The 72,089-nt window shown below is 38.3% G+C and overlaps 3 protein-coding genes and 1 long non-coding RNA gene across 8 annotated transcripts; 3 read left to right on the top strand and 1 right to left on the bottom strand.

Annotated features, from left to right (window-relative positions):
* The first annotated feature begins 24,453 nt into the window (after positions 1–24,453).
* On the top strand, positions 24,454–33,940 carry LOC141602514 (uncharacterized). 3 transcript variants are annotated; one of them, XR_012524500.1, is made up of 6 exons: positions 24,461–24,868; positions 24,978–25,058; positions 25,686–25,838; positions 30,096–30,248; positions 30,854–30,917; positions 33,583–33,940. It is a non-coding gene; the product is annotated as an uncharacterized LOC141602514 (long non-coding RNA). The 3 variants fall into 3 exon arrangements; XR_012524503.1 differs by having other exon boundaries at positions 24,462–24,868; positions 25,725–25,838; XR_012524498.1 differs by having other exon boundaries at positions 24,454–24,868; positions 24,978–25,838.
* Positions 33,941–35,195: 1,255 nt separating this feature from the next.
* On the top strand, positions 35,196–46,978 carry LOC141602496 (uncharacterized). 2 transcript variants are annotated; one of them, XM_074422753.1, is made up of 14 exons: positions 35,196–35,633; positions 37,114–37,188; positions 37,272–37,379; positions 38,091–38,123; positions 38,208–38,297; positions 39,680–39,805; positions 40,473–40,613; positions 41,003–41,419; positions 42,230–42,364; positions 42,819–43,028; positions 43,118–43,372; positions 43,892–44,029; positions 45,390–45,692; positions 46,363–46,978. In XM_074422753.1, the coding sequence occupies exons 1-14, from the start codon at positions 35,445–35,447 to the stop codon at positions 46,579–46,581; spliced, it is 2,439 nt and encodes an 812-aa protein (XP_074278854.1). In that variant the 5' UTR covers positions 35,196–35,444; the 3' UTR covers positions 46,582–46,978. The 2 variants fall into 2 exon arrangements, with proteins under 2 accessions (XP_074278854.1, XP_074278859.1); XM_074422758.1 differs by having other exon boundaries at positions 35,219–35,633; positions 37,282–37,379.
* Positions 46,979–48,263: 1,285 nt separating this feature from the next.
* Positions 48,264–55,272, top strand: LOC141602432 (CRM-domain containing factor CFM3, chloroplastic/mitochondrial). Of its 2 annotated transcripts, none has more exons than XM_074422725.1 (10): positions 48,264–49,256; positions 50,051–50,447; positions 50,528–50,658; positions 51,629–51,970; positions 52,410–52,566; positions 52,659–52,951; positions 53,051–53,110; positions 53,375–53,449; positions 53,636–53,832; positions 55,023–55,272. In XM_074422725.1, exons 1-9 carry the CDS (start codon positions 48,429–48,431, stop codon positions 53,783–53,785), a joined length of 2,433 nt encoding a protein of 810 aa, XP_074278826.1. In that variant the 5' UTR covers positions 48,264–48,428; the 3' UTR covers positions 53,786–53,832; positions 55,023–55,272. The 2 variants fall into 2 exon arrangements, with proteins under 2 accessions (XP_074278826.1, XP_074278819.1); XM_074422718.1 differs by having other exon boundaries at positions 54,956–55,272.
* Positions 55,273–55,498: 226 nt separating this feature from the next.
* Positions 55,499–60,235, bottom strand: LOC141602451 (cleavage stimulating factor 64). The gene is made up of 7 exons (XM_074422733.1): positions 60,004–60,235; positions 59,809–59,886; positions 57,569–57,607; positions 56,962–57,489; positions 56,461–56,601; positions 56,008–56,127; positions 55,499–55,928 (listed from the first exon to the last, which is right to left on the bottom strand). Exons 1-7 carry the CDS (start codon positions 60,094–60,096, stop codon positions 55,803–55,805), a joined length of 1,125 nt encoding a protein of 374 aa, XP_074278834.1. The 5' UTR covers positions 60,097–60,235; the 3' UTR covers positions 55,499–55,802.
* Between the last annotated feature and the right edge of the window lie 11,854 nt (positions 60,236–72,089).

Genomic DNA, 72,089 nt, shown 5'->3' with positions numbered 1-72,089 from the left:
TGATCAGCCCAATTAACCCTAAACCCTAAACCTAATTAACCTAAACACTACCCAAATCCCTCCCTCAACCCGCCTCCCTCACGCCTCCCTCCTTCATCAGCTTCAATCTCAACCCTCACGCAAAACGAGAGAGAGAGAGAGAGAGCGTGGGTGATGACGGCACCGCAAGGAAGAGCTAGGGGCGATTGGCGACGACCATGGGTGGCCCTGGTGGCGGTAGTGGCGGCAGAAAAAGGTATGAGTCAACCCCTTTCCTCTGTTTTCGAATGTCTAGCTGTTTTGTTGGTGGTTGCGTGTCTGCTAGAGGCGTTTCTGGTTGTTGTTGGAAGAGTAAGGGGGGTAGGGTGGTAAGGGACGAGTGAAATGGTGGTGGTTATGGTGGTTTTGGGTGGTGGTAGTGGCCGTGAAAGGCGGCAGTGACAAGGGTAGCCAATCGGGTTTTTATATACGGGTTTCAGGCAAGTTAGACGAGTAGTGTTGGGGTGGCACCACCATGGACTCGGGGGAGGTCGAAATGGTGGTGCCACGGGATGACGGCGAGTAGGTAGGTGGTGGTTTGGCAGGGGATGGGTGAGAGCTGCGGTGGTTGCAGGTAGAGAACAAAGGGTGTTTGGTGAGGCACGGCGTTGAACCAGGCCAAAAGACGGCCGTGGTTTGACTCGCCGGCGGGAGTCGACCACCTTGGGGTCGGTGGTTGGTGGTGGGGACGAAGTGGGCAGCAGGTCAGGCGGTTGTCGTGGTGGTGTAGGTGGCGAGTGAGGAGTGTGAGAGCGTGTGAAGGGACGGTGGTTGATGACGGGTTATTCGAATTGTGTTTGAAACGGGTTTTCTTAGTTAATCGTTATAATTCGTTAGATGGGTCGTATGCTTAACTAATTAATTTAATTCCGAGTTATTTAATTAATTAAAGACGGGTTTAAGTCGGGTTGTTGAATTGTTTTATGTTTGATTCGGGTTTTCTTAAATCGTTTAATCCGTTTAATATTTTATTTATCATATTAGTTATTAAATGCAATTCCCGAGTCTTTTAAATAATTTATTTAATTTAAATTCCCGAGTCGGTTAAATAATTCAAGTCGGGTTTTGAGTCGGGATGGTTAAATGGAAAAGCTACTATATCGGGAAAGTCCATTTTAGGAAATTCTATTTTTAGTAACTTCTATTTTGGGATGTTGGGGCAAATACTAATCGGGTTATTTTAGTTATCAGTTGGGCATAAGTTTGGTGTCGGGATTGTATTTCGAGGAAGCTTCTATTTTGGGAGATTTCTATATTTAGTAGTTAGTAATTATAAATGTTATAATTGTTTTAGGTGACGGATTCGTGAAGGATAGATAATCAGATTCGTTGCTTTATTTTCTGGACTGCTTGAACTGCTTAATTGGATTTGCTGGCACTTTGAGGTAGGGAAATACACTTGACTTACTATCGTTGTTGTTTAATTGTGTTGACTTGATTCGTGGTTGTTGATTTACGTTATGATTCATATATGGGAAGGTGATTGACTGAATTGATCGTATTGAGTATGATATCATAACATCGAGTAACCGGCATAATATTATGATTTATCAGTTCAGTGATTTATATATATATATATATATATTGTGTTGCATTAATTTATGTTCATATCTCATATGCATTGGAGTTGGAGGATGGTGTGGGAGTGGCGATGTTGAGATACGATGTGAGTTGTGATAAGGCCCAGGCGGGTTCTGCAGGACTTGCCCTGGTGTCCTCAGCTGCGAGCTGGCAGATCGGCTACGGTCGATATATATATAGTCTACCGGGGATCGGTATGGCTGGGTTGTCCGGGGTATGAGATATGAGATATGAGTTGAGATGGAGATGGGGTGTCGGAGGAGCATGCATATCATATTTTATTGTTTCATTGTTTTCCCTACTAAACCCATGGTGACCGACTGTGTATTCGTGTACGCTGTGATGATCCAATTATTGGGGAGCAGATTGACAGGTATTTCAGAGACTGATGGGAGCTGGCCGGGAAGAGAGCTTGGATGACTGACTTAGTGTCTAGCCCACCTTAGTCTTATTAGTAGTTTTATCAGACCTTATCTTTTGGTCATATTTTGGAGGCTTTGTTTTAATTCCAGTTGTAATCTCACTATAAACATTTTAATAAAGTACTGTGTTTCTTTCCTTTGTTATCTACTGCCTCGGGTTTCCGAGATGTAACACCGTCATTTATCTGAGGAGTCCTAGTTCAGGCCCTTAAATAAATGGGGGTGTTACAAAGTGGTATCAGAGCCGAACGATCCTCAGGCCTAAACCAATGAACCCAATGAACATAGGAAGAGTCTAAATAAAATGAACCCCGGGATAGAACTGTTAGGAGCACACTAAGGTAAGGTATGAGTTAGGGGCCCCCTCACACCGAACCAGCGGCCCTCTCAGTTTGACCCGGAAACCCTGAGTGTATATGAGAGAAAGGGTAGAAAAATTGCTTGAGGTTGAACATGAAATTCAAATATCGTCGCCTAAGTATTAACTGGTTGATACATTGATTATTGCATAATCGAGTTGAGGTATACCTTGAGACCCGTATATTCTAATCATTCTGCAGGACAACGCTACGGTAAGTATTTTGTATGAATGATGATGTGATCATATAATGTTGTGGAAATGAGAAATAAAATTTCGAGTTCAGGTTAATAATCAATGAAGTGTTGTGCTAGTCGTGAGCATGAAAATAATTGCGAGTCGATGATAGTTACCTAGGTGGATGTTGAATGATGTGCTGACAGTACTATTATGTCTAGTAATATGCGGTTATGTGATCCTAAAGCCATACTAGTATAGTCTTGTGATAGTAATTAGAAACGCTGTTGAATTGCATGTTTATAGTCATAGCAATCATGAATTAGCTGTACGGAGTAGATCGAGATGCGAAAGGATTCTATGGAATAGATGTTTACGTAAGTACAGTGTGAGATTTAAGTTAGGATGAGTTAGTATCGATAGTAGGGTTGTAAGAGTTTGGGACATAGAAAATGAACGACTTAGTGCTGAAACTCGTTTTGTTGATTTTACTGTTTAATTGACCTTACTGCCATTTCTTTTCTGTTTATTGCCTATGGATGAAAATTTTATGAGAGATAGTCTTGGTAGTTAGTGTTCGTTTGGCGTTGGTTTCATGCTTATAGGATATACAGACTAGGAGTAATAAATATTTTAGTGAGCCGTGGTTAGGAAGTTCCTGTGCAGTGATGTTCGACCAACGATTTTGTGAAAATCCTCATTTAAATTGTATTAATAATTTTTACATAATTCTAACTCCATCGACCAAAAGAGTCACATATGTTTTCAAATTAATAAGCCATGAAAATTCTGGATGTCTCTATATTAAACGGTAAATTTTGCAAACTGACCCAAGTTTTAGACCTATTGCTGTCACATGTTTGTTTGGACCAAATGAGTTGTAAAATCCTTTAAGAATGGAATTCTTGTGCTTTACACCTAATTCTTTTTTTTCCATGTGTTTTTAACTCTTCGTGTTTTATAAAGATAATATGAATCAAGTTTTAATCGAACGGTTATTTATTCGTGATCTTTGGAAGTTACAACGTGAAACATGACTTGTAAAATGTGTGTTCTAGGTTGAGTTTCATACAGTTGTTTGATTAATTCATGAGCCTTAGTAATGTGAATTTATAATGCTTTATATGATGATAGTAGCACGCATGTTCGGTAGTTGTGTATCTTAATAAGTGATAAAATTAAAGTCTAGTTGATAACTTTGTTGGCATGATAGTATGAGTGAAATTGAATAGCTTAAATTGATTCTTAATCAAGGGTGAAATATTTTATACGAGTCCAGTTGTTGCATATTTTATGTATGATTGGCATGTTGTAATATCACTAGTATGTTCATCATATTTGCATAATGGTCGGATATATATAAATATAAAACTATATTGTCATAACTTGGTAAAGTTGGTGGCGTTAAATGTTAACTTGATTGTTCTAATACACTCGCATGAATATTTATAGTAATTATGTCTAAATGTTCACACATGTAGGATGCATTTAAGTTCTGATGTCTTTCATATGAGTTGTGTGCCAATAGTTATACCTATTACCTTCATCACATTAAATTATTTCAGTTGAACCTAAATCTATAACATGATAATAAACAGTGAGTTATTTCTTATTGGATATGTTCGTTATTATATTGTCATAAAATGCTAAAGTGATTCTTACAATCGTAACACGACATCTGACATATCTATATTCTCGAGTCGTTACTATCAATTATATTCTAATAAAGATTGTTTATGATAACTATGTTGGCAATTATAATGGGATAACTCTTTTGATGATTCACATGATATGTATTGGTTTAAATGATAGTCATTATGGTTACATTTAATTGAGCCACGAGTTGCCTAATTATTCAAATCGTGCAAATCAGGGAAGTTGTTCAAGTTGCTAATCTTTTATCATAGCTAGTGTTCTACAAAGTATATGGTGGCAAATGTATATGTTTAAACTATTTATACAATATCTTTTGTTTTGCTGAAAATGAATTATACTAAGTTGCTGGACACAATTGAATGGTATGGTTGCTAAAATGTGAAACATAGGTGTGATACGGAAGTAATGTTGTCGTTGTCATAGATCATATGTAGTTACTTTTATTGGGAAACATGTTTTCAGAATTGATATCGTGCAAACAATTTTTATAATTTAAAATATGAATTATGAGTATGTTGTTGATTGCTTAAATTCATCTACCTAATTCGTGACCTAAACCAGTGAGTGAGTAAATGGTTGTATGGACATGTCAATAAGACCCTGTGATTGTGCTAGATAGTAGTAGAAAATCTATTTCTGTGATATGTTTACACATGTGAGAAGTTCTTAAATTGTTTTGTTGATTTTGCTCTCGCTCGTTCATAGTCTATAAGTGATCATCAAATTTGTTTAGTTGTGAAACCGTGTAAACCTTGGTTCCTTTCTTGTTGTTCTTTTAGTTTGATGTTGTGTTTTTAAGTTAAGCATGAACTAGTAATAAATGTTACTTGTTGACAATCAGTTAATTCCTTAATAAAACCTTGTTTCGACCGTAATGTTGATGCGCAATCTCTTATCATGTATTCTTTCCTTTCCCATGTGGTTGATAATGATTTTGTTGCATAGGTATATGAGAATTGAAAAGAGGTTACGAGGACGTAACCATGTTTCTAGTCGGGTAGGATTGTAAAATCTTAATGTTTATATTGCACTTGTTTGTAGATGGTAGTTTTGATCAAGTAGATGTTTCGTTGTGGGGTACCTATGCAAATGAGTTCTATATGTTTTGTTCCTACGTCTGTTAGTTGGTTGATGTGTAAAAGGAGAGTGTTGTTAAACTACTGGTAATGAGTTATGAGTTAGCCTATGAGCTGAGTTATGTTTGCGGTCCAGTGTGACCATGGTGATTGAGTTATTTGAGTTGGAGATCGGAATTTAGATGGAAGATGACGGTGTTCTCAGATGATTATTTAGTTGTTATACGTTTGTGTTCTCAGGTAGTTATTAGTTGTAGTTAGTTGGGTTAAGTGAAGATGAGTTAAACTTCGGGACGAAGTTTATTTTTAGGAGGGCAGAATGTACCATTTCGTGTCTGTCATGTTTAATTGATGTGTCAAAAGTGTGTGTTAACTGTGTTAGAAATGCGTGACGTTCGTATGTACGATATAGTATACCCTTCTGAGGTTTGGGTACGGGAGCGAACTTCGGGACGAAGTTCATTTTAAGGGGGGAAGACTGTAATACCCCGTATTTTATATAATATAATCAATTAATCGGATATTATTATATATTATTTATTATACGTTTATATTACTAATTAAGTCAGGTTAATTGTTGAGTCGATAATCACGTTAAATTATTTTACTTGACTCGCGTGTATCGATCTAAGTTAATTAAGACGAGTTTATACGTAATTCGAAATGTGAGCCAACCCATTTATCCTCGACCCATTTGAGTTGGCCCAATAGCATGATCAGCCCAATTAACCCTAAACCCTAAACCTAATTAACCTAAACACTACCCAAATCCCTCCCTCAACCCGCCTCCCTCACGCCTCCCTCCTTCATCAGCTTCAATCTCAACCCTCACGCAAAACGAGAGAGAGAGAGAGAGAGCGTGGGTGATGACGGCACCGCAAGGAAGAGCTAGGGGCGATTGGCGACGACCATGGGTGGCCCTGGTGGCGGTAGTGGCGGCAGAAAAAGGTATGAGTCAACCCCTTTCCTCTGTTTTCGAATGTCTAGCTGTTTTGTTGGTGGTTGCGTGTCTGCTAGAGGCGTTTCTGGTTGTTGTTGGAAGAGTAAGGGGGTAGGGTGGTAAGGGACGAGTGAAATGGTGGTGGTTATGGTGGTTTTGGGTGGTGGTAGTGGCCGTGAAAGGCGGCAGTGACAAGGGTAGCCAATCGGGTTTTTATATACGGGTTTCAGGCAAGTTAGACGAGTAGTGTTGGGGTGGCACCACCATGGACTCGGGGGAGGTCGAAATGGTGGTGCCACGGGATGACGGCGAGTAGGTAGGTGGTGGTTTGGCAGGGGATGGGTGAGAGCTGCGGTGGTTGCAGGTAGAGAACAAAGGGTGTTTGGTGAGGCACGGCGTTGAACCAGGCCAAAAGACGGCCGTGGTTTGACTCGCCGGCGGGAGTCGACCACCTTGGGGTCGGTGGTTGGTGGTGGGGACGAAGTGGGCAGCAGGTCAGGCGGTTGTCGTGGTGGTGTAGGTGGCGAGTGAGGAGTGTGAGAGCGTGTGAAGGGACGGTGGTTGATGACGGGTTATTCGAATTGTGTTTGAAACGGGTTTTCTTAGTTAATCGTTATAATTCGTTAGATGGGTCGTATGCTTAACTAATTAATTTAATTCCGAGTTATTTAATTAATTAAAGACGGGTTTAAGTCGGGTTGTTGAATTGTTTTATGTTTGATTCGGGTTTTCTTAAATCGTTTAATCCGTTTAATATTTTATTTATCATATTAGTTATTAAATGCAATTCCCGAGTCTTTTAAATAATTTATTTAATTTAAATTCCCGAGTCGGTTAAATAATTCAAGTCGGGTTTTGAGTCGGGATGGTTAAATGGAAAAGCTACTATATCGGGAAAGTCCATTTTAGGAAATTCTATTTTTAGTAACTTCTATTTTGGGATGTTGGGGCAAATACTAATCGGGTTATTTTAGTTATCAGTTGGGCATAAGTTTGGTGTCGGGATTGTATTTCGAGGAAGCTTCTATTTTGGGAGATTTCTATATTTAGTAGTTAGTAATTATAAATGTTATAATTGTTTTAGGTGACGGATTCGTGAAGGATAGATAATCAGATTCGTTGCTTTATTTTCTGGACTGCTTGAACTGCTTAATTGGATTTGCTGGCACTTTGAGGTAGGGAAATACACTTGACTTACTATCGTTGTTGTTTAATTGTGTTGACTTGATTCGTGGTTGTTGATTTACGTTATGATTCATATATGGGAAGGTGATTGACTGAATTGATCGTATTGAGTATGATATCATAACATCGAGTAACCGGCATAATATTATGATTTATCAGTTCAGTGATTTATATATATATATATATATATATATTGTGTTGCATTAATTTATGTTCATATCTCATATGCATTGGAGTTGGAGGATGGTGTGGGAGTGGCGATGTTGAGATACGATGTGAGTTGTGATAAGGCCCGGGCGGGTTCGGGACTTGCCCTGGTGTCCTCAGTTGCGAGCTGGCAGATCGGCTACGGTCGATATATATATAGTCTACCGGGGATCGGTATGGCTGGGTTGTCCGGGGTATGAGATATGAGATATGAGTTGAGATGGAGATGGGGTGTCGGAGGAGCATGCATATCATATTTTATTGTTTCATTGTTTTCCCTACAAACCTTCGTGACCGACCCCGTGTATTCGTGTACTTTGTGATGATCCAATTATTGGGAGCAGATTGACGGGTATTTTGATGATGGGAGCTGGCCGGGAAGAGAGCTTGGATGACTGACTTAGTGTCTAGCCCACCTTAGTCTTATTAGTAGTTTTATCAGACCTTATCTTTTGGTCATATTTTGGAGGCTTTGTTTTAATTCCAGTTGTAATCTCACTATAAACATTTTAATAAAGTACTGTGTTTCTTTCCTTTGTTATCTACTGCCTCGGGTTTCCGAGATGTAACACCGTCATTTATCTGAGGAGTCCTAGTTCAGGCCCTTAAATAAATGGGGGTGTTACAAAAGAAAGAATCTTTTGCCTTTTGTTTTTACTCTATAGTTTGTGTAGGTAGTGTGTAGGATATAAGCTTTGTAAGATATGTCATGGACAAGTCACTATCACACATTGTTATAACAAATGAACAAGACAAACTAGAGCATCTTTTGCTCTTGTCTTTGGCCGAAATATTGGTCCTTTTATGGACCATTTTTGCCTTTTGTCATTTGTCCCACAAATGCTTATAAGTCATATGTTTAACTATCTTACATATTTAATTATTAATGTAATCATTTAACACTTAAATATTACAATTAATAATATAATATACACTCCACTTTTTTAGTAGTATACTACCATTATATCATCATATAATGGGTCCCATAATTGCTAGTTAGTTAAAATTACAACTTCTTGTAACTTTAAATAACTAATTACCTCTACCTCAAAACTTATATTAATATCTTAACTAATTTAGTAATATAACACTTAATTACTAAATTTAATCTTTATTTAATCACATTAAAATAAGACGCAAAATTGCACTCCCATAATTAAGGAATTAATTAATTCGTATCGCATACAATTAATTAAATATCTATTTGGGCCTCATCCTATAGGTGTGACCTAAAGGGATCAACTGACCACCACCGTCACACGACAGTAATGTCAAACTCTAGTTAGCCAATCATTACCGATTAATGACGGTCAGTCGACTGTATAAAGAATCATCCCTCACGTATTCTTAGTATGAGATTTAATTATGATATTAAATCATGTGATCGCACTATTGTTGAGGACACATTTCCCAACAGGTAATGCCTGTATCTATTAGGGAAGGTCTTGTTAAGGCTCCTTGGTAGATGGGGTGTTACAAAATGGTATTAGAGCGATGATTTTGGAACCTGTAACCAATAAACATAATGAACGTAGTAAGTCTAATAAAGTGAACCTGGTGTATATGTGTTGGGAGCCCCTTGTATGTTTGATTTTGGGTGAGAAGGCACCCTCATTCCAAAATCCTGGCCCCAATATGCTTAAGCCAGCAACTTCAAATGGGAATATGGAGTCGGGAATTATGTGTGTCTGTGTGTGTAATATGCGATATATATGTGTATAAAGGTAATGTCTTGTGCGTGTGGATGATAGGAACATGTGATGCATAATCGCTTGTCTAGTTGTGTATGCGTAAGTATGTGGATGGACGATAACATGTGTTGGAAGTATACACGAGGATATGTGGTGACATGAAAGTTGGTAAATGGTTTACAAGTTTTGCTATATTTGATAGATTGTATGAACATGTTGTACTGTGTTGTGTTGAAGAATTCGATATGTATATGAATAGGGTAAAATACTGTTATCGATATGGGTGAATATGTGGATTAAGGTACGTAATAACAAGATTGTATGTTGTATGTCTGTAATAGAGTAAATCGAATTATAATGTTTTAATTGCGGTATTTGTGTTATATGTAAAGTAATGATAATCGATAGCAATAGTATAGAGATAATTAGTGACGAGTGCTAAGTATACCTTAGACTCCGAACGATTTGTTGTTTTGCCGGAACGACCAAACAATTCGTAATCTTTCGTTGAGTATTTTAACTTACTCGACCGAGTATGAGGGAGTACTCGACCGAGTAGGTAGGTCACTTGATCGAGTTTGCTAGAAAACAGAATCAATGTTAAGTCTGCCAACGTCAAAACTCGACCGAGCAACCCCAACTCAATCGAGTACCGCAGATACTCGATCGAGTATCGCTGCTACAGTATACGGGTTTCTTAAAAATTTTCGAGCCTATATCTTTCATTTTTCTCATTCTTTTCTTCTTATTTCTTCTTCTTAAAACCTAAAACTCTCATAAAACTTCTTCCTCTACAAAATCTAGGTGGAATTTGTGCTTGTTTCTTCCCAAATCCTTCTAGTTCATCCGTCTAATTCGTTTGCAAACTAATTCAAGGTAATTTTCTACTCATTTCTTTGATTTTAAAGCAATTTGAAGCATGTGTTGGTGTTGGAGTTTCTGAAAATTCGATTTTTATACCCTAATATTGTGTTGTAATTGTTGGATTTTGATAGAAACTACCTTGAATCATTATTATTGATGTTAGAAATTGCAAATTAAACCCGATTTGTGACAATAATCAGCCCGAATTTTTCTAGGGTGTGCCCCAAATTTTTGATTTTGTTCATCAAATTCATCTTAGAGTGTTGAAAAAGGGTAAGGGATGCTAGTAGTATCATATTTGGTGCTTGATTTTGGTTAATTTCATCAAAAATTTCGTTTTAAAACTCCATCTTTTGAGTGCACAAAGCTGAAATTTTGTCCCAATTTTACTACAATAATCGACTTATTGAGCTTAGTTTTGGTGAAAATGCAGCCCGGTTACTTCAATAACTTGCTTAAACTTCGTGTTTTGAGATTTTAAACCAACTTTTATGAATGACAAAGAGTAAGTGGAATTGGTAAAATCTTGTTTTGTCTCCAGTTTTACATGTTTTATCAAGAAAATTCGTCTTAAGCATCACCTTTTTCGTATGTGACAATTGAAAGTTTCTACTTTGAATTTGTAAAACTCGATGTTTGGCTGAACTATGTTGAAACAGATGCCGAGAAATACTGCTACACGACAAACCAAGAGGACCCGAGCTAACACTGCCGCCGCGGAAGAGGTAGGTGAAGGGAGCCAAGGACCCGTTGTTCCGCCGGTAACTGGGTATCCGACGGTAATCTTTGCTGATTTCAAACAAAAAGATGCCTTTGTTAGTTTGCTAGACCGCACCTTGAGACCCACAAGGTGCATAGATCCGGTTGTGTTGGAGGAGTTAAAGATAGAGGTAGATGTCCGTCACATCTTTGAGGTGTTGGGTTTGGAGGGGTTATATCACTTGAGGAAGCATTCGTATGCCTTTCTGACCCTTGAGTTTATGAGTTCTTTTACCTATGATGTGGCTGAGAAGATGGTGGGTTTTTGATTGATGAACACGAGCTTTTATCTGACCCTTGACCAGTTTGCCGATCACTTGAGACTTACCCGGGCCAAGAAGGGATATCTTGGTGATGTCCCGACCGAGTGTGGTGCTAGTATTTACCTCCCTTTGTTTACCGGTAAACCTGCTCCGACCTCGAGTGCTATGCTGATCAATGATGTTCAGCACGTGACCTTAAAGATCTTTCTCCGATCCTTGACTTGTTTACTTTACGGGAGGAAGGATGTGAGTAAGCTTAACTCACATGAGGTGATGTTGTTGATATTTTACCTTAAGCCCACCCGGGAGAAGGGGTTTGCTGACAGTGCTCTGGCGATAGTGTGTGCTAGCCTAGCCTTGATGGCTAAGTCCTCGACTTGCCACCTTAGTTGCGGCGCTATCGCCACCCGTCTAGCTGAGAGGTTGACCACCTTTGAGGCTTCTTCGGCTCTCAAACCCCTATGTCTCATTGTTCTGACCTTGGATAAGGCCTACTTCATCCACCAGAAATGGTTGTGGGTGTTGGATGATGGAGTTTTAGCTTGGAGAGTGCGGGGGAGGAGTTGGATGAGAGTGCCTGACCCAGACCACCTTCCTGTGACTGAGTCGTTGACTGAGGCTGCCCCTAGGAGTGCGGAGGCTAGTCTTCCCGATCAGATGTACTTGATCATGGATGACCTCCGAGAGGAGATGCCTGAGCCGTTTGGGGGAGACCATACTAGGAGCGAGGACCAGGTGCCTCGGGAGGGTAGAGGACCCCGGAGAGCCAGAGAGTTATAGGGGAGTCGCCGTCTGTTCAGTCAGAACCACCCCGTTACCAGTACCAGTACCCCGGCTACCCTTCTTCCTTTAGCCCTCAGATGCAGGTGAGCGAGCTTACAGAGAGAGTAGCGAACGCCTTGGTGCATCGGAACCTTCATGATATGGCCTATGTTCAGGGTGTGGGGACCAACCTAGCCCAACCGGTTTGGTGGCGCGGCGTAGGGAATGATAGTGGTGTCTTTCACTCCTACGGAGTGAATCCGGCTACATAGGGAGTTCCTGAGAGCTACCCTTACGGATGCCTGTAGACACCTCGTTTCTGCACCTCCCGCCAAACACCCAGTGATGATTGAGCCGTATGTTTAGCATATATCGTGATTTTATGACATATCGTAAATCGATTAATAAAAGGTAACTCGTACACTTGTGTCTACCCCTTGGTTGTTATCTAGGTGTCATTGCGGTCGTTTTGACAGTAATTAGAGTACATTTGGAGTTCGTATCAAAAACCGTTTCCATTTTCAAAAACCATTAATTCCGAGTCAAAAAGTAACGTGCTTGTCTACCTAAGGTTAGGATGTCATAAAATGTTAGGAGTATATCTCATTTTGAGTCCCATGTCACTTCTTTAGGCTAAAGTTAAGTTTACATTGCAAAATGTGCATTTCATTAAGCTAAAATGACAACCCGATCTTTAGGCTCATTTTATGAGGTGATAACGACTTTTTTGGGTTTGGCCTATTTCACAGAAAGTTCTAGATCTTTCTCTTAGCTTTCCAACGCCAGTGAACGTACATTAATCCGATTCTTGTAGAGAAAGTTATGCCTAAAATACGACAGGCTGTTAAACGCGTTTTCTTGCGCAGAAGAATACTACCCGAGAAAGGACGCACCAAACGATGCGTCCCTTCTGGGGAGCGCAACTCTTACTTCGCATTTGCTCAAGGCTTTCTTTTTGTCCAAGTTTTCGAGTTTCGAACTAAGTCAGTTATTCTTTTCCTATTTCCTTCCATATCCCTTTCCTAAACCTCACCTCGTGATTAGTATAAATAGAGGCCTCCGCCTCACATATTTTTCACGTGAGTGTCCGCCCTTCTCTTCTCCCTTTGCATTCTAAGACCGCGCTCTTGCTTTTCGACCAGATCATTCTGGGTACCAGTCGGCAGTCACGTTGCATGACCGGTCAATTTGACCACTACACAATCAATTAATCAATCTTTTTAAAACCATTTTTCAAGGGCACTTTCATATTTGCATAGATCGAGTCGAGTTACCACTAAAAACCGATTTTAGTTAAATCTCGCGACGCTAACATGTAAGTTTGGGGGTGTAAAATACCATTTAATTTTGTATTTATTTATTTTTGTATTTTATTTACATTTGTACATTATATTTATGCCAAAACCGTCTTTTAATTATTTCATAAAACTATGCTTTAAAACCGAGATTAAGCAATCAGGCTTGTTTGACGCCTAGAGAAAACGCATCAGACGATGCGCCTCTTAGAATGATCGCAGCATTTGCTGCGCCTCTTCTGGGGTTGCATGATCTGCCGATCGTCTTCTCTTTTCGTCTCGGTTTACGTGACTAACTCCTTTTTTGGTCCGAGGATCTTTTCAGATCTGAGGAAGATCAGTTTTCTTCTTTTATTTTATTTTCCAAAGTCTTAATCTTTTACTTGCTTAGATTGATTTTAGATCTCTAATAATTCAATATTTGGCGATTTAAATTCGTTTAATCAAATCTTTTGATTTTAAATATCTAGTAATTAATATTATAAGGTTTAAATTCAATTCTTTTCAGTTTTATTTCTCTAAATTAATTTTCAAAGATTCAAACTTTATTTCTTTTAGGTTTAATTTATGACCATTAGTAATTAATATTAATCGGTCTTATTCTAAATTTAATTCAATACTTTTCTATCTTTTATTTATATTCTTCCTTTTATTTTACTTAGTTTATTTTGTTTATTTTCTAAATACAATTCCATAATTAAATAAAACCAAATCATTTTCCTAATTAATCAACTCAAACAACCAACCGGATCTGACTTTCACAGTCAGAACCCGCCTAAGAGCAGACGCATGAAGTGTTGCACCTCTTCCAGAGGACGCACCTTCTACTGCGCCTACTCCTAGTCAGTTTCTGCCTCTGAATTCCTTCATGTTTTGACGTAGTGTATATATTAATCGACTATTATTCGTATTATCACCTATTTAGCTATATTTTAAGTCTTTTAATTTATTTTTGTCAGTTTTTAATTTATTTCCTTATTTTCCAATTTTCCTTATTTTCTAATTTTCCTTATTTTCCAAATTTCTTTATTTTCCTTATTTTCCAATTTTCCTTTTCTTTTATTTCCTTATTTCTTCAAATTTTCTTTTCTTATTTATTTCCTTTTTCTATTTATTTCCTTTTCTATTTATTTCCTTTTCTATTTATTTCCTTTTCTTTTATTTCTTTCCTAAATCCCGTCTTTGGCATTTATATAATGTACATTCAATTTTAAGTTATATTTTATTCTTTTGTATGCTTATTCACACGTAAATGAATGTAATTCTTCACTTCGACCCAATTGGATGCTAAATTGTATGTCAAACCGATTTAGTCTATATTCACGTGCTAGGATTAATCCGTGTTTGTTGTATTGCATGCATATAATTGACAACATATCAAGTATAAACAACTTCCCTGATCATTAGTAGAGGACGCTATCGAGGCGGGCGGGATTAGGTGTTCAAATAAACGAGCTTCCTAATACGTACCCTCACCCCTTACTCAAGAACTCTGTGAACACCCGTGTTAATTGGCATTACGAGAGTCATTCTAGACATAGAATGCTAAGGATAACGAATTTCATAGTGTTCATATCACTACTTTATGTCTTGACATGACGCGAAGTATTCGAATGGTTCCAATTTTCCATGAAAATTGGTGGCGACTCCACAAATGCCGGCTTGTCAAACCTTTCACCGGTTTCAATGCCTTACAAATCGGTAACGGCCCATGACGTGCTTTGGCCTCGCGCTAGAGTTACATGGGAGAAGTGTTGCCGCCTCGAAACCAACGCGCGGGTGCGCGCGACGCGGGTGGCTGTGTCTACAATGCCTAGCACCGTGGAGGAGTGGAGGAGATCTAGGGCTGGGAGCAGCTACCGGAGAAGGGTTTGGAGGCGGCACGTCGAGAGCTGGCACCTTGGGAGTAGGAGGAGATGATGATATGGAGGAGGATCGAGGCGGTGACCTCGAGTGATCTTTCTTGTTTATGCTTGTTTTAGCGGACTTATGATTGGATTGTTACATTTGTTTTGTTGGTATTTGGATTTTTTTTTCGGTTTGTAATTGGCCACAAGGCCGTACTTTGTGTTCAGATCTTCTAAACTTGGTGTAGGTACAATGATATCGGGGATGAAACCCCGAACTTTGGTATGTTTCTTTGCTTGTCACGCATTTGAGGACATTCTGACTTGCAGATACTCGATCGAGTGCCCTCAACTCGATCGAGTACCATGTGTATGACGTTTTAATGAGCATTTTGATCTATACATACTCGATCGAGTATGTCTAACTCGATCGAGTAACCTACTCTGTACTCGATCGAGTACACCTAACTCGATCGAGTACCTCTGCTTGAAGATAGAGACCATTTTGTTTGTGTTACCTGAGATCATGGGAGTGTTTTGGTTGACGTTATATGCCGTTATCATGATTGTTGGTTATTTCCTTGCGTTTTATACTTAGGTATGAGTGGTATCAAGACGGTATGCAACGATTATAATTCTGTGTGGTTACTAATTTTCTTTAAGTATCATTCTATGCAGTTGTTAAGTTTAAATAATTGTTTGGTGAGATAGTTATGTTTGGTAATCATTTTAGTCATGATGTTACATGGACGAATTACTTTTAATTTCTATATATATCGGGTGGTATTGCTGGGCATGACAAATTTGTTTTGTGTTGTTACTTCCATATTATATGATAACATAAATCCATGATCAGTTTGTAATGTCAAGAGATATGTTGTGATTTTCGTTTTATCGTAATATAGCTCATCTTAAAGGTGAAATTCAGGGATGAAGTTCCTTTTAAGAGGAAAAGAGTAATGTCGCGCGTGAAAATGCCAAAAACGTCGTGTTTTAAAGTAATTTATTAGTAATGTAATTGTTGTTTTAATTGTTGTTGTTGATTAAATGATTAATCATGTGTGGAGTAATTTAGAATTTGGTTGAGTAATTATGTTGAACTTGTTTGGTGTCGTATGGTGTTGAATTTGCGTAGTAAAATGGAAGTAATAGTTGTATGTATGCATCTTTTCAATTGTTAACATTTGGATGATGACTCGTGATGGAGTGGTGTTGTGATAGTTATGTTCCTGAGAGAGGATGGTGATGATTAGTCGGCATAGGAGGTTGGGTAGTATGGTTGAGTATGGTTATAGTAGTTCTTGTCGGGTTGGGTTGTTGTTGTTTATCTTGGCCTTAGCATACACTTTCGGTTTGTGGAAGGTGATGAGTTGAATTTCGGGGAGGAAGTTCTTTTTAAGGGGGGAAGACTATAATACCCGCCTCGTTAGGGATCCGTTGACTGCCTGTTGACTGACCTTGGACACGTGTTAGACCCTTGGAACCTTTCACACAAGCGACCTTGCGTTATAGTGACCTTTGGGGAACTGGGAACTCGATCTAGTGTAGGCTACTCGATTGAGTAGTCTGGTGACTCGATCGAGTAGAGGTCACTCGATTGAGTAAGTTCCATACTCGATCGAGTATGGCGAGTTCAGTGTAAGTATATAAATCGTGAGTCGTAAACCTAAATCAGTTTTCTCTTCTTTTTTCCCTAAACCTAATTGACGACACAGCTTATACCTCACCAACCTTCAACCTTTTGGGACCCTCTACACTTGGAGACACCAAGGTGATAAGTAGTAATTTAGTAGCATTTTATCCCCATATATATCCTTGTTTTGACTCGATTTTGTGTGCTTTTATTGAATTAAAGCTCATTTTACTAATTTAATTAATAATTATTAGTTTTAATATAATTATTGCAAATAACCGCTACTTTCGTAGAATTGATACTGCTTTTTGTCATATTAATTTTGTAGGTATCGGGTTCGTAAATAAAGGAAAGGAAATCGAGAAACAATCGGGTTGAGACGGAACTTGGTACAAGATGACTTGGCAAAGTGTAATAAAGTTGGAAAAGTCAAGGTAAATCTAGACCTTAGCCTCACAATCTCCTTCACTTTGTTGTGTCTCTGAAGTCGTCTTCATCAGTCATCACCATCAACAATTCCACCATTCATCTCATCTGACCTGCTGCTCCTCTATGAATCCGAGCTCCAGTCACCGAGCACCACCACAAACTCAACTCCACCTCGCTCATACATTGAAACAATGCCAGCATCATCGCCTCCTTCTCTGTCCACGACACCATTGATGCTCAACTATGCCCAAACTGTAACACCAGCAGCAACAACACACGAGCATCAACAATTCAAACCACCAACCCAGCCCACCATTACTCCATCACCATTAAACCCGTGTCCCTTCTCCTCCATCATCAACGTCCTGCATCTACCATCAACCACGCATCACCCATTCCTGCACAATTTTCGCACCACCATCAATCCACCATGTCGACTAATTCGACAAACACCAGCAGAGCAGCAATATCGACATCCATCAACTGCAACTCCGTCACCGTCAACCCATCATCCTCCACACAACCGTCACCGTCCTTCAAATCGACCACCATAGACCCGCACCTCCATTAACATCACCATTCAACACGGCCCAATTTCGTTCCCGCTTCATTTGCATCATAGGTACTCCCAGCCGGGTACCCGGCTGCCAACCTCTTGTCTCGCAACATCAATTGCTCTCCCAGACGGCCCATCGACTGTTGCCCTCACCACCGGTTAGGAATACATACAAAACACCCTTCATTTTCCAGAGAACTCTCAGCCGGCCTTGTCACCGACGGCCGGCCAACAGTCTCGCAGCACGCCAACATCAACAATCGCATCGAATTGTCATCCCCAGATGGGTCATCGGCTGCCGCCCCCTCAACCGGCTCACAATCCCATCAATTCGTAGCCTTGTTTCCAGAGAACTCCCAACCGGTGCCACCACCGGCGGCCGGTGGACCGGCCCTGACACCATTTGCTGCTTTTAAATCCCGTGTCTGCCCTTTTGTTTTGTTTATATAGTAAAAGCTCTCATTTCCCCTTTTTTGGGTTGAAGTGTCGTGTCTTTTCTAAGGGAGGGAGATTAGTTTTATTTTGATTATTATTATTATTATTATTAGGATTATTATTAGACTAGTAATTTGAATACCCCAATATATACACTACTCTCACACAATTAGACTAATATAGAACGCCCCATACCATTTAGACTACAAAATGAGAATAGCTTAGCTTATTTTTTCCTCTCAATATTTTAGAACCCTAATATTTCTCCTCTCTCAATATTTCTTCAATTAAATTTGTAACCTTTCTTTAATTATAGTTAAAATGCTCTCTAGTTTATCCACGTTCTTCTCTTTTCATTAGTTTACAATTAGTAATTTTGGGTTGTATTTGGAGAATTGAAGAATCCTTCCATATTTCAATCCAAGTTATTATCTTTCGGTATAATTTATCTTCTTAATCTCATTTCTTTTAGTTTATTTACATTTCTTGTTCATTTAAATTATTGTTGAATTAGTAACCATGTTTATTGTGTTATTCATGCTTGTTTCTTTATCTTTCAATTTCTCTCTTATAAGTATGTGTGAGTAGTCTTATCTAAGGTCATGGGGGATATTGGGTGATTAAAGGGGGTGAATTTGGGTTGTTACCCTTTTGAATTGGGTAATTAATTGGTTTTACTCTTGTGCATATGAAGTGCTCGATGAAATGTTTGAACGAAAGTTTGAGTCTTTCATTAATATATTTAACTTATGTTGGTGCATTATGCTATTGGATGGTTTTAGAAGTGTTTAATGAGATGCTTATATGAAAGTTGAAGCCTTTTTTAGACATATTTGATCATCTTGGTGCCTATGTTATTAGATAGTCTTTATGCATGTTTGTGATGAGTTTGTCTCAACTAAGTGAAAGCTTATTTGTAAACCCTTACTCCCATGCCTATGAAATGTTTGATGGATTGCTTAAATGAGAGTTTGAGTCTTTCATTATCATGTTTAGTCTATCCTAGGTCGAAAGCCAATGGAAGGCCTATATGGCATGGTCAAGACGAGTTTTTCTTACTAAGTAAATGCTTGTTGGTTAGCTCTAATTGACTAAGAAATTAGGATCAATCATAGGCATTTATCATTACTCATTTCTTGTTAACAATCTTCTCTTCCCCAACTTACCCAAGTGAACCCAAAGACCTTAGTTTTCCTTTATTAATTAGAAACAATTTTATTTAGTTTAATTTTATACCTTGTTGCATCTTAGTTTACAATAAATCAATCTTTCATTTGTTTGACTAAACTAAAGACTTAAACAAACCAAGTATCTAACCCCCGCCATCTTTGTGTTCGACCCCGATTAAATACTACTTTTTAATTGGGTTTTATAAATTACTTTTGATTCGGAAATGACGACAAATCCCTATATCAAAAATCACTCGTTTCTTCAATGAGTGACTAGTGAAACCCGTGAGAGTCGGTCTTTGGTCTCCTTTTGGGCAAAGGTTTGATATGGAGTCGAATCTTGTGTGTGCCGTTTCATTCTTGGGTGTATAGCGAAGTACTTCCTCTTTCCCACCTAAAATTTGTTTCTTAGGCTATCCGTGTTGTCAATGTTGGCTACTTGAGCTAGAATTAGGGAGTCGACACCTTGGTAAGACCCGGAGACGACATCCTCCACTAATGACTTTCTTTATTCGATTTTTGAAAGCAAAACGGCTGCTTAGATGAGGAAAGCGGTTTGACTTTTTGTAGATGCATCCATTGTTTGTTGTGTGCTTAATGTTAGGATATGTCCAATTTTCTGCAAACCCCCACTTGCCTTGCAAAGGAGCACATACCTCATTGTGTTTTATTGCGAGTTGAAGGGACGGAGAAGGCCCGTTAATTGCCTTTCATCGGATATTACTAGTTTAGATAGTCCTTCTATATTACAAGTCTTAGTTTATTTAATGAGCTTATTCGAGGACGAGTAAGGTTTAAGTGTGGGGAGATTTGATCAGTAGTAATTTAGTAGCATTTTATCCCCATATGTATCCTTGTTTTGACTCGATTTTGTGTGCTTTTATTGAATTAAAGCTCATTTTACTAATTTAATTAATAATTATTAGTTTTAATATAATTATTGCAAATAATCTTTACTTTCGTAGAATTGATACTACTTTTTGTCATATTAATTTTGCAGGTATCGGGTTCGTGAATAAAGGAAAGGAAATCGAGAAACAATCGGGTTGAGACGGAACTTGGTACAAGACGACTTGGCAAAGTGTAATAAAGTTGGAAAAGTCAAGGTCAATATAGACCTTAGCCTCACAATCTCTTTCACTTTGTTGTGTCTCTGAAGTCGTTCTTCATCAGTCATCACCATCAACAATTCCACCATTCATCTCGCCTGACCTGCTGTTCCTCTATGAATTCGAGCTCCAGTCACCGAGCACCACCACAAACTCAACTCCACCTCGCTCATACATCGAAACAACGCCAGCATCATCGCCTCCTTCTCTGTCCATGACACCATTGATGCTCAACCATGCCCAAACTGTAACACCAGCAGCAACAACACACGAGCATCAATAATTCAAACCACCAAACCAGCCCACCATTACTCCATCACCATTAAACCCGTGTCCCTTCTCCTCCATCATCAACGACCTGCATCTACCATCAACCACGCATCACCCATTCCTGCACCATTTTCGCACCACCATCAATCCACCATGTCGACTAATTCGACAAACACCAGCAGAGCAGCAACATCGACATCCATCAACTGCAACTCCGTCGCCGTCAACCCATCATCCTCCACTCAGCCGTCACCGTCCTTCAAATCGACCACCATAGACCCGCACCTCCATTAACATCACCATTCAACACGGCCCAATTTCGTTCCCGCTTCATTTGCATCATAGGTACTCCCAGTCCCAGCCGGGTACCCGACTGCCTACTCCTCGTCTCGCAACATCAATTGCTCTCCCAGACGGCCCACCGACTGCTTCCCTCACCACCGGCTGGGAATACATACAAAACACCCTTCATTTTCCAGAGAACTCCCAGCCGGCCTTGTCACCGGCGGCCGACACCTCGTCTCGCAGCACGCCAACATCAACAATCGCATCGAATTGTCATCCCTAGACGGGTCACCGGCTGCCGCCCCCTCAGCCGGCTCACAATTCCATCAATTCGTAGCTTTGTTTCCTGAGAACTCCCAGCCGGTGCCACCACCGGCGGCCGGTGGACCGGCCTTGACACCATTCACTGCTTTTAAATCCCGTGTCCGCCCTTTTGTTTTGTTTATATAGTAAAAGCTCACATTTCCCCTTTTTTGGGTTGAAGTGTCGTGTCTTTTCTAAGGGAGGGAGATTAGTTTTATTTTGATTAATATTATTATTATTATTATTATTATTATTATTATTATTATTATTATTATTATTATTATTATTATTATTAGGATTATTATTAGACTAGTAATTAGAATACCCCAATATATACACTACTCTCACACAATTAGACTAATATAGAACACCCCATACCATTTAGACTACAAAATGAGAATAACTTAGCTTATTTTTTCCTCTAAATATTTTAGAACCCTAATATTTCTCCTCTCTCAATATTTCTTCAATTAAATTTGTAATCTTTCTTTAATTATAGTTAAATTGCTCTCTAGTTTATCCAAGTTCTTCTCTTTTCATTAGTTTACAATTAGTAATTTTGGGTTGTATTTGGAGAATTGAAGAATCCTTCCATATTTCAATCCAAGTTATTGTCTTTTGGTATAATTTCTCTTCTTAATCTCATTTCTTTTAGTTTATTTACATTTCTTGTTCATTTAAACTATTGTTTGAATTAGTAACCATGTTTATTGTGTTATTCATGCTTGTTTCTTTATCTTTCAATTTCTCTCTTATAAGTATGTGTGAGTAGTCTTATCTAAGGTCATGGGGGATCTAAGGTGATTAAAGGGAGTGAATTTGAGTTGTTACCCTTTTGAATTGGGTAATTAATTGGTGTTAGTCTTGTGCATATGAAGTGCTCGATGAAATATTTGAACGAAAGTTTGAGTCTTTCATTAGTATGTTTGACTTATCTTGGTGCATTATGCTATTGGATGGTTTTAGAAGTGTTTAATGAGATGCTTAAATGAAAGTTGGAGCCTTTCTTAGACATATTTTATCATCTTGGTGCATATGCTATTAGATAGTCTTTATGCATGTTTGTGATGAGTTTGTCTCAACTAAGTGAAAGCTTGTTTGTAAACCGTTACTCCCATGCCTATGAAATGTTCGATGGATTGCTTAAATGAGAGTTTGAGTATTTCATTATCATGTTTAGTCTATCCTAGGTCGAAAGCCAATGGAAGGCCTATATGGCATGGTCGAGACGAGTTTTTCTTACTAAGTAAATGCTTGTTGGTTAGCTCTAAATGACTAAGAAATTAGGATCAATCATAGGCCTTTATCATTACCCATTTCTTGTTAACAATCTTCTCTTCCGCAACTTACCCAAGTGAACCTTAAAACCTTAGTTTTCCTTCATTAATTAGAAACAATTTCATTTAGTTTAATTTTATATTTTGTTGCATCTTAGTTTACAATAAATCAATCTTTCGTTTGTTTGACTAAACTAAAGACTTAAACAAACCAAGTATCTAACCCCCGCCATCTTTGTGTTCGACCCCGATTAAATACTACTTTTTAATTGGGTTTTATAAATTACTTTTGATTCGGAAATGACGACAAATCCCTATATCAGTAAGATAACTAGTAGTCTTGCGACAAGACTCACTCAAAACTACCAATAATCTATCTTAATCTTGACAAAGTTTTAAGTTGAGTCTTGGAAATCTAAGACTCAATTTAAGACTTTGGGTGAGTCTTGACCCCACTTTGAAGGGAAAGTACCCAATGAGTGGATCACATGTGTCATTTATTTTTGTAAGAAAAAAAAAAGTGAAGTAAAAAGTAGAGTCTGAGGTGAGTCTGACGGATAATATATAAAGTATGAGGTGAGTTTGAGGCGAATCTGAACAATAAAAAAATAATATAAGTTAGTGAAAAGTTGATGTGGTAGAGTCTTAAGACTTAGAAGAGTCTTACCGATAATCTTATCCTAAGGTGGAATTGCATGAAAGTTTTTTAAGAGGAAGCCCAACTTGGAATTTAGAAAATGATACTATAATTTTGCCTCCAAAAGGCTTTGTGAGAATGCAAACATATAGAGTGGTCGTGACATGATTAGGAGAAATGACCTTTCTTAAAACTTCACACGCACAAAATAACAATTAGTGTTGAGATGTTTTGTGTGCTCATGGTAGACATTGCCTTGTAGTCAAACTTCGTGGAGGACTCAAATATGTCTTGTGCTACTTATTCTTCCCGGAAATCAAAGAACCACACAGAAAGACACAACAACACGTAATGGATTTGCAGCTAAGAGCATGTGCATCGGTGTAGTTTTAGTGCCCCAAATGCTACATCTCTCTTCTTATGGGGAGCCCCATGACTGCTCTTACTGTCCCAACAAATGGGGATGCCCAGTATACTGGGTAGGTTCCCAAAAAGGCAAAATCAATGTGAACAATGTATTTTAATTATCGAATATTGTAGTCGAAAAATTTTGGTGGGTCATGAAAAGATAGAAAAATGACTTTGGGGAACCCCATTGATGTAGGAAGTAATTGTGAAATGGAGATGATAGATTAAATAACTAGTGGAAAATGATGTGGAAAAGAGAGAGAAGATTTAGGGCACCCAATAAGTGCACATGCTCTAAAAGAACAAGCCCCAAACCTGCATCACAACACGCACAGAAATCATGATTATGAACAACATAATAAAAGAGAGGAGCACTAGAGGAATTGAACCCTTAAGATATCTAACAACATGCATTGCAACTTAAAGATGAGAAGTCTTAAGAGGGTTCATAAATTGTCTCAGGTGCTCTACTGCATATATATAAGACCTAAACGTAAAACCCTATAAGAGCTCATATTTCCATATCTTTTGATAGTCACCTTAGTCAAAACTCTACGAAGATCTCTCGATCATCAGACTATCTCACCACTAGACAGGACAGTAGACACATTGCTCTTCCTACGAAAAAAACAACAATAAAAGTTCTTACACCGATTATCCATGTTAGCGAAAACCTACTTTGTTAAAGCATACAAATATACAACTACCTATTAATAAGTACTCTTAATCTATCCCCCTTACTAAAATGTGGGCAAGGGAGATTACTGTTCCTAATGAACAGTACTCACATGCTACACTTTTGCCTCTTTTCCCCTGAAACGCTGCGTTTTTGAGCATAACAAGCCAAGACCTTGACCAATTTTCTTAACCCCCACTATCAGTCTCTCACCTCAATTATTTTTACCTCCCAAACAATCTGCATCACAATCATCGTCCCTCAAACTCTCGCCCGGCCTCACCATCACCTTCTCCTCCTCCTTTTCTCTCCTCATCATTTTTCTTTCTTTCTAAACTTCATGTCTTTTACTAGAATCAGCTTTTTTTTCCATAAAGAATGGATTCAAACTCCATTGAAGTATCAATTTTAGATCTAAAGAGTAGCCAAACGCATCGTTTAGTGATTCAAAGACCATGATTGTTAAAAACAGTGATATGATCATGAATATCACTACTTTAATTGTTGTACTTATTGGTTGTGCTTTGGAGAAAATGCGACTTTCTGGTACTCAAATTGGTACCGCTGAAGGATTTGTAAGGTCCGTTTTTTATTTATTTCATTTTATCTACCTTTTCCCTCAAATTTTTCTTAATCATACATACATCTCCACCATTTCCCATGAACCCTAATTCTAATGATGGCTACAGCCTCAACTCTTCCAGCGGAGACGCAAGGATCAACAACGAAAGACATGGCAACGACAGAGCTAACATTGAATTATTTTTGTCGTATGTTTAAGAATTAGGGTTTATTGTGACCTTTTTATTGACGAACCAAGGGTGTTGTTTTTCCTTGGAAATGTTGTTTTGGAAGATTTCTCTGAAACTTTTATATGCAGGTTTTGTTGGGTTATCATTTAATTTGGAAAATTCTTGCTCAAAGATTGAATCGTTAGATTCAGTTGACTATCACTACTTTATGTCTGAGTTTCATTGCTATTCAGTACTTCTATTAGAGCTTTCATGTATAGGATCTTAGATTCGAATCTCGATTATACGAATTCCTTGCCATCACAAATTTGGAATGAATTTTGGTGTTTTGGGAGTCTGAGGTTCATTTATTTGTTAAAATACAAATACTCATATAGACAAACTCGCATAATAAGATGTAACAGTGTTTATTGTGGTTTACTTCGCCTGTTGTTCGAAATTCTTTCGACAATTGTTAAGGATTTCACTTGGATTATTATAGCTGCCTTTTACAAGCTAATTAGTTGAGAAGTTGTTCATTTCATTTGTGGTTAATTAAATGCAATAAGTGATTATTTCCTTACTTTTGATGCCTTTCATAGCTTTACTTTTGACTGCTTTAATAATTTAACTAATTTCTCGATCTTATATGTGTTCTCTTGTTAGATCTGGGTTCTATGAACTGTGCTTGCGGTTTGGTTGCAGGACTAAGCACCCTGGCCAGGAGTTGTTCACATGATGTCCAAACGGTGGCAGGGGTTCCGTTCCGGCGCACATTTTTCTGGGCATGAACTATAGTGGGTTGCGGTGTCCAGCAAGGCAAGTATTCCCCTTCTACTCTTGCTTAGGTGGAGACAATTCATTAGAAACAATAATAATTTAGCTGGTTCATTTGTTGGAAGGTGATGTCGAATGACCATTTTAATTAGTCGTGTTAACTTCGACTCTTCGAGTGTAGTTAATAGGATTTAAATATCATGTCTAGCTTAGCGTCTTTAGCCCGATTGTTTTTCTGGGTGGATATTTAAATTGCTCCGAACAATCAAATGCGTTCACATTTGTTCATAGTCAAGGACTTAGGTATCAAACTGGTTTCTTTGGCGCTGTATTGTGTTGGTTTCTTTAGCATTCACATTTGTTAGTAAACATAAAGAAATGTCAAATTCTTGCAACTGTATATTGGTCGGTGTTAACTCCGCCTGTGAGTGTTTTCGGGCATTCGCTGCCGGTCCCAAGCCCGGATAAAGGAGGAGGGTTGCGGTAGGTCTGTGGCAGCCAGCATAAAAACTTAGTCACATATTATGGACATGAATCGGAATTTGAACATCGTTGGGCGTCTCCTCGAAGCGACGCGCCGCACTTCTTAAACCGGGTGTAGTGAAAAGTATGTGAGGGTTGCTAGGTCGTCGCCCGGAAGCGACGCGCCATCTTTACATCTGGGGGTGGTGTCAAATAGGCAAGGGTGCGCTACATCTTCTAGACCCGGGTGTAGTGAAAAATATGCAAGGGTTGTTAGGTCGTCGCCCAAAAGCGGCGCGCCACCTCGAAGTATGGGTGTGGTGTCAAATAGGTTTGGATCTAGGAAGCATGGTCAAGAGCGGGTAAAGAAATCAGGACATGACTTTAGGAAGGGTAGTAGGTTACGTTTTGGTACTTGGAATGTTGGCTCTTTGTGGGAGATTAGCCGAGGTAGGGAGGTTATGAAAAGGAGGAGAGTGCATATAATGTGTCTACAAGAGACAAAGTGGGTCGGAGATAAAGCAAGGGTGATAGCGCCTTGGGGTTATAAGCTTTGGTACACGGGTAAAGACAAAAGTCGTAATGGAGTGGGTATTGTCATTGATAAAGATTACATTGATGATGTGGTAGAAGTATCGAGAAAGAGTGATAGGATTATGAGCATTAAGCTTGTAGTCGGGGATGAGGTGGTGACGGTTATAAGTGCTTACGCACCTCAAGTAGGTTTGGATGCTTCTTTTCGACGAGCCTTCTGGGAAGATTTGGAAGAGGTTGTAGAACGAGTCCCTATTGGAGAGAAATTGATCATTGGTGGTGACCTCAATGGGCATGTGGGTACTAGTCGAGTTGGCTTTGAGAACATTCATGGGGGTTTTGGGTTCGGGGAGAGAAATGAAGCAGGAAGTGACATATTGGATTTTGCTTTGGCATATGACTTGGGTATAATGAACACTTGGTTCGAGAAAAGACATTCTCATTTGGTGACTTATAGAAGTGGAGGTAATGCTAGTCAAATTGACTTCCTTTTGGTAAGGAATGTGTGGAGGAAAGAGTACACCGATTGCAAGGTCATACCCGGGGAAAGTGCCGTAACACAACATAGACTAGTGGTTCTTGATTTTCGGGGTAAGAGAGACTTGAGGAAGCGAAAGATAATCGGTGAGGCACGGATCAAGTGGTGGAAGCTACAAGGGGGAAACCAACAAGCGTTTTTGGATAAGGTTGGAAGTAGCGATATTTGGTCGGATTGCGAGGAGAAAGATATTGATGCAACGTGGGATAAATTGGAGCATGTTGTAAAGGATTTGGCGAGGGAGGTGTTAGGGGAATCTAAAGGGAATAGACCATCAAGTAAGGACACATCTTGGTGGAACGATGTGGTGAGACAAGCGGTAAAGACTAAACGGGAATGCTATAAGGTTCTGGGGAAATGCATGAGTGATGAGAACTTTGAAAAGTACAAGGAGGCTAGAAGAGCCGCTAAAAAGGCCGTACGGGATGCGAGGGCAAAAGTTAACCAAGAAGTGTATGCCAGGTTGGACACGAGAGAAGGAGAGAAGGATATCTATAAACTGGCTCGCATAAGAGACCGAAAGACGAGAGATATTGGGAGAGTTAGGTGTGTGAAAGATATGGACGACAAGGTTCTGGTTCAGGATAACGAAATAAAGGCTAGATGGAGTTCTTATTTTGATAATTTATTCAATGGACATCAGGAACAAGGTTTTGGGGATGTAGAGGTCACACCAAGCATGGTTAATCGGGAATTTGTGCGTAGAATACAAAAGAGTGAAGTTAGAAAGGCTTTAAGGAAGATGGGGTCAAAGAAAGCAGAGGGACCGGATGGTATACCCATAGAAGTTTGGAGGTGCTTCGGGGAGAAAGGGATCGAATGGGTAACCATGCTCTTCAACAAGATTTGGAGGAGCAACAAGATGCCATCGGCTTGGAGGAGAAGCACGCTTGTCCCTTTGTACAAGAACAAAGGTGATGTTCAAGAGTGTTCCAATTATCGGGGAATTAAACTTATGAGTCATACGATGAAGTTATGGGAGCGGGTAATCGAGCAAAGGCTTAGGAGATGTGTAGACATTTCGGAAAACCAATTTGGATTTATGCCCGGGAGATCGGCTATGGATGCGATTTTTATCATGAGACAGTTGATGGAATACCATCGGGACAAGAAGAAGGACTTACATATGGTTTTTATTGACTTGGAAAAGGCATATGATAGGGTACCAAGAGAAGTACTTTGGTGGGCTTTGGCGAGAAAGGGTGTGTCGCGAAAATATATTGACCTCATAAAGGACATGTATGAGGGGGCTAGTGCAAGTGTTCGCACTAATGTTGGGAGAACGGAAGAATTTCCTATTACCATCGGGGTGCATCAAGGTTCCGCACTTAGTCCTTTTCTCTTTGCTATAGTTATGGATGAGTTGACAAGGGGTATTCAGGACGACATCCCTTGGTGTATGATGTTTGTTGATGATATTGTGTTGATTGATGAGACAAAAGAGGGGTGGAAAGAAAGTTGGAATTGTGGCGAGACTTTAGAGACTCGTGGGTTCAGCCGAGCGGGAGTAAGACCGAGTATTTGAGGTGTCGAGTTCACTAAGGTGGCGGGGTTGAGATCGACAGAGGCGGGGAGTATTATTTTCGATGGGAATGTTATTGAGGGTTCGGATTTCTTCAGATATCTAGGATCTATTATTCAAAAAGATGGGGAGTTAGACGGAGATGTGGCTCACAGAATTAAAGCGGGATGGTTGAAATGGAAGAGTGCTTCAGGGTTTCTTTGCGATAAAGATATGCCCCAAAGATTAAAGGGAAAATTTTATCGCACGGCAATTAGGCCTGCCCTACTTTACGGCTCCGAGTGTTGGGCCGTGAAGCATTGTCACATTCAAAAGATGAGTGTGGCGGAGATGCGCATGTTGAGGTGGATGTGCGGACATACAAGGAAAGATCGGTTAAGGAATGAGGTGATTAGGGAAAAGGTAAAAGTGGCGCCAATAGAGGACAAGATGATGGAAAACCGACTAAGATGGTTTGGCCATGTGAGAAGGAGACCTATGGACGCTTTTGATTAGGAGGCCGGAGACTTGGAGAACGAGAAAAAGGTCCCTAGAGGCGAGAGGAAGACCGAGACAGACATGGTTGAGAGTGATAGAGCACGATATGAGAGTTCTGGGGCTTGAGGAGAGTATGGTGACGGAGAGGGCACAATGGAGGGAAAGGATACATGTGGATTTTTAGTATTTGATGTTTTTTTTGACAGATTTAGTGTTTTTTTTATTTAATTTAAAGAAATTAATTTATTTATTTTTCTCTCCTTTATTACACTTTTTAACCAACCACTTTCTTATAGATTTTACCTGGTTCATTCCAGATCCTTAACTCTATTTCGGTTTTTAAAAATCGTTTTAATCTTTTCTTTCGATTTAAATTTTAAGTCTTTATAAAAGAAAGACGGAATTCGACTTTAAAACCCCTAAGTTTACCTAGACTTTCCATTACATTTTCGTTCTTCCTTTTTGTTTTTCATCTTCCCTTTTTTATTCGCATTTTGAGGCGTGCGTTCACCCATGGACGGTTCGAAAAGATGATTCATGTCAGCCGACCCCAAATCATTTTGGGATTAAGGCTCTGATGTTGTTGTATATTGGTCGGTGTTATTGTACTGGATTAATTCATTTCCAGTGTTTGGAAACTTCAGTTATCACTGCCATAACACCACCACCACCATGTCGGAGTGCTTGTTGTATATACCTAATTGGGAATACAATAAATACATAATGTTATTTGATTGAGTTTCTAATTACTTTTTACAAATTACAGTTGATTGATGTGGAGAAAGATACTTAAATATCCAGCTCAGCTTGCGTCGATGATATGGGATGTTGTGGGACCTGTCTTGCTTGTATGCTGGTGCTATATGCGACCACCTGCGGAGTTCCACAAGACGACAACCGGCGTACTTCACTCCTTGAGGTAATTCCCTATCCAATTTGTTCTTATAGTATAATCATTGTAGAGGGTCCCTTTTCAGGGTAAAGATGTGTCCCAGGGTAAATAACATAAAATATGCAACTGATGTAGGCAACCAATAATTGGAAACAAAGCACGCAGGTACACCGTCACATCGCCTTAGCAACATTACCAGAAAAAATAAATGTACACCAACAAGGCCACTACTCCCGGTTAATTTTTGGCTAGGTTACCTTAAGTTTAAAAAGTCCTACTAAGTTAGCTCATTGTTTGGAATGTGATTTTCCCACTGCAATTAGTAGCTTTTAGTTGGGCTTAAATAACAGATGTGTTATTGTCAGTCACGTTTCCGGTCCTGTTCTGGTTTACAACTAATTGCAGTGCCTAACTTAGTGTCTTTTTTTGTGTTTAGCTTTTTCAAGCGTTGATAATAAACTCTATTTTTCATTATAATAGCTTAGCTATGGTTACTTTGGTACGCGCACACAGACACACAGACACACACACACACAGACACACACACACACACACACACACACACACACACATGGACCCAGTGATTGAGTGGTTTTTATTTGGGTACTGAGCTGGAAATTTTCGTTGTATAGGCGGGTGGAGGTCTCTTCGCATTGGCTGATTTGCCCCTGTGGGATATGCAACTCTAATTCGCAGGTAATATTTGTTAAATTTAGCTTTCTATGTGGATTTTACTTGGTTAGTTCATGATTGTGCCATATCTTAGTCTTTGCTTCGCTGCCCTCTGTTATGCTATTGACCATCATAATGGTTTGGTCGGTAAAACTGACGACGGTATTTTGTGGTCGCTTACGAAACAACTTTGCATCAGTGTTCTTTGAGTATGCTGGAATTTAATTCAAAACCATGCTTAATCATTAAATTGTGCGGCTAACTAATCTATTTTAATTTTAAAATAGTTTTGGCTTCGTATATCTATGTTGTTTGAAGTTTAACAGGAAAATTCATATACCGGTTTAGGACCTTTGTAAAAGAAATTTGAAAATATATTGCGTGTGCGTCACGCTTTTGTTGATGCAATGTCAAACATGAAAGGTACATAAAAATTAATTTTGGAAAAAAAAAACAGGGGGTTAGGAGTCTTGATAGGGAGGAGGGAGGTGGGAGGAGATGGAGAGAGATAGACTATGTGTTTGATTTTTTCCCGGACCAATGTGGTGGGGGAAAGGAATGAGCGTTGAGAGGCAGGTGGGGATAGTGGGAGAGAGATAAACTATGTGTTTGATTTTTTCACGTTTCCGGTCCTGTTGTGGTTTGATTTTTTTTTTTGTTCAGATTGCCTTCGCATGTGTGGTTCTTGCATATATGGAATTACTTGCATACCTATTGCATCATCACAGAATCACGAGGCAGGGGAGAAAGAGGTTCTTGGTTTTGTTAGTTTGAGAAGGAGAAAGGTTGGAGGGAGGGAGGAAGAGAGACTCTCTATTTGGTTTTGTTAAGATTCAGAGGACGATAGGGTGATGGTGGGAGGGAGGAAGAGGGGAGAGGAAGTGGGAGAGGGAGGAAGGTAGAGAGAGTGTTTGTACTTGACTTTTTTCAGATTGGTTTCGCATGTGTGGTGTATTTGCTATTGACTCTTGTTTATATGGGACTAAGCTGGATTTTTATATGGGACTATGGGGAGGGGAGTAACTTGAAAAGGATTAATAGGTATATATTTTCTCATTTATATATATATATATATATATGTTTTTATCGATATGCCAAACATTTTGTTGTAGTTAGATAGTCTGCCTTACGGTGGATGAGGAGGATATTGAGGCTTGAGAAGGAAGTGGTGGCGGTGTAGGTTAGAGGCTTGAGGTTGGAGGAGGAGGTGATTGAATGGTTGGAAGAGGACGTGGAGGGGGAGGAGGTTAGAGGTTGGAGGTTGGAGGTGGAGAGGAGGAGGAGGAGGTTAGAGGTTGGAGGTTGGAGGTTGGAGGTTTGAGGTTAGAGGGAGGTGTTGATAGAAAAATTTATCTTCCCTTTGATTTTCAAATTGACCAGAACTGAACCTTAATTTTTATTTTTCCTTCTTTCTTTAAGGGAAAATTGAACCTTACTTTGTTGGACCTGATATTGACCTGGTTTGAAACACCCAGCTTGAAATTATCTTATTCAAAACCTATCCTATCCAACATTATCTGAATCAACTCAAATGACATATAAAATTACAGCAGAAGTTTAGCTGGACAACAAATAAGAAGATAACAATAAGCCTAGCCATCACCTGAAACAATTCGACTTAGACCTATTAACTCAACATGACTCGTGCAAGACTAATCAAAATGACCAAACTCGACTCAAAATGCATGATATACTCATACTGGCTCAATCTGAAAGTCATGTTTTCCATGCTTAGTTGTTCCATCTACATCTCTTATCCATTTACATCAAGTGATTGTAAATTGTCCTTGTAGGAGACATTTTGGTTGGCTAATTAGGTGAAAACATCAGGGGTTTATGAGTATAGTTGTTAATTGGGCCGTAAGCAGTGGTGTTTTAGGGAAATAATTACCAAGACGTGTATTTATTGAATTTAAAAATAATTTGGCGGGTAAACGAGGCTTGGACTTTAAGATATTTGCGGCCTTAGAATAGGAAACCAGATCCATATTTGATCGAAATGTTGGGTAGTTCTTTATTTTAGTAGTGCTCTGTTCAAACCATGTTTCTCTATCCCTTCCCCTTATTTCACTTTTCTTCCTCCAATTTATTGTTTTGTCTTGTATAGTTTTACTTGTGTTTATTCATGACCTTGTTCAACTGTTTATGTTTATGAAGTTCTTGCTCTTTTAGTCTTTTAGTGCTTAGCTTACTTCCTTATGAAGTAGTCAAGATAGTAAGGTAATTTGTGAAGAAGCTAATTTATGTGTGATTGACTATACATGAGTCTTATGTACCCTAGGACTTAGATTCCTGGAAGCTTTTGGTCATCGAACCAATCTATTGTTGTAAATGACTGTAATGATACAGTATGTTATATGTTGCTCATTGATGTTGTTTCACTTCATCATCTTCAAAACATAAAATAATAGAGTTTGTGACGGTTACTTGAATTCATAGTTAACTTTATTGGGGACGTGGGTATTTGCTGTGTGTTTTGTTGCGGGCTGTAAATTGTAATGGCCGATTATACACCCGTGATCTACTCCTTCGAATAAGAAATTGTGGGTTTCACATGTGTACATGTAGGTGTCAATGTGCCATGTTGGCCAAATCTGTTTCGAGTTCTTGTCCCATTTATTTCAAGTCCTTTTCCCATTTCTGTATAAGAAGATGCTCCATTTAGAGTGCTTTCCTTTCTCGTTTACAGGTTAAGAAGCTTGTGAAGAAAAGAAGATATGCTAGCTAATAGGGATTTAAATGGCTGTTATAGTGCAGCAAATCTAGAGAAGACGCATAGACCAAAGATGTCAAGGTATTGAAGGTCTTAGAAAGAATAAGCGGTCAAATGGGTCATGATGAAGGATTGAAAGTATAGAATTCGCTACCCGAGAAAATGACTTGTATTAGTATGAATAGGCATATATGCATGAACAACAATCATTTGTATTTGAAGACACAGAGTTATCCGAGCCAAGATGACTTGACTTTGTAACTGTGACTACCCATTTCTTATCGAATCCTGTAATCACTCCTTCCAGAAATGGGAAATTTGTTGAAGATGTCTGTTTAAATCTTATTTTCTGTCCCGCGATCCAAATTGGTTATCGCCATTAGTCAGAATTCATCAATTACTTAGGAATAAAGGTCATAAGTAGTTTCTAATAAAGTTCAGTTTGCCTTCAATACCATATCTCCTGAACTTCCCCATTAATGGAAGTTCAGGTGAGGTAATCAAATGAAGTTCGGGAGAGGTAATTAAATGAACTTTGCCAATTCATGGCAAACTGTGCCGATTTAAACATCTAGGGGTACATTAAGTCTTGCCGAGGACGTGTAATATTTCGTCACAAGCTGAAGATGGGGTAAAATGTGACCCATTTAAGACGAAAATGTAACCATTTTTAGATAAATTACTACATCAATTTTCTAAACTATAACGGTTTATCATTAAAATGGTCACATTTTGTCGTTAAAATGATGACATTTAGCCCGTCTTTAGCTTGTGATGAAAAGTATCCGTCTTCAATAAGAATTGGCGCTAGGGATATTTGCTAGGGGTATTGCGTGCTTCGTACCCCAAGATTTAATCAATGCTATCGAAAAAAAGGCATTTTCAAAATGCACACTAAGTTCTCCAATTTTAAGTACTTTTTAAGAACTCTTGTGGTTAATTTTATGTTTTCCCACATTCTTATAAATTTTAGCTATAGCATGTGAAGCTATAAATTACAGCTTTTTATAATTCAAACATAATTTTTGATGCTATAAATTACAACTTATATGTAATTCAAACTTAATTTTTGATCTCGGACTGGAATTGACATATATATATGTTCACCTATACTTATTGATCTTGAATTCAATAACTTAAGTTTTTCCACGCTATGGTACAAATCTGAACCTTTCTTTCGTTTCTACTCAAATTATGCCAAACAAAAAAAAGGAACCTTGGGTTTGTAATGGTACAACCTTGATAAATGCCTTTCACAGACAAAGATCTATATTGTATGACCTGAATGAAATTTTGGTAACGATTCTGACCCTAAGATTGAGTTTAGAACCTTTATAGAGACGGTGGCAAAAAAAAAAAATTTGGTTTCAATTCCGCGTGCTTTTTGTAGTGACTATCATGATCATGCCACGCTCAAGCAGTTAAACGTCGCTGGCATATATATCTTGGGGTATGGCGCGCGTAGCGCGCCATACAACAACTAGTAATAACTAAATACATGATCGAGACCGATACGACGGAGTATCGTTTTTTAATTGGTCTTTACCTCCTTATTGTAACTAATAAATGCAACCAACCCGGATAAAGACGAATAGTCCATCTTTTCACCCACAACAACAAACCAAGTCATCGTCAACTCAAAAAAATAAACCAACAAAATTCCGTTACAGTCAACTTCAAGCATATGCTTCTTCATCTTCCCTCACATTTAACACAAAACCCCACTTTCTCAAATCATGATTCCCACTTTCATTTCCTCAATTCTTCTTGGAATTCCAATTCTTATCACTTTTCCTCAATTCTAGGTCTCAATTCCCCCAAATAAATCTCTTCTTTCAATGGGGAAAATCACTAAATTTAGCCTTAAAATTGAAACTTTAATGGAGTTTTTTAAGCAAACCGCCATTGATAAGCCACTTTACTTACTAATGGTACCTTTAATTGCTGTTTTGTGGGCATTTGAGAAGTGGGTTTTTTCTATCTCTTTTTGGGTTCCTCTTGTTATTGCTGTCTTTGCTTCTCTTCAGGTACCCCCTTTTTGGACTTTATCGAGCATTGAATGAACTGTATAGCATGAAAGATGTCGTCTTAAAAGTTAAGACGGTTTCAAATGAGATGTTGGGGTTTTATTTTTTTGTTGTTGTTTGATTTCTTTTGTTGTGTAGTATACTTTGTGGTTCTAATTTGATCATAGATAAACCCTTTATTGGTTTTTCTAACACGTATCCACTGTTTGGTTTGTTTACGTTTCATTGTTGGGTAGTTGGTTATTCCCTCGTCCCAATTATGTGTTTACGTTTGATTAAAATAAAAAGAAGTTAAACAAATGATTGAGACGGAGTTAGTAAATTAGATGAATGGGATTGTTGTAAGCTAGTTTAATACTCCGTACTATAATAAATGGTCTTTACTAAAAGCCCTTTTTCTTGAGATAATTAAATTTGGATCAGTTGACATTTTGTGTAGTTGCTGATGCTTCAGTGTGTACTCTTTCCCGAAATTTTCGGAAAATAAATTGTTGGTTGTGAAACCAGAAGTATGTTTTAAAGAACACCCACTTTATAACCCTTTTTCTTTTTTCTTTTCGTTTTGGTTTGGTTTGGTTTGTGAGAGTGTTTTACAGAATTTATTTCGGGTGGAACATATCAAAAGGGCCTTTCCGTTTCCAGTATAGTGCATCGTGATTTCCCTCTTCGATTAGTTATTTAATACTCCATATACTACTTTGTAAGCAAACTATATGCTGTGGCAGTCCGACTGCAATTTAATACTATGATTTGTGATACTCGTAACACTTTTCGTTAGGTGATAGTCAGGAGTATGTTCCGTGAATAGCATATCTTCAACTTTAAGACTTGTGTTATTTCAGATATATGTCAACATTTTTGTAATGTGCTGTCCTGCTGTGGTCATTGTCGTAATCAGAAATATGTTTTACGAGTTATGACTGTTTTGACAGTTGCATTTGTGATTGCATTGTGTTAACTGTTCAAGTTGGTGGAAGTTTTGTTATGAAGGGTTTCTAACTTTCGGTTCAAATTTGGTAATATGGAATATCTATGTTCTCTATAGTGAGGTGTCCACATTTGTTACCATAGAAAGCACAAACAAGCTGGTTAGGCTGCTAAGACATTCATTAATAGTGCCAGAGTGGACCGAGCCTCTATTACGTACAGGGAATGTAGTTGTCATAGTTATCAAGCTTGGGGGTTTAATATATTTTTCTTAGTTTCTGACTATGTTTTGTGTGTAAATATTTTTCACTGTGAAGTTGCGGTCATTCCATGCATTTTTTATGCAGTTTTTATTATGGGTCATCCAAAAACCAATTGTCCTCTTCCTCATCTCTTCATTTGGGGAAGTCCTTGAGCCATTGGGGTATGAGCGATTTTATGCAGATATGGACGTGTCCACTCTAGTCTATTGAACAACTATTCCTGTAATATACTAATTGCATTCAACATGAGTTATTTTCCTGCTCAAACATGTGACATTTGTTTGTATCAGTATGGAAGTCATCAACGGCAAATTCTTGCTGAAGACTTGAATAGGAAGTGGAAGCGTGCCATATTCGATGCATCGGTATTCTTATATATTTCGTTGACGCTTATTCTCATCTTATGTGAAAAATTATTAGTAGTTTAGATGTTAAAAAATGTTGACAGCCTTCTACAGCTTTGGAGCACTGTGAGTGGTTGAACAAGCTACTGGTAGAAGTTTGGCCTCACTATATTCACTCCAAACTTTCATCAAAACTTTCGTATACTGTGGAGGTAAGTCTCCTCCTTCCTCTGCCGTTGATGTTTTTCTCTTTTCATGATATTATCCCACGGATAAAGATCTCGAATTCGGTCAAAGTATGATGTTAAAGACTTGTACATCTATGTGGTGGAGAGCCCTTAGCTTTTGCTGCTTCTTCTTTTTCATCCATGCAAAATTAACTACCTATGACTGAATTGCTTAAAAAATAGTGTCACTTCATACGTAACTGCCACAGGCCAAGAAATGTAACAGATGTGCAAAATGTTGGGCAGCATATTGGTTTTATTTAATAAATTGAGTGTATGCAACTATAGTATAGCATTATACTTCATGTATAAGCTTTATCAACAACAACGTCACCCTAATGGTGGGCAGGATGTACATAGCCTTACCCGGGTTCTGACTTCTGAGTATACAACGAGGATTTTGGAAGACTTGTAATGAAAATTGCATCATACCCTGAAGCCAGAAAGTAGCGAATCTTTAGCTCGTTTAGAATTGGAAAAGCTACGGTAGTTGCTTCCGTGAAGCAAAATTTTCAATGTGATGTATTTGCCTTTGGCGACTAAAGGCAAGCATATGAGGTCTTTGATGTTTGTATATAAACTATTCCATATCTTACTAAATCTAACTTGACAAACTTGCACTTGATGAACTTCACCTGGGAACTTTATGAATTACAGTGAAGCTTATTTTTTAACTGTAACTTAAATATATTGCAGAGACGCTTGAAGTACCGAAGACCAAGGCTTGTGGTGAGGAGCGATTTTGCTTTCATGTTCATTTCAGTACTGGTTATTTACTCAGATGATGTATCTGACTGATAATCTTTTATCTAGGAAAACTTTGAACTGGAAGAGTTTTCACTTGGTTCTACTCCCCCCAGCTTGGGCCTTCAGGGCATGCGTTGGTCAACTTTAGGAGGTCAGGTAGGATTTCTGGTTACATCTGTATCAACTATTCGTGAATTTGTAAATGCATCAACTATTGAGATGTCAAAGCATAGTCAATTATTCTATCATCAGAACTGTTAATGGTAGTACCTTTTGAACTTCGGAAATATTAAGCAAACAAAAACTTCTTCTTGGGTGTTTTTGATGCTATAAGAGTTATTACCACCTTAGTTCATTTTAAGCAATAATTCTCATTAAGTGTCATGTTTCCATGGGATTCCTCAAATCTGAAGTCTCTGCTGAACAATATTCCATCTTTTTTCCCTGACGAATTATGAACACTGTTACAGGGTTACTGCTGAATATTGTATTAGTTATATTGATGACTTTTTTTTTGTTTGAGGTTTCATCCTTTCCCCATATAGATGCAAACCTTTTAGGCAGTGGGGTATCATTTTTCCTGATTACCATGAGCCAAGGAACCTCAAATGGGTAAGGTTACTAAGATGTCCAGTACCCTGTATTATTATTAAAAACGTTTCACACATCATACAATAAGGTCAACACATATGTCCAAATTCGGAGGAAACATACATGGAGAGTGACGGAGTGTAATAGTGTGACAAGACATCACCTTAGTATGACGCACCTATTTTATTTTTTTCTCAAGAACAGGGCACAAGCTCACATGAATTGATTTCTCTATCGTCTCTGTAGGTTTTCAATCTCGCCTAGGTATAAGGTTGGAGTGGTTGCACATTTTAGCTTCTTTTACCTGTCTTTAGGTGTAATTCTTTTTGAAAAGTAATATTGCATAATTATAGATGGGACCTCTTTTTTTTTTTTTTATGGGGGTTGGGATAATGGTGTAGGCGAGGCTGGGTAAGGCGATGGGGAGTAGTTAAGAGGTTCGGTTTACTCGTGTTGGAAGCTTACACATGTTTCACATCTGTTGCAATTCTTATATCACTGTCACTCTATATAACTCTGAAACTGAGACAGATATATGTCATTGTATCTGACAATATAGTGTGGAAACTCAATATCTAATAAGGCAACAAAATGTTTGATATAGAATTTTTTCGCAAGGCTATAACTTTCCGCCAAGTTCTGTAAAAAAGCCTTGTTGCACAAGCTTTCTGGAATAAGCTCTTATCAAAAATAAAAATAGTACAGAAAAGTCCTTGATCAATGCTAAAAGCATTTATTCAGTTGAGGTCTCATCCTCTAAAGACAGGGATCACGCCTCAGAAGGAAACCACTTATAGTAAAATTGGAAACTGATGAGCGGACTAGTGTATATCCTGCAAAACATATTTGAAATATGGTTTCAAAAACAAAGTTATAGATTATTAACAAATTTGGATTATAAATGATGCATGCATGCAAAACCTGAGATGTTCTTTCAATTGTGACAGAGGATTCTGCATACGAGTTTTGACTGGGACACCAACGAAATGAGCATTATGCTTCTTGCTAAACTATCAAAGCCATTATACGGGACTGCTCGTATTGCCATAAATTACCTTCATATTAAGGGTGATGTAAGTCCTAAATTATTTTTCATCTATCTTTATTTCTCTAATTATATCACATCCATCATGATGCTGCTTTATGATGCTATAATTTCCTCTATATGATATGTGAGGTCCCTTTTCTTTGATTATTGATTAAAAGACCCTTTCTTCGTATTAAAAATAATTCTGTTCATTTGTACTAAAAAATAATTCTGTTTATTCATAGAAAACAAACAAACACCTTTAATGAGTCAAGTTTGAAGGTTCAGATTATTTGACCTCCTACGATCCTACTTCGCCATATGCGGGAGCTTTTGAAGTACAAGGAAATGTTTTCGGTTGTGTGATTTAGTAAGTGGACCCAATGAACATGTTATCATGATGTCAATTGTAGACACTGTTGTCCTAGACATGTAATTGTGCTCACATAGACCAATTATAAGTGATTTCATTACTTGATGTAGTCAACTGAAGCCCATTTTACCTCCTCCTTATCTATCTGTGTCTTCATATTTCATTAATACTACTAAGTCGGATAAAATACTCTGCAGTCACGGTTAGATTTAAAATCCTCTAAATGTTGGTGACTAATTAGTTGTTCCAGTCATACACATGATAGCGTGATTTCCAGGTATGGTTCTTCATGATGGTTCATATTTATGACACATTTCAGCTTTCGTTTTGAATATTTCAGCTGCAGTTAATGCCTGTTCTTGATGGGAGAGCAATATTGCTCTCTTTTATCTCGGCTCCAGAGATTAGGTTAGGAGTGGCCCTTGGGGGTGGTGGAAGTCAACTTCCTGGAACGGAGCTGCCTGTTGTTTCCTCGTGGCTGGTAAGTGCATCTGGATCTTTTTATCGTTTTTTTTTTCAAATTTTGTTTTTCTTCATCGCTATGTTCTCTCTATTTTCTGGCACTGTTTGCTCTAGGCTATATGCTAAACATTTTTAGTTTGGTTTTTTTTTCCCCCTTGTAAATTACTACTATTAGGTATCCTCATTGTTGGAACTTTTTTTCAGACATCTTATTGTACCAAAGTTCCACATTCTACAATAAAATATTTACTTTAACAAATGATATAGCTGGCAGTCTGGCACATATTTCTGGAAGAAGTTTTTAGTTAATAACTTAAAATAGTTGGCACATACTCCTGATTTCTCTTAACGAGTGAATCAGTTGAAAGTTGAAACATATTTGGTGTTAATGATAATTTCACGGTGCAGGTGAAGCTCTTCACTGATACCATAGTGAAAACTATGGTTGAACCTCGACGCCGCTGTATTCCTCTATCAGCTGTACAGTTAGGGAAAATGGCAGTGGGTGGTATTCTTTATGTGACAGTGGTGTCTGCCAATCAGATTTCTAGAAATGGAGTGAAAGGAAGCCCATCCAAAAGGCAATCTGGTTCTAATTCTAATCATGTCACGGAAGAGCATCTTGCTAAAGATCTGAAGACCTTTGTGGAGGTTGAGCTTGAAGACTTGACTAGAAGAACAGAAGCAAGGCCAGGCTCAAGTCCACGGTGGGATTCCACATTTAATATGGTTTTACATGATAATGCAGGTGTCCTCCGATTCAACCTTTATGAAAGTTCCCCAGGCAATGTAAAGTTTGACCACCTAGCAACTTGTGAAGTTAAGGTACTACTATTGCAAACACTTGTAATTGGTTTCAGCATAACATGATAACAATAGTAAGCTGTAGGCATTAGGTGTCACATAGCGCATTTGATTTTGCGAAATGTCACTTTTTGATATCTTTGTTCTCCTTAATCCTGAATAGGTACCATTACAAAATAGTTAGGGGTGGGTATTTCAGATGCTGCACAAAAAGTTGACTGATGTTACGTCGATTGTTCTATTTATATTTTGCGACTTGCATATGTTCGTCGCTCAAACCATGCTTCATATGTATGGTCAATAGAGTTACAATCACTAGTTGTATATTGAATTTCACTATTTCTTTTTTTTTTTTGGTTCAAATGAGCGTACTTATGTTGCAGGTGTGAATTCGAACCCCCAATTTCACTACCAGTTGTTGTGAAGTATCCGTTTGAGCCAATAAGGACAACACTACCCTGTTGCTCACACGAGGCTTCAGAATGGAGCTAGACATTACCAGCTTAATATTTACTGACAGCAGATAAGAAGTGGAGCTACTTTTGTGGAACTTGGATTTCTGTTGTTCTACTCAGAAATGTATTTTCATTAGGCAGCAGTCTTTAACTCTTTGGGAATTGACCAAACAGAGTGACTAATAAATGAGGGGGATGGGGGGTGGGGGGGTGGGGGGGTGGGGGGGTGAGGTCTAAGTATATGTGCCATATGTTCTGAATCCTGTTTGTGTGTTGTTTTCTATTGCTAAGTATTTGCATATTATGTTGTTAAGTATTTGCACATTATCATCAATATTCTTCAAAATTGACTAATTTGACTTCCTGGTAAATGCAGATTAGGTACTCTGATGATGATTCCACTATATTTTGGGCAATAGGACCTGATTCCGGAGTCATTGTGAATCGTGCTGAGTGCTGTGGAAAACAAGTTCAGATGACTGTCCCATTCGAGACATTGAATTCAGGCGAGGTACAAATTCTTTTTATCATTGAATTAGGGTACCATTCTGATCGCCTCTTGCGAGTTACGTAAGCTCATTTTATGCTTGGCCTTGCTTCACCCTTTTCAGTTCTATGTTCTCAACTTTTATATAGACGCAACTACTATATTGGGGTTTATCATCCATTCTATATAGGATGAAGTCATGTCTCTGACCCATCACTTTTTACCTACCAACATTTGCGCAATGGTTTACAATAAAACTTTGTGACCTATATTATCTTGCTTTGGCATCTTTCATTGTGTAATTCCTGCTCCCCTTTTAAACCTCTCTTATGTAAATTACTCCTGTTGAAACTTTTTTTCTTATCTCAAAGGAGAAAAGTCACCATGGTAAATTACTCTCCAAAAAGCAACACTGCTCCCAAGTTGTATTTGTAAATCTTATAGTCTAATACAATCATTGTTTTGATTAATTTTGCAGTTGATAGTGCAACTTGTTTTGAAAGAGTGGCAATTCGCCGATGGGTCTCATAGCGTCGGCTTGCATCTTGGTACTCAGCCAACATTTCATGGATTGGCAAACTCAAAGACTGGAAGAAAAATTTATGTCACTGTCGTAGGAGGGAAAAATATTGGAGGGAAAGACAAATCTGGGAGATATGAACCTTATGTTAAACTTCAATATGGGAAGGTGCTCAACTTATGTATATGATTTTGTTATGCAATATTATAGGCCGTTGCCATAGAAATGTCCGTTCATGCTCTTGGAATTGTTATCAGGTTGTCAAGAGGACCAAGGGTGTTCCACACTCAACGGACCCAGAGTGGAATCAGATTTTTGAGTTTGATGAGATAGCGGGTGGTGAATATCTCAAGTTAAAATGTTTATATGAAGAGACATTTGCAGACGAGCTCATTGGTGGTGCAACTGTAAACTTGGAAGGCATGGCAGAAGGTTCACTTAAGGAAATGTCAGTACCTCTTGAAAAAGCGACTTCTGGAGAAATCAAGCTTCTAATTGAAACTGTGAAAGAGGTATGCTTTATGACATAAATTCATTAGTTTACTACTGGTTGTGGCGCATCAAGCTTTTGTGAGGTACCTCAACCTGAAATATACTCAAGGGCGTTTGAGGCTTGCCTAATCTCACAAGTATAAGTGTATAATCTTCTTTGAATCAATACTTGTGTCCAACAGACCGTAACATTCATCCGTCTTTGGCTTTGAAGTTTGATGAAACATTTGAAAGTGGCAGTGAATTTAACCCCCTAGGGCCTAGCCTGACTTTTAATCTGTATGAAATAGAGAATCACTTTTTCGTCCCCCCTTTACCCGATCCCCATGGTCAGGGACTTAGAGGCTCTCTGACAGCAATGTAGTAATGATGCTAAGAATGGTTGTAAACATTATGACATTAATGTTTATGTCCTCACCATATCTATGGTCTTGACTATTACTCCTATATACAAAATTATACCCGGAAGTTGGGAAAGTGTATGTGTTTGTTTTGTAAAAGGTGGTGCCTAGTTTAATGCTGTTGAATTTGTGACATAGAGTTGCAATGGCGAATCTGGAAATGGGTGGATTGAGCTAGTTCTAATTGAAGCTAAAGATCTTGTTGGTGCTGATTTTAGGGGAACAAGCGACCCTTATGTTAAAGTTCAGTATGGAAGTGAGATGCGAAGAACAAAGGTATTCTTCTTTAATCTTTACTGAGATTTCCTAATGAACTTTGGAGTCGTCGTGTTCTCGTTTGTGCTGAGTGAAACTAGGTGAAAGGGTGAAACTAGATTAAGACTAGCTATTGTTGCTTTTCACCTTGTTTGGTTCTAAGTTAAATCTACTTCCACCTATTTTTATCAGTATTTGTTGAACTCCAAAATGGGGAGATGAAACTAGGTGAACTGGTGAAGGTGTAAATTTCGTGAAAAGAGATGTGGACAAAAACCAAAATATTCACGTAAGATTGTTAACCTTCAACTTATCAACCTTTACCTTGAGCTTTTCCTCTACAGACTAACAGAGACTTATGATTTATAAGAAATGGTGTAGAGCAATACTGCTACCATCCGGAACTGTTATCTTCATCTTTACCATTCCTGAAATATTTCTGCTTTGTTTAGTACGAGGATGATGCCGCTTCTCTGTTTTAAGCAAAGTTGTTCTTTAGCCTTTACCGTCATTTCCACATACCTTAATAGGAGTGGAGTTTAAACAAACATATATAAGATTGCCTTTTGAAGTAATAAGTCACCGAAGCAGCAAAACTGAAGTTGTTGCTTTGCTGTGCAGTCAATTAAAATCTTGTGCTATCTTGCTCTGGAATGTGTACTTAGCGTGTCTGTGGCAACAAAATTCCCCGAACTTCAAGGGACTTGGTGAAAACCCCCGCTTAGTATTTTTTTTACCTCCGGGCTTCAATTTCAGCCTTTTTCTTGCTCAAACCTTCGAAAGCAGTAGACAGTAGACACCTTTTGTTCCTACTTTAGACCAATCTCTTTATGATAGTTTGTCTATAGCACAAAATAATACGTAGTACAATTTTACCTTAAAGTCTCAAAGACTTTGCCGATTGGCTGAGCAAGGATCAGTTGAATGTACACAAAAAAACTTTTCTTTCTTAATTAGAGATTATGCAAGGGAAAGATTACAAATAGACATGGTAAAACAAACTTAAACCTGAAGAATTGATCTGAAATATGTGAATTTGATATTTGACTGCACCCTAGATGTGGCTAACTTGGATTGGACCCAAAGTCTGAACCTAATTTGGCATATTCGAAAGACCCGTAACTAAATGAATCTAAATGTCCCACATGAACCTATCTGATTGCGCACTAGAAATGCCTGATTCCTGTTTTTATTTTTCACTGGCATACAAAAGGCCTTCCTTTACAGCAACATCAGTTACTAGAAATGTTTTGTTTGATTGTTTATATAAAACTTAGCAATCTTGCATTTTATTGTTGCTTACCCAAGCCAGTAAATTGGGTGGAAATGGCCCCATTTTTCTGCTGTAAAATGTGCTTATGTTTGCTTTGGTTGCATCAAGGTTGTGTACAAGACTATAAATCCGAAATGGAACCAGACGTTTGAGTTCCCTGATGATGGAAGTCCCTTGGAATTGCAAGTACGAGATCATAATGCTATAATGTCCTCATCTAGCATCGGCAACTGCATAGTTGAATATCAGAGACTGCCTCCTAATGAATTATTTGAGAAATGGATACCTCTACAAGGAGTTAAAAAGGGAGAAATCCATGTTCAAATAACCAGAAAAGTTCCAGAACTACTAAGGATAAGCAGTGTAGAGTCTGATTCCTTGTCGAACAAGGCTCACTCAATTTCCGACCAGGTAATTTACTCACTTGTTTCTCATGCTTGATACTACTTACATACTATGTTACTTCAACTCCTCGATTCTAGCACCGGGCCCATATCCGAGATGACCCTTAATAATATGGGTTTGGAATGGAATCCACATCAATCCTTAACAAGCCGTCACTTTTCCAAGAGCTAAACAGGGAATCCCACATGACAAAATTAGAGAGAGAATTTGTGTATGAAGCATTTTTTTGATAATGTTTTATGCCTTATTTGTCAGCATCTAATCATTTCACCTTAAAAAAAAAAAAGGTTTCAAATTTGTAAATATATTTTCCTTTTGGAGTGTTCTCAAGGATAGAGTTCCCTCGTCCTAAAAATTGTCATACCCATCCCGAGACATAGATAGGTACCCATATGCTATATTGGTAACCGAGTCCAAGTAACATATTCCATTAAAATCCTTGAAGAGTCGAACATCCCATGTGCTGGAGCACATAGGATGATTCTTATGTTTTCCTGGACGAGATAGTGTTCTGCGATATACATATAAAAGACGTTCTTCTATATCGCATTATAAGGTTCCTTTCTTGAGCCATTCTACTTTAATCCATTGTATCCCCAAGTTAAAATGAAAAGTATGAATCTAGCAAAAGGTATAGTTGCAGCAATCTTGAATAATTGAATATTTGCTTGAACAGATGAAACAAATGTTAATCAAGGCGCAGTCAATGGCCGGGGCCGAGGATCTTGAAGAACTATCAAGCAGTTTGACGGAACTTCAGAGCCTTGAACATTCGCAAGAGGAATACATGCTTCAGCTCGAGACAGAGAGAATGCTTTTACTGAACAAGATTAACGACCTTGGTCAAGAATTACTCAACTCTTCCCCATCCCTGAGCAGGAGGACATCCTATTAGTGCATAGGCAAGATTTATATGAAGGCGAAACTTCTTGTATCCACGGGTTGTAATTAATGCTTCCATTCGTGAATATATGTATATCGGTAACTAATACTCCCTCCATTTCACTTATTTGTTTACCTTTTATTAAAGTACGCCACAAAGAAAAAAAAAAGTAAACAAATAATTGAGACGGAGGGAATATAATGTGTGTAAATACTGCGTGACTAGCTCGCTTGTGCCTCAACTATCATGGCATCTGTATGTAATTTTCGTAGGTTGCTATTTTGTTCATGTTGTTGGCTAATCTGCACAGCGAAGCTCCCTATTTTTTTTTTCTTTTTCCTGTATCGTTTGACAAACCTGCCAAATGGCAAAGATAGAAATTTCATTTATGCTATAAATGTACTGTAACATTTTGTCTCCTGTAAGACAATATTACGCTGTTGGGGGGCGTTTGGTTGCGGTTTCATTTCTGAAAGGGAATCTCTTCATTCCCTTATTTGATGTTTCGTACCCACAAAAATAAGTTGTTCCGCAGCTGTTATTGTTTACCATCATCATAATATTGCATATCAAAATCAAAACAAACCCGTGAAATAGACTAGTCATCGCATATCAATATATCATAAACTAACACGGGCAACAAAATTAATTACACAATTTTTTACTTGTCATCGTCAAGTGCTTATGACTTATGAGACATAACAAGCAATACTTGCCGAGTTAGTTTAGCACTTTAGCTTAGGGGTACTAACGAGTCGAGCACGAGCTTGGCCTTGCTATGTTGCTCGACTTGTGCTCGTAAAGAAAAACTCGAGCTCGAGCCGATCTCGAGCTTACCCGAACTTGAAAAAGTTGTGCTCGTTATTAAGCTTGCGAGCTTTAATGGTAACTCGAGCCAAATTTGAGCTCAACTCGAGTTTATATATAATTGTTGTTTAGAAGGTTATATATACAAATATTTGGAAATTCAATGACACATTTGATATGTATGATACAAATATCCAATCATGACAAAATATTTTTATAAAATATGAGCAATATTTTATCAAATCACACAAGTTTGAGCTGCTCGCGAACTTTTCGAACGAGCCACTCGTTAAGCTCTCGAGTCGAGCCCGAACTCACACGAGCCAAGCTTTGACCAAGGTGAGTTCGAGTTGCTCACGAGTTGTCTCGTCTCATTATCACCCCTAGACTTTAACTTGTGAAAAATCGTCTCATACAAGAATTAAAGAAAACATAAATTAAAAAAAAAAAAGATATTCTTTCATGTACCCCTCTTTTCTTGCAAAAAACTTTGCCGTCAACAACTCTTGACTACAAGTTCATAATACAATAATTGTTTTTTTCAAATTGACCGTCTTTGAGAGGTCTCCAGTTTGAAAAAGAATTCATCGACTTCTCATCTCGTAATCGGGAATTATGATCGGTCAAGGTTTATTCGTTGAAAAAGCTTTGACCAACCATAACTACCAGCTACGAGTTCAAAAAGCGGTGGAATTTTTTTTTTCAAGTTCAAATCCTTGACAAGATAATTGTTTTGAATAAAAAAATTACCATTTTCTGAACTTATAACAAAGAATTATTATCGATCAAATTTTTTTTTAAGAAACGAGAATACACTTGGAAAACGAAAAAGTTCAAGAATGCACAACAAAATATCCCAACAAAAACCAAGCAAAAGAAAGAAACTTAGGTAGTATGACTAGTATCTATTCCCTTATCCCATCCCCATCCCGTCCAAACATCCAAAACTCCGGAACACACACCATTTTCTCTCTTTACTTTCCTTGCTTACACAGTTCACTGCTTACATCATGAAACTATCATCAATTTCTTCACACATTTCTTAATTTCTAATGCAAATTCACAAAAAAATGGTGTTTACAACTACAAAACTCTCTGAATTATCCATATACAACACTCTTCATTTCACTCCATCTTCTACTTCTTGTTCTTCTACACCTTGTTTTTTGAAATCCCATAAAAATTCAATCTCTCTCTTTAAAACCTTTTCTTCATTGAAAACAACACAAACCAACAAAAACCCACTTCCTAAAACCTCTTCTTCTGCTCCTTGGTTGAAAAAATGGCCTTCAATGGACCCACCACCACCACCAACAATTGCTACCAATTCGGTTTCGGATAGTGTCGTATCGAGTCGAAACATTGTTGAAAGTAGAGGGTCTAGTAGTGCCATTGATAGGATTGTTGGGAAATTGAGGAATTTGGGATTGGAGGATGATGATGAGGATGATGATGATGATGATGATGAAGAAAAACCCGAAAAATTGGGGGATTTGTTGAGGAGGGATTGGATTAGGGATGATGCAATGTTAATTGAAGAAAAAAAGAGTGATTTTGGGTTGTTACCTTGGGAGAAGGATGAGTTGGAGGAGGAGGAGGAAGAATTTGGTAAGGTTAATGAGGTTAGGGAGAGTGTAAAGAAGACGAAACGGGTTGTTAAACCGCCTACATTGGCGGAAAAGACGATTGAGGAAGCGGAATTGAAGAGGTTAAGAGGGCAAGGGATGGTTTTGAAGGATAAGGTTAATGTGGCTAAGGCTGGGATTACACAGTCTGTTTTAGAGAAGATTCATGCTAAGTGGCGAAAATCGGAATTGGTTAGGTTGAAATTTCATGAGGATTTAGCTCATGATATGAAGACTGCCCATATTCTTGTTGAGGTTGGTTGGATTTTGGTTTTCGAATATAATTATTCTGTCCCTATCATTTGTTTACCTTTGATTAAGATTAAAATACGGCTCACAGACAATAAAAAAGGTAAATGAATGAATGAATGAGACGGATGGAGTAATTAGTAGAATTTGCTATTTTTCTAATGCACATTTTTTATGTACGTTGTTTTTAGAATTTGCTTACTACTGTTGAAGCATGGTTTATGATTTGAAAGTTGTTTAAAGAGGCAATTTCTCATTAGAAGCTTGAGAGTGAAGTCCTTGCTTTTAAAAACCCGAGGTTTGTTATGATCTTTCTGAACAATGTTCACTTGTTGAGCATGTAGTTCACCCTGTAGACTATAGGGAAAGGTTTGCAAGGATGAAATTTAAAAATGTTTCCGCGAATACAAGATGGTCCTAGAATGCTTGTGTGATTATATGTATGTAATCGTCCCTTTCTGAGGAGTTGTTTTGAGTGTAGATTCAGAACATTTTTTAGACAGTTGGTGATTCTACGTTACATTTCTCTATGATAGCTAGAGCAGAGAGATAATAATTTGAACTATCCTATTAGCATGATTTGCCATTCCCTTTAACCTTGGTCCTGGTTTATGCATGGATTGCAGGAGTTTTTCGTTTTTAATAAAGCTCGTTCCGTTGCGATCCTCTAAAAGTGATTAAATTCATTGACTTCTGATTGATTTTGTTCTTGGGCTTTTCATTGCTTTTATTAATGAAATATCAATCTGCCATGTCTTCCATGCGTCTCAAATTCCATTATTTTGAATTTTTATTGCCAGCGCCGAACAGGAGGATTGGTTTTATGGCGGTCAGGAAGTGTAATGGTGGTTTACCGTGGAACTAATTACAAAGGACCACAATTAGACTCGGCAGGTCAAATTGTTGTGAATACAACTGCTGAGACCATTGCCGCAGAGATGCCTCATAAACATCGTCACAACCCGACAGCAGAAGAACGTGAATACAATGATCTTCTTGATGGTTTGGGTCCTCGCTTTGGAGACTGGTGGGGTACAGGGTTACTTCCTATTGATGCAGATTTGCTTCCTCAAACTGTTCCTGGTTACAAACCTCCACGGAGACTCCTCCCCGTTGGAATGCGTGTGGGACTGACAAATGCCGAGTTAACTGATCTGCGTAAACTTGCTAAGACACTCCCTTGTCATTTTGCTCTTGGTATGCAGTAGCTTTTTTCTTCGTCTATGACAATGTTGTCAGTTTTATTACATTCCATGAAAGTTCCTAGTTTTCTGAAGGCAGGAATAGAAATCATCAGGGTTTGGCAGCTGCAATTGTAAAGCTTTGGGAAAAGAGTTTGGTGGCTAAAATTGCTGTCAAACGAGGAATTCAGAACACAAATAATGAATTGATGTCTGAGGAGTTGAAGGTATTCTTGTTCACCATCTTTTCCACTCTGTTTTTTTCCGCCTTTTTTTTTGTTCTTACTGGTGACTTTTGACTAAAGTTCTGTACTAAATTCTGAGAAATTGAGAACACAAATGCCTGGCTTTTTTTTTATCAGTGAGAGCTAGAACTCTTAACCCCTAAGCTTTTGTTTTCTACGCTTATCTAGTTGTCGATGTTCTTAACATTTATGTCATTGGTAAAATTGTTAAATTTATGGTATATTGAGACATGAAGACAGAAAGAGTGCAGTATTTTATTAGGTGATAGACCAGGGCAAAAGTTGATTGAGAGTATTGGCACTAAGTCTTGTACTCTTTTTGCTGTAAACGTAATCTACATTCCAGTGGCTACACATTGAAATTTGAAGAATTGAACGTTAAGACTGGACTGAGATTCTTGAGAAAGCGTTCCAGATGTGTCCTGTGTGAGTTTAACCTTAGAAGGCAGTGAACAGTGGATATTTGAATTGTTAGGTGACTGCAGTGAACAATGTGGGAGAATATTTACAAATGGGGATCCACTGAACATTTACAAACACAGCTTTTCAAGTTGAGAAATATAAACTCAGTGTTCTCAAATCTACACGTGTCACCTGAATATTTTGGACGCTTACTATGCGCGTGATTTCTGTAATCTCCCTAAAGTGATAGTTCCGTTCCTTACACGATATTTGGGATACTTCAAGATGCTTTACAGCTTTATACTAACTTCTGCAATTGTAGAATTTTCTATTCCTAATAGAATTGCTTTTTTCTCAGTAATCTTTGGCTCCTGACTCGTTGAGTTGGTTAATTTTTTTCTTCTTTGAGGCTTGAATAGACTTAATTTCAATTGCGTTTTTGATGTGATTATGAAATGGTTGGCACTAAGCCCTTTTCGCCTATTTATGTAGTCTTCCTACCAATAGGCTGCCTGACCTATGGGATTGTCGTACTATACCTTGCCTGCAGAGATTAACAGGAGGCACCTTGTTGCTGAGAAACAAGTTTTTTATCGTCATATATCGTGGAAAAGACTTCCTTCCTACAACTGTCGCTGCTGCTGTTACAGAAAGAATGGAAGTCACTAAAAGAATTGAAGATGCTGAAGAGGAAGCACGAAGTGCAACAATCGAAGCAGCTACCACAGATGAACAGGCACAAGCACTTGCAGGTACGTTAGCGGAGTTTTATGAAGCTCAAGCTAGATGGGGAAGAGAAATATCGCCTGAAGAATATAAGAAGATGAGAGAAGAAGCGTCTAGGGCTAAGACTGTCAAAGTAGTAAAGCGAATTGAGCATAAGTTAGCTCAGGTAAACATACTGATATCTCATGTAGAGTTTTATTTGTAGACAATTTATGATTAGCTGAAGGCCTATATAGCGTTGTGTTAATGATGACGATAACTGTAACATTTATAGCTGAAGTGCAAATTTACTGTAGCCTTCACTCTAAAGAGAAGTGAAATAGAAAAATAAGGTGAAAAAGATACTTGGATGTAGATATTGTTCTTCAAATATTCTTCCCTTCCTTACTCGAGAGAAAAATGTGAATTCATCATGCTTTTGCATAGGAAAACAAAAATGAACATCTCAGTTACATAAAGAATGACGATTAAAAACGTAATTCTATTCCAATTCAAAATTGGACTTTTCTACTTCCAGTCTATTGGACAAATGAGTAGAGTATCCAATTATTTATTAATGTTCCAACATACGTTTATCTTTTCTCGACTTCCTTTGTGTACAACAGGCCCAATCAAAGAAGCTTCGAGCAGAGAGTTTATTATCAAAAATAGAAGCATCAATGGTGCCTGTTGGTCCTTCTGACGATCAAGAAACAATAACTGATGAGGAAAGATTTACATTTCGTAAGATTGGCTTGCAAATGAAGGCATACTTGCCTGTTGGTTAGTGTTCCATACTTCATACCCCAATATTAATTATGATTCCAGATAATTAGCGAATAAGGACTAAAGCTTATGTTGTGACGGCTATGAAGGTGTCCGAGGCATTTTTGATGGTGTGATTGAAAATATGCATTTGCACTGGAAGCATAGAGAACTTGTTAAGTTAATCTCGAAGCAAAAGAACCTTGGTTTTGTGGAGGAAACGGCTAGACTACTGGAGTATGAGAGTGGTGGGATATTAGTTGCCATAGAAAGAGTGCCAAAAGGCTATGCTCTAATATACTATCGCGGGAAAAATTATCAGAGACCTATCAGTTTGAGGCCTAGAAATCTTTTGACAAAGGCAAAAGCATTGAAACGCGCCATTGCCATGCAACGGCATGAGGTTTGATGCTTTCCTATATCTTAATTTCTTCGCTCAAGATACCTTTTTAGTTTTGTGCCAATATGAGTTACTTTTGTTCTTTGATAAAAAATCCTTCAGGCACTCAGTGAGCACATAACGGAGTTAGAGAAGAACATTGATGAAATGAGAAAAGAAATGGTAAGTGATCATTATGATATTCAGAATCTTTTAATTGTGTCTATAAAAAGCATATGTAGTGTTCATTTTTTACTCGAGAAAATAGAAATATGAAAGCCGATTCATTGGTCAGACATTTGGAAAACAGTTCTACTGTCTGAAGGGCCATTCCACTGATCATCTAAGAAACTTGAGCTATTTTGTTATACTCCCTTGTTTTTATTTTATTTTATATTTATATTTCGCTTTGTTCTTTTGGCCACCTTCATCTGGTATCACCTGCAGGGTAGCAGTGAAACTTCTAAAGATGAGAACGTCATGAAAGCAGATGGAGAGTTTCGTCCTATGTCAGAATACCAAGTGAGATTTTATTTCCATGTCTTTGTTTCCCTTTCTTTTTCACTTGTATTTTTTTTTTGTTAGTAGCCCAGGATTAAAATGACATGAATATATGGTAGGAAGTTTGATAATTTCTTAGTAATAGTATCTGGCATTTTTACGTCTAAAGTTCTCTCATCTCACTCCTTTAAGATCTCTATGCTACAGAGTGAGGATGAAGATTCTGAGGATGAGGACGATTATGATGATGGTGAGATATACGATTCTGATGATGATGATGATGACGATGACGATGATGGTGGCGTCTCAAATGTCGAGGACAACCATGACCGCTCTATCAAGTTCGAGAACTGGTAAATAAGTACACAATTAAATGACAGCATCGGACATTGTACAAGACAGAGGTAATCCCTTGTTATCTGAATCTTAACTTTGCTTATAGTACTTGTACTCACCCCCAGGCTCCAAGTGTGCGTCTTCACGACCTGATGTTCGGATTCTTTGGTAATATTGCTAAGCATCTAGTTGGCTACTTGTAACTGTTGATCTTGTTAATTTTGTGATTTGGCATGAAAATCTTGGAACGATCTGATCTTTGTAGTAGTACTCTTTAAACTTCTGAGTGGCGTTTGCCTAGAGAATTTGGTAATTGGCTAAAGTTAACTGAGGAGAGTAGTCTCACTTGAAACAGATGAAATACCTCTTGGTTAGCCTCAATCTATCCCTAATTTAATGTTGTGTTACTCCGACTCTCCGACACAGTGTCATGTCTGACACGTGTCGGAGTGTCGGACACGGCTATTTTGGGTGAATTTCCCTATTTCGTGGTCTAAATTGAAGTGTCGAAGTATCGTGTTGTGTCGGACACCGACACGTGTCTGACACGCGACATGACAGTTAAGTGAAGTGTCGGAGTAACATAGACTTTAATGTCAGGCACACATGTCAGACCCGATACGGAGTCTAATGTCGACACAACTGATTTTGTAAAAGGTCCGTGCCTTCTGGACTATAATGAAGCGGAGGGAGTTGTGTAGTGTCAGAAGGTCAGAGTGTTGGACACAAAATATAGAAATTGCATAGTAGTACGCATCAGTAGCTTCGCCTTATCTACACTGAGGCGTTTTGACTAGTGCTTCATTGAGCCTGACGCTTAAGTGCACTCGAGGCATACTTTTTAATACTGAGCGCCTGATGATCGAGCTGGTTTTTTATCGTGTTTTTTTTTTTTGCAAGGATTGTGGTTCTTATGCCATCCCCTGACCCTTGAACCAAGCAACTAAGTGGTCAGCAATAACCCTTTAGTTGGACAACATTAGGAGAAAACAGGAGATGAGAGGGATGGGAGATTTGTTTCTTGACTTCCAATTTTTTCAACAGCATAAATAATTTGACTTGTAAAAAGGAAATTTGATCCCTCCAAATCTCCAATGTATAGTGTTCCTTATCTCATTAAAAATTAGGGTAATTATCATAGTAACCTCGAGTGTTGATTGTCGTCTTAGTTTGCTGCTTGCTTTTCCTCAGGATATTCACTGCATGGTTGCCGTGCACGGGGATTAAGCAGGGGCTTGTTCTGTCACTGTCTATGCAGGTGCTTGGCCAGAACAGCAAATGTTAATTGGCGTACAAGGATTAATGTCCTTCAAATGTGGAGCAGTTCTTGTGCCAGAATAAAGTTCTCGTTTTGTAGCAAAAAGCTGAGAGATTTAATGTAACTAAAGAAACGGGCTTTTGCTCTATTGTTGATCAGTAGCATTATTCTTTTTGTACACACAGTACGTTTATTGCATGTTGTATGCCCAAGCTAATAATAATTAATCTTCCCTTTGTTTCCTTGACAATATTTATGATCTACCCACATGTATATTTCTACGGATTTCGAAAATTGCATAAAATTTCTTATTTTTGCGTTTTATTCGTGCTTTTAAGAGTTCTATAATTATTTTCTCATCAGTCCACAAGTCTTCTGTTAATTTTACTCCATTGTCTGAATTTAAGGAAAATGGATAGATGACTAGTCTTTTTTCTGATATACGTTGTGGAACTTGTATTTATGATTCTAAAGTGTGCTAAAGGGAAGGACTTCTCAAAGGGGAAGAGCGGTAATAATTCATCACATTCATTAAGGCGCAGGAAAGAAAAGCTGACAAATAACAAAGATACAATAGAGCACCAGCAGCATGTGTTAATTATAAAGTTCGGAGCATTCGACACACACATGGCCTTCATTATCCCTAACTAGGTAATGGAGGTAGGATAAGCTGAACACTTAGATGAAACCAAAAGCATGCGTCGTGCAGTGTAAACACTGCCATAAACCGCCATATGCTCTCTCGAATGATGCAAATATAAGGAGACAACTGGGGTGGCATCATTGTCGAAGCATCTGCTGCAACTGAAGAACTTGCTGCCGCTGTTCTGGAGGCAAGAGATTAATCTGTTCTTGCGTCAGACTCATTACTTGTTGAATCAACGCCTGCTCTACATCAGGATTCAACTGCAAGATCCCAAATACAAGTTTGTGAGATATTGAAAATAGAAGTCGGATTTCAAAGTATAAGGGGTGAACGAATTACAGGAGCAGGACGAGGCTGATTCCCAGCATGCATAGAAACTGGCCCTAACGGTGGTGGTGTAGGAAGTTGTGCCCCAGATGTGTTTCCTCTATCCATTTGCATGGTATTTCCAGTTCCACCCTGAAAATAGTATTATGTATTGATTGATTTGATTCAGCATTGATGAACTCCATATAGTTTAAATGAAACACAATGAGGAAAACGGAGGATGGAGAAAATGCAATCATCCCTTAAACATTACGCAAGGAGAACCCTTAAACATTACGCAAGGAGAGGTTCTCCGTTATTTATTCTCTCCATTCCCCACATCTTAATTAGTTTATATTGATGATACAATCTAAAGTCTAAATTATTTGTTTCTAAAAGCTTATCTAACTATCTAAGTAAATTGGTTTGCTACTGAACCAATAACCAGTAGGTACTGACAGAGAAATCATAACACGGAATATAAACCTGATAAAAAGGTTGATAAGGTGACTGGCTCGGGAGAGGAGGCTGATTTGGAAGAGGAGTCTGCCCTTGAGAATAATGTCCACCAGGTGGTAGAGGAGCCTGCACTTGAGAATATTGCTCACCAGGTCGTCTACTGCTTGGCTGTACAATCAAGATGATACATTAGGTGAACCTAGTTAAGAACTGAAAAGTAACAGATATCTGTAGCATACGTAAGTGCAACCTCCCATACCGCACCCCCATGAAAATTTTAAGATAGCGCGGGAGTATTTTAAGATTTTTGCCAATACCTCTCCGGTAGCTATTTTGTATTCTTTTCATAGATTTGCCTCCATACCGGCATACCCCATTTGCCTATTCAAAGAAATTCAAAAACAACGCTCTTGTACTTCTGAGATGAAAGCTACTACCCGCTGGCCTGGTTATAACCAACCCCCACCCCCTGCCCGCCCAAACCAAAATAAACAAATGTGCACACAAAACAAAAAATATCCAGCTTACATGAAACATGGGCTGTGAATTGTTCATCTGAGTGACACCCGGATTCTGAAAGTTAACATTAGAGGTGATTTGTGGTTGATATTGCATCTGCATTGGAGCCCTGGGTTGTGGAGGCAAAGGCGGTTGTAGCATTTGGTGGGAAACACCAGTTGTTTGCATTGGTCGCTGTAAATGGCCAAGCATAGAAGGCATAGGGGGTTGATGGCCAGATGAATGCTGTGACCCAAAATGATGAGGAAGTGAAGGCATATTAGGAGCTTGAGAAGATTTTGGATGTGACATTTGTGTTGCTTGTGGGATAACATGGCCTCTAGACGGTTCAACTGGTTGCGCTGACGTAGGCTGTGAAATGATACCTTGAACAGGATTCGATGTTGTTGGCATTGGAGGTGGAATTTGTGGTTGCTTCCTTACAGAATTTGCCTGAGATAAGTTTGCTTGACCCTGCAAACCTACTTGGCTGGAGACCGACTGAGCAACATGGGCATCTGTCTTAACAGGGGGTGACGGCTGCTGAATACTTGAAGCCTGAGACGAAGTGTATCAGTTTATATATTTTCTGGTGACAAAAGTACAACTTAAAACTAAGGCCAAATCAATACCATACCGCTTGTGAGGGCTTCACCATACCAAGCATAATTTGTGCCTGTTGAAGCAACAATTAAAATAGCATCAGTAGATAGATGTAAGCAAATCATCGAGAGAGATACATCAAAAGCTAACTAACTGACACCCTGCTAGCGCTAAATAGTTAACGGTTAAGCTTACCAGTTTACATTAAGAATTAGTAAGATGAGGTACATACAGTGACCATACCAAAAGCTAAGATATCAAATCCTGTGCAAGTCAAATACTGCTATGTACAAAAAAAAGGAAATGCCAAAGAAAAGAAAACATATTCGGTTCGATTAAATTCTAGAATCAGTTAGATTCATTAGCCAAATCAGCTTCACATAGTTCAGTACAACTCAGATGGAAACTCAGACTCTGCTGTTGATTAACAATTTTACTCCTATTAGATAAAACAGTCAAGGTTACTTTGATTCTTTATCTCTTTACCATGTATGCCAATGTTTGACATTCGACCCTTAGACTGTTAGACACATCATTTGAAGGCAAAATCAGGGCTTTTGTTTCCATAAAGTAGCCGAATCACACACTTGGACACACACCTATGGAAGATACTTCTAACTGATTTAGAGTAACATAGTTAACAATAGCCTGTGTAGAAAGCAAACTAGAAACACTGCCAAGTAAACTGCTAAGAACTTTAAATAATTAAGGAGATCTAAGTATGGAGCTTTGAATAGAGCCAGCATCAAAATTATGGAGTACAATAGATTCATACGCATGTGGAGTGGCTGAAAAAGTTTATATTAACACTACAACCAACTCAGGAAACGGCAATATGACCCAATAGCACGCATCCTAAAATGAAATAACTTACAAATTTCAGACTGAATTTACATTAGGGGAATGTTAGGGTAAATAGACACCAAAAATAAACGTAAAGCAAAAGGTGGAACAAACTAAATCCTGAAAACAGAAATCTATCACTAATTGTAGCTCTATAAAACTAGAAACAATAGGATACGCCAAAGAATTAACCATCAGGCTAACCTCAAAAGAAAACCATTTTGTTAGAACCTCAGGACGACCCATCACCTGCTGCTGTAGAGACACTTTTCCTCACAAATTGTGATCCATAAATGATAATTACTCCCTCATCTCACTTTTATTGTCCCCTTTTCCTTCAAATTTAATCCCATAATTATTGTCCCCTTTCTAAGTTTAGTAAGACAAAACTTTAGTTATCAAATAATGCCCCTAGATAACTAACTACCACCATAAAATTCGGACCTCAACTCTTCTTTCATTAAGCGGCAAAATTGGTAACTAACCACTTTTCCTTAAATCCTCCCAAAATAGAAAGGGGGGCAATAAAAATGGGATGGAGGGAGTATAAGACAGATGACAGTAGTAAACATCAATCCCACCAAGTTCCTCCTAGACTGCCTAAACTACACCAAAACACAGTCTTTTCAAGGGAAAAGCACGCCAGATTCCGGTACATAAATAATTAGAGACCTCAGTCAGACAATTAATCGAATCCTTAAAACCTTTAACGTTATAAGACCTAGGACTCAAAAGGTAGTTCTTCAACAAAGTGACAACTGACTAGCATGCCAGATTGGAGGTTGTGCTCTTCATTGCTGGGAACAGATTAGTATTAAGTTTCAGCGTCAATTTTGTAAGGAGGACTCCTACAAGACATCCGCTTCACATGTCACCTGATTTTATATCCGATCGACAAAATTCCAAGTAAAACTCCATCTACCGTCTTAAAAAAAAATCTGATTACGTAGAATTAGAAGGCAAGAGTCATCCAATAAGAGAACCATTTGAGCTTCGCATAGAAAGAGCAAAAGACACAACTTAATTACATATATCCAAAGCGAATTGGACAATGCACTACCATCAACATTTGCCATCACCTTATATGGCTACCACTTTTCGGTTTAGACACTTAATGAGGCATTAGCCCTACAAAATCAGACGGGTGAACCCAGAATTTTAAACCACAACCCCCCTAAATCCAACGCCTAATTCGCCCTAGTGACACAACCTAAATCCGAAACCCAAATCACTATCTAATTCACATGCACTCCCTATAAAGGATAAACCCAACAAACCATACGATCACGGTATCGGAATACTATTTATCCTAATCCCTAAGACCATCCGCATCTATGACTATGATATCTTCATCATAATCACATTAGCAATAAACAGTAGTAAAATCAAACAAATAAATTGAAATAAACAAAAACAAAACCCTAATTGAACCTGAAAGAGGCCTCTCGTTAAAAGAGGATTCTGAACCAAAATCTGTCGCGCTTGGTGTTGATTTTGATTAATTAATGACTGTAAAACAACACAATTAAGCATAATCGTAAATAATTAGGGATAAATATGGATGATAAAAATATAATTAGAAGATAATTAAAATTGAAAGAGGGAAATAGTTGGAAAGAAATGAACCTTCATCTGAGACATGATTTCGTAAAGTTGTGTTGTCGACATTCCGGCGAGATTAGACGCCATGCCATCGCCGGAGAGTTGGTTTGCCGCCATTGTTGTGTTTAGTGTTACGTGAGCCAAACTTTGATTGATTGAGTGGGTCGGTTATCAACTTCTTGGTGTAGTACTGTGGTGGGTTGAAGCTCCACAAAAGTCGAGCACCTCTCAAAATTAGTTCGGTCAAAGCGATTGTGAGGGATTCAAATAAATAAATCAATTATATATATAATCCGAAAATTAAAGACTTTAATGTAATTAAATTAAATAAATCTATATAAATTAATTATATTATATAGTTTTTTTTAAAGAATTATATTATATACTCCCTCCTTACCACACCAAAGGTAACGTATGGAAAAATGGAGTATTTAAGAAAAAAATGGAAAAAGTAAGGATAAAGAGGGAAAAAATAGGTGGGATATGTAATTGTGGGTTGGTAGGTGGGGTATGTAATAACATTTTTTGTAAATATCAAATGGGTATAAGGATAACTTGGTAATGTGGTGGGCCAAATAAGGAATGTTACCTTTGGTGTGGTACGTCCATTTATAGTAAGTGTTACCTTTGGTCTGGTACGGAGGGAGTAGTTTTTAATCGATAGCGTTGTGTTATACGCTTGACCAAGGAAGTTCAATGTAAATATTATACTCCCTCCTATTCTATATTTTCTTCCCCTTTTTAGGGTGGTGCTCATTCATGGACGAGTTTTACTCTGTTATGGACGACAATGACCATTATACCCTTTTTCATTTAACAAAAAAAAAAGAAAAAAAAAAAGAAAAAACAAACAACCAGTACGTATGACAACACCCTCTACCCAGTACTGAGTACCCCTGCACGGCGACCATCAGTAACAACGACACCACTGCCGGCGTTGGACGCCTACCTCAATGCAACGCCGGCGACTGACCGTCGTGTCTCATCCCAACGCCGGCGAAGGTCTAAAACCAACCCTAATTTGTGAGGCAACCCTCTCCACCCCTTACTCTGCCACCACCAGCAACACCGGAACCAGTGCCGGCGACGGACGCTGCGCCACCACCATCCACCACCTACCACGCCTACCACAGCCACCCCAATTACCATTTTTTGAGTGGAACTCTAATTGTAAATTTAGCCTAATTGTATTTATAACTAGATCATTTTGGTATAAAAATTTAATGTATTGTTGACGGCAGTAATTACTTATTTATTGTATGAATTAAGTCAATAGTTGATGAATTTGGTAAGATATGAGATTAATTTGTTAAATGAGAAGAAGAGAAAAGAAGGTAGAATTTTTTTTTGTGAAAATTACAAATTACCACCTACTATTTAACGTATTTTACAAACTACCACCTTGTATTTCGTTTATTACAAATAACCATCTACATTACACTGTATATATCCGAACTCCCACCATATTTCATTCCCGGACATCATTTAGCATAATTCCCGACTCGTTAAGTTAATATACTATAAAAAGACCAAAATACCCTTACTTTTATCCACTCCAAACACTCATTACCATCTAATTAAACACAAACAAAACAAAACTCCTCAAACTCAATAATACAATCACAATCAAACTCCAAACACTCCACCATCAAATTACTCCTCAAACCAGTTTCCAGGAACCATTCATTTTTTGATAAGGATTAGGATCGCCGAGCATTATCATTAACATTAAATAATGAATCTATACCTTGTCAAATGCAGTTAGTATTCCTGAGAATCTGAGATAGAGAAATATAAATCATGCAAGTTAGGAATCAGACTAGGGTAGCGGGCTCCGAAACAATTGATAGTTTGTTCCGCGGTTGATGCTAAAATTAAGTATCCGTCTGACTATTCCGTTTCCTTCTTTTTTTTCAGATTCCCCCATTTTTTATGGATAATCTAGTTTCGTACTGAAACTCACATAATTACCGTATATGATATAAATTGACCCTGAAATGCTATCATCTTTCCACATTATACAACTCCATTGTCCTCTTCCTCACCACTAGTCAATCTCCAAGTTGTAGTTACCATCAACCCGAACCCACGAAATTCCCTCCCTCACCCATGAAATACCAAGATCTAGAATTTTTCTGGGTGGTGAAGACTGTTCATAGGTTGGCGTGGGTTTCTCGGGAGGTTTAGTAGACGGTTCATAGGTTGGCGTGGGTGGTTGATTGGCAAGAGAAAGTTCGTGTAGATGGTGGTCAAGTGGGGGTGGTGGGAGATGTCAGATATGGTGAGGTGGTGATGGCAAGAGATGCTTTGAGTTTGGTGGTGGTGGGGCATAACAATCTGTTTTGATGATGATAATTTTTTTGGTGTTGGTGATTGATAATCTGATGATGAAGATAAGTGAATTATTGGGGGGTGTTGTGATAAATGATGTTTGTTTACCCTTTTAGTTTTAGGGGTTAGTGTGTGTTATGAGTGAATTAAGATAAGGGTATTTTGGTCTTTCTATATAGTATATTAACCTAACGAGTCGAGAATTATGCTAAATGATGTTCGGGAATGAAAGATGGGGGAAGTTCGGATATATACAATGTAATGTAGGTGGTTATTTGTAATAAACGAAATACAAGGTGGTAGTTTGTAAAATACGATAAATACTAGGTGGTAATTTGTAATTTTCACTTTTTTTTTTCTTGTTTTCTAAAAGGGTATGAAATGGAAAACCAAGGGGGAAAAGTCTATAAAAGAGTAAAAGATGTCCATGAATGAACAATTACGTTCATTTTTACAAAAGAAATAACAAAGTTAATTTAGACCACGCAAAACACACTAACCCATGTCATTGAATTTGGACCACACAAATCATCCCAAAAAAGGAAATAGGGAAGAAAACCCGAATAACCGAATAAGGAAATAGGGAAGAAAATATAAAATAGGAGGGAGTATAGTTTTGCTTGAAATATAAATTTAGGGACGTGCTAAATCCCGCACATCATTTTACTCAAATCCCGCACATTTTCCCGCTTATTCCGAGTATACCCCTCTCATTTCTCACACAAAAAAAAAAAAAAAACAAAAAAAAAGGAGAGAATACCCATCCCCTTCGTCCCCTCCAAAGTCCCAATCACTCAACCACCCATCCTGCATCGGCCACCCATCACCCCGCCCGCGACGAGCGCCACCTACGCAGGCAGAACACCCACCCCCTTTCCCCAACAACCGTTGATACTTCCCTAAAACGCCCAATTCAAGTTAGTATTAACATGGGTTAGATCTTGGCGCTCCTATGATCACACTAACGCGGGCTCACGCAAGTGCACCTCCGACGACAACCCTGATGCGCTCCGACAACAACTCTAATCTCGGCGCTCCTCCGAATACATTTTGATGTTGACCGCGACGGCTTGGTGTTACTAATGGTGGGGTTTCAAATTTACAGTATTGTTGGCGGTTGCGATTTTGGGAACGAGGTCATGATGGTGCATAAGAGAGACCCGCGAACTCTCTGACTTCCGACGCATCCACGGGTCACCGGCGATCTAGGTGGGACCAAAGGTGGCGAGTGCTGCCGTGGTGGCTGCTAGGTTTTGAGAGAATATTTTTTTTTATTTTTTTTAAAGAGAAGGGTAGTATTGGAAAAAAAGGTGACAAAATGTGTAGGATGTAGTAAATTGTGTGTAGGATTTAGCAATTGCGTAAATTTATAGAACACCATAGTATGTTGATTTTCTTTAAAATAAACATGCCCCACTTATGATATTAATTAGTATCATCATAGAATCAATCAATAAATATCGTAGTTGCTCATTCATGGACAAACATTACTCTTCTATGGACTTTTTGTCATTAATTTTCCATACCTTACTGATAAGTAGCATTTTAGTTGTATTTTACCCATACTTTTACTCTTATTCAACTCGATTTTGTGTGCGTTAAATGTTTAAATAACTCATTTAATTACTAATTTATAATAATTCGTCGTATTAGTTAAATTTAATAATTAGTCGGTTTTATATAATATTAGTATTAATTTATTAATATATGATTTTAATGTATAGGCGAGACGGGAAAACAAGGCGGAATAAAGACGGAGAATGGTGATGCAAGCAAGTTGAAACGGGTCAAAGTGCAAAATAAATCAAAGGAAACCAAAATGAAAGTCAATTGTTGACTTTGATAAACCCCTCCATTTACCAACACCACTCATCATCAACAACAACATCAACCCGTCTTCACCTCCTTCATTTATCACCTCACCCGCTCTCACCCTGCCTCGATCACCATCAACCCCCATAGCAGCTCAATCATCACCATTCGAGTTATCTTGACTTGACAACAACCCAATTTCCACCATCAACCACCACATCCTCCGTCACCATGAACCCGCAGCAACCTGCTCCTTCGTTGCCATCCCCATTCGTCCTATACATTGTCATCATCATTCATTTACAACATTCACCATCAATTCATCAACAAACCTCGCATACACCACCATTCATCATCTTCAACTTGCATTTCGTCACCACGCATCACCAGCACCTCGCCTGAACACAGCTGCAACAGCCACCATCAATTTCGCCTTTCCTCGAACTCGAATCAGGACTGAACAAGCAACAAACAATGACTCATGTGCCCTATGCCGGTCAACCGGCAGCCGCCCTCCAACCGGCAGGGAATACTTTAACATTTTGGTCCAATTAATTACGCACTCGCTACCGGTCATGACCCCGGCAGCCGGCCTACCGGCACGCAACACCACAATCAACATTCTCGCATCAAATTGTGCTCTATGCCGGTTGCCCGGCAGCCGTCAGGCCGGCATAGACTACACCCCATTTAATTCCATCCCTTTCTTCAAGCTACTCGCTGCCGGTGACCTACCCCGGCCGCCGCCTCGCCGGCATGGACTTTCTTTGATGCTGCCTTCACCGTTTTCCCCTTTTTGTTTGCGTCCTTGTTTTCTTTTTGGTTGGTTTGGAGGCTTTGTGTCGATTAGTTTTCATAATTAGGAATATTATTATTATTAGCTTATTATTATAATTATTAGTATTTTTATTAAAGTTAGTATTATTATTAGATGACTATTATCATTAGTTAGTCTAATAAAACTTGTAATGAGAGGGGTTATATAAAGCTCTCCTCTCAACACAATATTAGACTACCTTACCTTAGAGATTAGATTAGAAAATAGACTAGCTTAGTTCATCATTCTCCCCTCTCAATATTGTAGAACCCTAATATTTACTCTCTCATTTTCATCCAATAAAATTTGCAATCTTTCTTTAATTATTAGTTTAAATCTTCCTTTGTTTATGCAAGTTCTTCATTCTCAATAGTTTACAATTAGTATTTTGGGTTGTATTTTGAAGATTTGAAGAAATTCATTCTTCCATTATTATCCAAGCTTGCTACTTTCCTCTTTGTTGGTACAATTCTCATCTTTTGTTTACATTATTTTCATTTGTTTACATTTCTTATGTTGTTTAATTGTTATTCATCAAAAGTATTAGTCTTTATCATGTTTGCAATGTTTACTTGTATATTGTTGGAAATTGTTGGTGATTTCTCATCCATGAACATGAGTGAGTAGTCTCATCTAGAGTTTAGGGGGATCTTGGGTCATTAATGGGTGTAAAAATGGGTTATTAACATTTGGAATTGGGTGATTACTTGGTAATTACTTTCATGCATATGAAGTGCTCGATGAAATGCTTAAACGAAAGTTTGAATCTTTTATTGGCATGTTTAACTTGTCTTGGCGCTTAAGCTATTGGATGGTCTTTATGCTATGATTAGTAGATCGATCGGTCTTGTTCTCATGCATATTAAGTGTTTGTAGAATAGTTTGAACGAAAGTTTGACTCTTTCTTTGACATGTTTGGCTTGTCTTGATGCTTATGCTATTGGAAGGTCTATATGCCATGTTAGTATTGAGTTCATATTAATTAAGTGACAACTTGTTAATGAACTCGAGGTGATTTGGAAATTAGTCTTAATTCCTTAACCATTGTCATCACCCATGTCTTATTTTGATCTTGTTTTATACCCTCCTACTCAAGTGAACCCGAAGACTCTAGTTCTTACTTCAATTGAATACAATCCCATTTAGTTTAATTTAACTTGTTTGCATCTTAGTTTTAGATAAATCAACACTTTATTTTTGTTTGACTAAACTAAAGGCTTAAACCGACCAAGTATCTAACCCCCGCCATCTTTGTGTTCGACACCCGAATAAATACTACTTTTATTTGGTTCTTTATAAATAGTTTTTGGTACCGGAAGTGACGGCAAAACCCGGTCATCAAAATGGCGCCGTTGCCGGGGATGGCGCTAGGTTATACTTAGTTAGTTAGAGTCTTAGGCTTAGTCTTAGTGTTGTTGTTTGCTTGTTTGAGTAGTTACTTGTTTCTTGTAGAGTGAGTGTGTTATTGCTTACCCCTTGTGCCTCAAAGCACTAGGAGACTAACGGTTTGTTGAAGTACATGCCTAGAGGAGACGATAATCTTTTGCTTAGTGACCCGGAATCGGAAAGGCTCTTTAGAGCTTTAAGAAGAAGGACCTTAGCAAGGATTGAGAATTCCGACTTGGCAACTTTAAACCAAGCTAGCACATCCACCCAATCGCACCAAGAAACCCTTACCAAAGAACAACCAAATAACACAATTTATCCCTTCTTACAAAATCCTTTTCACAATTTTTAACTACCTACAAATACTCACCACAAAGCCAAACATGAATCAAGAAAGCTTCAACCAAGGTTACCAAGGTTACCAAGACTTCTACCATGGAAATCAAGGGAACCAAGCCAATCAAGGTTTCAATCAAGGGTACCAAGATCACAATTGCAATGAAAACTATCAAAGTTTTGACCAAGGGTACCAAGAGCAAGGTTACAACCAAGGTTATCAAGACCGAAATTTCAATCAAAACTATCAAGGATTTAACCAAGGCTTTCACCAAGGCCAAGGTTCAAATTTTCAAAACCGGTACAACCATGACTCTCATTTCTCACTTGCCAACCAATCTTCCAATCAAGAGCCACCACCTCAAGCAAGCAATTTCTTGGGAGATGCTCAATATGACAAATTGTTTAAGATGATAGAAGACTTGGCAAGTTCAACCCTACAAAGCATGAATAGCTTCTCCGCCCATCAAAAATTTCTTCAGACCCAAGTCTTTGAAAACATAAAGGAACTCTATGCCTCCCAAAGTACCATTATCCGTCTAATGGGTTCCAAAGCTCTTATTGACCCTCAAACACCACCGGATGAATTTTTAGGGCAAGGGCAAAATGCTAAGGATCCTATAGAGGTAAATGAGGTCAACACAATCATTGTGGGAGGAGAAGTGGCAATGGAAGAAGCATGCATGTCCCCTAATCTTGGTAATGAGACAATGCCAATATCATTTGAAGTGGGTGAAGAGAATGATGATTCGATTGTATCAACTACCTCCGAAATTGTTGATCAAAGAAGGTGTGAAATTGAGGATGAGTTTGTTCTTGAAGAAATTATGGGGATAGAAGTTGAGAGAAAAGAAGTTGAAGCCAATGATGAAGAAGAACAAATGGTTATGTGGGAGGAAAACTCATCGGGAAAACAAGAAGTTGGTGAGTTGGTTATTGAGGAACCCAAGGGTACACCAAAACCTTCTTATGTGCCACCTTTGCCTTTTCCTCAAAGGGTGAAAGTGACCAATGAAGACTCATGTGTCGATAAGTTCTTTAACTTGATGAAAATGATGGAAGTCACTCTTCCATCCACGGAAGAGACACCTCAATACACCAACTTTCTTGAGGAAGTTATCTCAAAGCAAAAGAATATCTATGATGATGAGGAAGACCTCCCACCACCAATTCCTTCTAAAATTCATGAAGATGAAGTGTGTGTCAAAGACAAGTGTGGGGAAGCGGTTAGGACTTTGGAAATGGAGGTTGATGAATTTGAACTTGCCATACTTGGGGAGTTGAGGAGTCATGAGAAAAACTATGATATTTGTAGTTTTGACACTAGCTTGGAAGATATTGAAACTCTCCTCTTTGAAAATGGTTCGGTTCATTTGGAGGGTCAAGAAAATGAGGATAAAAATGACAACATTATAAACCTCAATGTTGAGAAGTTGACTCCTCCACCTCCCACCTCCTACCAATCTACTTGCCTTGATAAACATGAAGATATTTCCCGACATGATGAGTGTAGCTCGGTCACTACAAGCAAAGAAACCCCAAAGAAGATTGATGAGAAAGGGGTAGGTGAAGTGTTGATGATAGAAGATGAAAAAGGGAAAGAAGAGTTGAAGCTTAAGGTTGGAGAGGATCACCCCAATGTCATCGCTCCCAAATTTGATCTTAGCACTAATACCCCTCCATGGACAAAGCCGAGAATTGAGAAGAAGAAACCCAAAAGATGGAGAAAGAAAGTGAAAAGAAAAGGGAAATGTGAGCCAAGCTTTAAAAATGAAGAAACTCTTGTCCATGACAAGAAGAAGCTTGAAGAAGAAATTGCCCGAAAATGGTCGAAAGTGCACCATGCTATAAGCGGTGTACATGAAGTTTTGTCAAAGCTTGGGAGCTCTTGTTCCATGGAAAAGTTTGAAGTTGGTAAGGGAATAGCGGGGTTCCAAGATGGTGATCCCGGTTGATTGAAGCTTCCTTAATGAAGAGGTTTGGTGGAGTTACTTAAGAACCACCGCATTGTATATATTCTTCCTCTCTTTAATTAAGTTTTTACCGCATTTTGCATTTAGTGACATGCTCCGATTAGGAGTTAATCTAAATTAGCTCTCTTTGCATTCATATAGTGTAGTTTGCACCGTACTTTCAATTTAGCATATAGAATAGTTCATGCATTATATTCATCAACCAAAAACAACTAAAAATTTGAAAAATCAAAAATCTTCAAAAATATGTATTTACTTTTCGAATATCCTCCACACATTTATTTCCATCAAGAAATATGTAAATAAATAAGTGTGGGGAGGACATTCTCATATTTTAAAAATACAAAAACATGTTATTTATTTTCAAATATTCTAAAAATCCAAAAACCAACAAAACATGTTATTTCATTTCAAAAACAAATTTCAAAATCCAAAAATATGTTATTTATTTTTCCTATTCTCTCCCTATACTTTGTTCCATTGAGGACAATGTAAATTTCAAGTGTGGGGAGGGAAATATCCACTTTGTGCATATTGTTTATATTTGTATATATTTGCTTGTTAATTTGAGAAAAATACAAAAATGCCTAAAAATTGAAAAAATTCAAAAATTTCAAAAATATTGCATTGTTTATATTATATATATTGCATTTGTCCTAACCATTTTGATAGGCAACACATGAATCACCGGAGAAGACGCTTGGTAAAATTCTTCCAATCATTTCTCCTTTATCCTTCCTTTTCCTTTTTGTATATATAAGTATGGAGGAGGACGGGATTTTTGATGTGGATGTTCCTTTTGGGAACCGTTTTGGATATGCTTGTGTTGTTGGTGTGTTGTTAGGACTAGAACTTGTATGCATTTAGATTAGACATGTATATATATGTTCACTCTTGCATTCACATAGCTTGTTCATATGATTAGTTGCATTCCATACACGTTGCATCTTGTTTGTAAATATTTCCATAGAGGGTCTAAATGTGGAGGGCATATGTTGCCAATGATGATAATTTGTTTGCCCGTGTCATTTCCCTCTTGATAGCTCGTGCCTTTTAATGACACATGTTAGGGTTTTTGCTTACAAAAACCCGGAAGTCTAGCTTAACAACCAAGTTGCGACCACCTTGTGAGACCGTATTAGGCCCGAGACTTGACCTAGGTCCGACATAGCTACTAAAATGTGAGGATAGAGCCTCCATATGGCCGGTCCATCAAACCGGTCCCGTTTAGGTCATGTGAGTAGTCCTCCTTACGTGGTATGTCATGTCAAAACGCACAAGTATGGTGCTCATTCCTTACCGTAGAAGTGTCGATGTGCATATTGAGACAATTTTGTTCAAATAAAGTAACCTCACAATAGCCAAATAAGCTTTTGTTATACCCTTGAGTCAATTGTTTCCTTTTATTAACCCATTTTGAGCCTAAACCTTATCATTTCTATTGCCAACAAAACAACTACATCCCATAAACAACTCACCTTGGTTGAGTAGTTCGTCATTGTGGTTCTTTTATGGAGTATATTTGGGTCAAAATTTTGACTCATCTTGAGGTGTATGATCTTAATGCCACATGAGTGAAATGCAATTTTGGCTACTTTTGTTTAATAAGAGGTGAACAAGTCGTGAAAAATGCAAGAAAGAAAATCAAATAGAAAAGAAAAAAAAAATGAAGAAGAAAAACAAATAGAAAAGGAGAAAAATGAAATGAAAAACAAAAAGAAAAGAATGTATATTTTGTGCCAAATAAAGGGTTGGTAATTTGCAAACTGAGCTTGTTTTGAAGAGAATTGAATGATTTTTGGAGATGGCAATCTTGCCATATTTTGTGGAGGAATGCATTTGCATTGGTTGAGTTTAGTAAATTGGTTAGATGTGGCGACTACTCGATCCGATAGCCTCACATGTCATAAAATGGTGCTTGCACCAATCCCTTTTCACCTAACCCAAGCCCCATTACAACCCGGTTGTCTCTCTTGTATGTGCATCATTTGACATTTCTCTTGCGGAAATTGGATATAGTACCATATTAGATTGCGGGCATGCTTCGCAAGTCGAGTTAGGAGAGTGATTTTGGTTACTTTTTGTTACAAAAATCACCCCGTTCTTTCATTTGAGTGACTAGTGAAACCCGTGAGAGTCGGTCTTTGGTCTCCTTTTGGTCAAGGGTTTGATATGGAGTCGAATCTTGTGTGTGTCGTGTCATTCTTGGGAGTACAGCTAAGTACTTCCCCTTTCCCGCCTAGAATTTGTTTCTTTGGCATCCCGTGTTGTCAATGTTGGCTACTTGAGCTAGAATTAGGGAGTCGACACCTTGGTAAGACCCGGAGATGACATCCTCCACTATTGACTCTCTTTGTTTGACTTTTGAAAGCAAAACGACCGCTTAGATGAGGAAAGCGGTTTGACTTTTTGTGATGCATCTTATGTGCTATTTCGTGCTTAAATGTTGGGATGTATCAAAATTTTCCGCAAGCCCCCACTTGCCTTGCATCGGAATGCATACCTCATTGTGTTTTGGTGTGAGTTGAAGGGACGGAGAAGGCCCGTTAATTGCCTTTCATCGGATATTATTAGTTTAGCTATTCTTTTATATTAAGGGTCATAGTTTAATTTAAATGAGCTTACTCGAGGACGAATAAGGTTTAAGTGTGGGGAGATTTGATAAGTAGCATTTTAGCTGTATTTTACCCATACTTTTACTCTTATTCAACTCGATTTTGTGTGCGTTAAATGTTTAAATAACTCATTTAATTACTAATTTATAATAATTCGTCGTATTAGTTAAATTTAATAATTAGTCGGTTTTATATAATATTAGTATTAATTTATTAATATATGATTTTAATGTATAAGCGAGACGGGAAAACAAGGCGGAATAAAGACGGAGAATGGTGATGCAAGCAAGTTGAAACGGGTCAAAGTGCAAAATAAATCAAAGGAAACCAAAATGAAAGTCAATTGTTGACTTTGATAAACCCCTCCATTTACCAACACCACTCATCATCAACAACAGCATCAACCCGTCTTCACCTCCTTCATTTATCACCTCACCCGCTCTCACCCTGCCTCGATCACCATCAACCCCCATAGCAGCTCAATCATCACCATTCGAGTTATCTTGACTTGACAACAGCCCAATTTCCACCATCAACCACCACATCCTCCGTCACCATGAACCCGCAGCAACCTGCTCCTTCGTTGCCATCCCCATTCGTCCTATACATTGTCATCATCATTCATTTACAAAATTCACCATCAATTCATCAACAAACCTCGCATACACCACCATTCATCATCTTCAACCTGCATTTCGTCACCACGCATCACCAGCACCTCGCCTGAACACAACTGCAACAGCCACCATCAATTTCGCCTTTCCTCGAACTCGAATCAGGACTGAACAAGCAACAAACAATGACTCATGTGCCCTATGCCGGTCAACCGGCAGCCGCCCT

The sequence above is a fragment of the Silene latifolia genome, chromosome 1 (assembly GCF_048544455.1).
Source record: "Silene latifolia isolate original U9 population chromosome 1, ASM4854445v1, whole genome shotgun sequence".
NCBI lineage: Eukaryota > Viridiplantae > Streptophyta > Magnoliopsida > Caryophyllales > Caryophyllaceae > Silene > Silene latifolia.
This window is presented reverse-complemented; position numbering and strand designations above follow the sequence as displayed.

Bases quoted from the DNA above. Each gene is read 5' to 3' on its own strand.
- LOC141602496 (XM_074422753.1), top strand. From the start codon at position 35,445: ATGGGGAAAATCACTAAATTTAGCCTTAAAATTGAAACTTTAATGGAG. The intron at 38,298-39,679 runs GTAGGATTTCTG...CAATTGTGACAG, and splicing joins GGTCAACTTTAGGAGGTCAG to AGGATTCTGCATACGAGTTT. The intron at 41,420-42,229 runs GTACTACTATTG...TGGTAAATGCAG, and splicing joins TAGCAACTTGTGAAGTTAAG to ATTAGGTACTCTGATGATGA.
- LOC141602451 (XM_074422733.1), bottom strand. From the start codon at position 60,096: ATGGCGGCAAACCAACTCTCCGGCGATGGCATGGCGTCTAATCTCGCC. The intron at 56,602-56,961 runs GTAAGCTGGATA...TTGATTGTACAG, and splicing joins ATTCACAGCCCATGTTTCAT to CCAAGCAGTAGACGACCTGG. The intron at 56,128-56,460 runs GTTTATATTCCG...TACTATTTTCAG, and splicing joins CTTATCAACCTTTTTATCAG to GGTGGAACTGGAAATACCAT.
- LOC141602432 (XM_074422725.1), top strand. From the start codon at position 48,429: ATGCAAATTCACAAAAAAATGGTGTTTACAACTACAAAACTCTCTGAA. The intron at 50,659-51,628 runs GTATTCTTGTTC...CCTTGCCTGCAG, and splicing joins TGATGTCTGAGGAGTTGAAG to AGATTAACAGGAGGCACCTT. The intron at 51,971-52,409 runs GTAAACATACTG...TGTGTACAACAG, and splicing joins TTGAGCATAAGTTAGCTCAG to GCCCAATCAAAGAAGCTTCG.